This window comes from Protopterus annectens, chromosome 1.part1 (assembly GCF_019279795.1).
Source record: "Protopterus annectens isolate FY-2018-M chromosome 1.part1, PAN1.0, whole genome shotgun sequence".
Classification (NCBI taxonomy): domain Eukaryota; kingdom Metazoa; phylum Chordata; order Ceratodontiformes; family Protopteridae; genus Protopterus; species Protopterus annectens.
In genome coordinates, this window is record NC_056726.1 from 851,283,762 (window position 1) to 851,355,850 (window position 72,089).

Below are 72,089 nucleotides of genomic sequence, written 5' to 3' on the forward strand. Positions count from 1 at the left end.
ATAGAAGGCTAAGGTAGAATATTAGGGAACTTGCATCTCCTGTTTGGAGGAGCAGGTCATCTGAAGCCGCTGTACCAATAAAATGGAGCTTCTAAGCTTCTAAGACATAAGCCAAGCAAGAATACTGGGGTCCTGATACTATCGTCTACATAAAGGTAGAGCAGGAATTGTAATATCAGATAACAGGTAAAACTTGGCTGACAGTGAAGCATAAATAAATAAATATTTAGCAGGGTAAAAAAAGTAATACAGGGGTTGTTTATAAATAATGCTATTGCTGTTGTGATAAAGATGACGTTGAATAAACGACGGTACTAGGAGCTTAGTAAATGCACATTGTGCTGGCTATGTAACTAGACTGAAGTAGTTCAGGGAAACCTCATAAACCAGAACAGTTTTATCAACCTTAAAATTCAGTAATATCCAGCAATGAGCACATCCAAAGATAACAGGCACCATGTAATATACCTTAGGTAGAGCAGGAGTCTAGCGTATGAGTCCAAATTATAGACAAACACAAATTAAAGCACGTAGTATGCTCAGTTATGGCAATAGCACACCTCCAGGAAAAATACCTGTCCGTAAAGGGTCTAGAGTGAGGAAAGATAGCATGGGACACTTTGGTAGGGGATATGAATCATGCAAAGCATCATGGGTAAGGGGGGCTGGGGGATACGTGAATTGCCTTGTGAGGATGTTCTGGTAGATAAGACTGTTTGCTTGTTGGGCCAGTATACAGCAAGCAGCAAGAGAAATGAAAAGCAATGTGTTATTCAGCAGAGAAAGCTGAAATGACTGTTGCAAAGTACAGGAGGGGAGAGTTTGAAGGTGAGTGTGAGTGCAGGTAGAGCCAGAAGAACAAAACTAGTTTAAGGGGTGAGAATACGTCTGTGGGAGTGGGGAGGCAGACAGGGAGCTAGGAGGACTAGGAGTAGAAGCATTGGCGGCTGGTGACTTCAAATCAAAGGGGGGCTGCAGGAGACAGCTGAATGGGTGGGGTCAAGGGAAGGGGTGTGGCCAACTAGAAAGGGGAGGAGCTATGATCAAAACCACAAAAACTAACTTTAATTAAATACGCTGCCCTGGGTGGCAAACCATCATTATGAGAGTCCAATCAAGACAAACATAAGTGTAGAAGAATAAAAATATTTCAATGCATTGGCTGCATGACAGCTTACTTAATATCTGGATGGAAACAAAAGGTTGTGAGGCATGAAAAAATAAATTACTTTTTAAATACATTACTGGAATGCCAGTCAAAATCAAGTGCAAGAAAAACCAGAAGCCCTCAACTCAAACCACTTCTCCTTGCACTGCAGTTCTAATTATAATTTATATTCAGCTTTATTAAAGTACCAAGTAACATGCTGAAAGTAGAAATCTCTGTGATGCCCCCACTTGTAAAAATGTTTCTTATCCAAAAAATACCTGCTGCCTGACAACTATTTACTTGTTTCATGGGGAAAACATGATCAAAGTAAAAAATGAAAAGCAAACAAGAAACAAGCTCAAGATACATTGCTTAAAGGATTACTGTACAGGTTATGGACCACACATGATTGGCATTCTGTTTAGTTTACGGGTAAAGTCTGTAGAGATGACTGGAAGTCTCCAACAAGTGTAATGAGCTTTTTAAAATAATGGAATCCTGTCCTTTAATACCCAAGGCTTATACATTATCTAGTCAAGTATTCTCTGCATGGCAACAACAGAAAGGTGTTCAATGTTGGCAATTCTTTAACAGTATGCCTATTAAAGCTTACTTGCATCTTATGATCTCAGACAAGCTTACCTTATGGTCATTAAAGCATTGCTACTTAAACACAGAGCAACAGGCACTTTGAGTAATAAGCATAAATCAACAGTACAAAAATATGACAGAAACCAGACCTTTCTGCAAAATCAAGGACAGATGAAAAGCCACTGTAGTACTTGTGTCTACCTTGGATGGGGGGACACGCTGCACATATACACTGCATAACTACTCCTTGCCTTGCTTGGACACATCCAGAGTCACTACATGGTGGAGTGGGGTGCAACAAGTATGTCACAATTTGAAATATCTCTGGCTGACTGTGATGGCCCTGACACATTTGTCATACCTCTCAACCTCAGAGCAAGAAATCTGGACAAAGCCATGAACAGAAGTGGGACAAAGGCCCAAAAATAAGGACAATTTTGAAATATTGCTCTAATAAACTTAGAAAGATAATAGAATAGGTCTTGCATTAGTATGACTTTTCTGAAGGGTATAAAATCTGAAACTCAAATGTCTGTCATTATTTTCTAACTTCAGTCTTTAGTGATTTGTCACTAATTTGCCAAAAAACACAATTTTATGAAAAATGGATCAAATGTGATGCAAAAATATAAAATAGCCACACAATACAGCTGGGAACCTGTCAAAAAAGGGACACTTTAATATTAGTACTGCTAACTTGAGCAGCTGACAAAATAAAAGAATCTACATGCATTTCAAGTAATCTATAACTTTGATTATTACAGTTATTTCTTAATTGTAAACCCTCCATGTTTTCTTCCAAAATTGCTATTTTGCGGAGGGATTATTAGGGGGAAGAGCAACATTTTGAACCAAAATCGGGGACAGTTGAGAGGTTGGCTATGCCTAATTCTATAAAGCAATGTATTTGCATGTACCTCTCAACCTGTTAATGCAGTAAATCTGAACAAGGCCAAATATATTGGGGGAACATATAAACAGTACTAAAAATTGCTCTTGTATAAATTGAGACAGTTGATATAATAACAGTTCTTACTTTAGCATGCATTTTTCTGAAGGTTATGAAGTCTGAAACTCAGTGTATCATTATTTAGTGACTTAATTTCTAAATGATTTGCCAGAAAACTACAAATTTTATGAAGAACAAACCAAAAATAAGAAGCAAAAATCTATTCATTCTTTGAAAATCTGGACAGTTGGGAGGTATAGTTCAGCTGGGCCTGTCTGAGTTTGCTGCCCTTCCCTCCTGACAAAATCATGGTTGAATGGAGCCTCTGCAGCCATTCCAATGAACCATTACTTGGCTGTTTCACTCCATTTACCATAAACACTAATGTGCATACTGCCTTACTTCTATGATGAGTTGGACTTCATTTGAAAGTTTTATTTTGTATTTTACAGCACAAACACTAAGTCATCTACTAAACAAAGCAATGCAGTCTCACAATGAAAACTTAGCATTAAAACTTCTCTGCCCTTGAAACTCACATTCATTGAAACAGCATTGAAACCCACATTCAAAGAAAATACATTTTGCCAGTGGCAGATAAAGATTAATTTTGGGTTGTTTTCAAATCATAGACCCCTTGCATATGAAACATACATGTGCTCTTTGATACACCTTCCTCATTGTACTAAATTATATTCCTTGTACAATATATTACAGTTGTTAGAGGGCGTTTTAAATTTGTTTTGAACATTTTTCCAGTAAGCAATGAAACAAAATGCATGCACCCATAATGGCAAAACTGCCCAGTTCAGAACATTTATCATAAAAGTCTACTCAGACTTCCACAGTCCACCATTATCAGTAAATATGCACAATTCTACAGTCTACCATTATCAGTAAATATGCACAATTATACAGTCCACCATTATCAGTAAATATGCACAATTCTACAGTCCACCATTATCAGTAAATATGCACAATTCTACAGTCCATTATCAGTAAATATGCACTATCTCTGAACAAGTAAAAGTCATCTAAATAATTCCACATTAAAGAAATCTGTAACTAATGAAGAGGTTGCTGCTAGCAAACACCTTTATATTTCATGGTTTCATCGAAAAATAAAGTGTCTGTTGCCCCTCAGGAATAAATTGCCTATATTACATTAAAAAAATGATAAGCTAGTAATATTGCAAGAGGAAATGGATGGCAAACTGATAACAGACTCATAGTTAGTATCTTCACCAAAGAGAACATTTTCAGTACGGCAGCATCCATCCCTTGTGGGAGTAGAACCCACAGCCTTCTGCATCAAAAGCAAGTACACAACCTGTTGTGCTATTAGCAAGGCAAACCAGCTTCACTTAAGCAACACTAAACTTCTGTTCCCCTGCAGCTCTCAGCTCCTTGTAAAATCTACTCAATACTCAACTTCACAGCACAAGAAAACTGGAAAAAGCCAAAATGTATTGTGGGGGGGGGGGGTCAAAAGCCCAAAAACCAGGGACACAAACATTGCTTGTATAATCTTGGAAAGTTGCTAGAACCATACATTTTACTGCCAAGCTCCCTGTGCAAAACAGTCAGAGCAACATACCACTACGCCAAATCAGCTGCTTTGCAAAAGAGGAAGACTGAAACTTAAATGGCTATCATTTAGTGAATTCAGTTCTCACCATAGCTGTCAACCTCTTAGTACAAAACACCTGGACAAACCCAGTAATGAGGGAATACAGCCCTCAAACATTCAGTGAATTCAGTTCTTGCCATAGCTGTCAACTTTAGCACAAAAAACCTGCACAAAGCCAATAATGGGGGAATACAGTCCCAAAAATAGGGACAAATTTCAAATATTCATCTTATAAACTTGGAAAATTGCAAGGTTGTGTTACAGTTGTGTTACTATGTATTTTCTGAAGAACATGAAGTCTGAAATTCAAATGCCTGTCAATTTTACTGCTGACAGAACAAAAACAATTTTCAGCAGAGACCCAGGGAGAAATACTGCAGACACGTCTTTGTAAAATGACAGGGCACCAGAGCAAATCCACACAAACACAGGGAGGAGATGCAGACTCCACACAGAAGGCACCCCAGCCAAGAATCAAACCAGAAAACCTATAGCTGTGAGACAACAATACTACCACTGCACCATCAAATATGCAAGGACTTTAACATTCAGAAACCTGAAGTCTGAAATTCAAATGCCTGTCAATTTTATTTAACATTTGTTAATCAGGACAGTCTGACTTGGAACAAAAAAAAATTTCAGCAGAGGCCCAGGAGGAAATAATGCAGACATGTCTTTGTAACATGGGAGGACACAAAAGCAAACCCACACAAACACAGGGAGAAGATAAAGACCCCACAAAGAAGGCACCCCAGCCAAGAAGCAAACCTGAGAGCCTGCAGCTGTGAGGCAACAATGCTACCACTGCACCACCAAATATCAAGCATTGCAACATTTACAAACCACAGATATTATGAGGAACAGATCAGATCAAATATGAGGCAAAAATCTGCAGTTTTTTTTTTTTACAAATGGTGGTGGGTAGGGAATTCAGGTCTTTAACACCTGCATACAAGGTACAGGGTTCAAGCCTGAGGTATTCCCTACCACACCACCATGAGCCTAATCACCAGTATATTGCACCTGGGGCATTTTCACACACACACACACACACACAACCCCCAACGAGAGTGCAGCTGAAAACTTGTGCAAATCCGACCCTGCCCATCGCGAGATCTTCCCCTGCAGCAAACTCCAATCCAGACCCGAGATCCTTCCCCTGACGAACTCCTGACTGCCGACCTTGCAGTCCGGCCCCGATGCGTTTCCCCAGACAGTCTATGCAGTTTAAAACTGCATAGACTTGTGGGAGTGCTCCTGTTCACGTTTCTCAATCAGGACTGCTGCTGAGACAATCTGTGCATACTCCATGCTGTCTCAGCAGCAGTCTGGACTAGTGCGCATTAGCGAAGTCCGCAAAATTTTAAAATATTTTTTTCTTTTTCTTTTTTTTTATTTTTTTAGTTTGAAGTTGAGGGGGCTGCAGTCCAGCAGTCCAATAGCACGGGCCGCCCCTGTAGAAGACAGGTATGATAGGAAGATGAGGGTGGAGTTGACAGTAAGAGAAGCTGGAAAGATTGCTGGAGTAACTTGGGAAAATGGGGGGGGGGTCTGATACAGAGGTGTGCACCTGGCCTTACAAAGAACAAATTATACAGCAGGGAATAGTTACAGAATAACACATACTTCACTCAAAGGTAGAAGAGTGAGGAGCTGAATCTTTCAGGTTATGCTGAGGTCAGTTTGGCTGATGGAAGGTGGGGAGAGGTAGCTTGTGGTCTCAGTGTGGAACAGACCAGGCTTACAACCTTAGGTAGAGCAGGAGTCTAGTGTTTGAGTCCAAATCACAGACAAACACAAATTAGAGCACATAGCATGCTTGGTTATGGCAATCGCACACCTCAGGGAAACAGACCTGTCTGTAAAGGGCCTACAATGTGATAATTAGTGGGGATGACATTTTCCCCAAAGGGGATAATGATGCATTTCTTGGCATTCAGTTTGAGGCCATGCTTCTGGCACCAGTCATTAGTTTGGGTAAGGCCCTCATGGAGGATGTTCACATCACTAGGGGGAATTTAAGACAGCACCCAGCTTGCAGTCATCTGCAAACCTGGTCAGCCAGAGACCACTGTTTTTTTCTTGCACCTCAGAAAAGTATATCCGAAACAGTAGAGGCCCCAAGACCAATCCTTGGGGTACACCGCTCGTCACGACTCTTCTACTAGAGATGGCTTCCCCTACTTTGACTGAGTTGGTTCTATCAGGGAGCCAGTTAGCTACCCATCTGGTAACATACAAGTTGATACCTAGCTGGAAGGGTTTGTCTATCATGCTTGAGTGGGGATTAGTCTCAAAGGCTTTGGCTAGGTCAAGGTAAGTGGTGTGCACCATTGGGTCTATATTAGAACATCGAAGTTTCACAACTTTGAATGTTCTAATATCGACCCCTATTCAGCGAATGCTGAAAATAGTGAAGCTACAGAAAACAAATTTTTTCCCAGGGAAAGAATTCGGTTGTCCGTTTCTGTAGCGTCACTATTTTCAGCACTGTGGTGGAAAGTTACAGGTCGGGTTCAGGTAAGTGTACAATTGGGTGCGAGCTAGGTGAGTTAGGGTTAGGGTGAGGGTTAGGTATGTGTGCGATTGTCTGGACGTGAGTGTTAGGGCGGGTTAGGTTAGTTAAGGTGCGGGTTAGGTATGTGTGCAATTGTCTGGATGTGAGGGTTAGGGCGGGTTAGGTGAGTTAGGGTTAGGGCATGGGTCAGATAAGTGTGCGATTGTGTGGACATGAGGGTTAGGGTGGGGTAGGTGAGTTAGGGTTAGGGCGCGGGTGAGGTGAGTGTACGATAGTGACAGACCTTAGGATTAGGGTTTGGGTTAAGGTAAGTGGATAGTTAGTGGTGTATGTGCAGTTTAGTGTAGGGTTAGATGTAAGATTTTAGGTTTATGTGTGTGGATTGCTGTGTGTTTGGTGTGCTTGTGTTGTTTGTATGTGTTTTGGAACAGCAAATTTTTTCCCTAGGAAAAAATTCACTGTTCTGCATGTTCGATGTTGTCAGCATTCACTGAATAGGGGTCGATATTAGAACATTCGAAGTTGTGAAACTTTGATGTTCTAATATAGACCCTGCAACGTCTTCCCCTTGTCCATGACTTTGGTGACTGTTTCAAAGAATTTGACCAAGTTTCTCCATTTGACAAAACCAAACTGTGTGGGGTCAAGTGTTTGCAGGTTGCCAATGTCCTTGCTTATAAGGGCCATGATAATGCATTCCATGGCCTTGCAGATTAGGCTAGTTAGGCTGATGGGACTATAATTGCCTGGGTCAGTGGACACTCCACTTTTGTGCAGAGGGATAACAGTGGCTGTCCTCCATTCAGCTGGGATGAAGCCAGTGCTCAGGCTTTGGTTGAATACGGTGTCTAATGGAATTGGTATATATAAGTACTGAGTATCCCCCCCCCCCACATATCAGGAGTGCAGGGGGGCTTGCCCACATGCAAAAAATTTAAGTTTTTGACCATTTTAAACATCTCATCTAAAATAGCCATCAGAAAATGTATGCTAAGGCAAAAACATTTATTTTGCAAATTTCTAAGATTTTAAGAGCAACATTTAAAATATGTCCCCATTTTTGGGTTTTTGTCTCCACATTATTTTTGGCTTTGTCCAGATATCTTTTGCTAAGATGTTGAGAGGTATGATCATGAATGGTCCATGAGATCAAGAACAGCATCTGTAGCAACTCTATTTCCTATTGTGCACATGGGGTTGGGGTGTCAAATTAACAGTGACCAACACCTAGAGCCAATGTTCCCACTGCCTGGTGGCTAGCCTTGCTATTGTCCCACTAGTCAAGAACAAATTAAAAAAAAATCCAGCAAGTTAAAATTCATTATTTAGACTTGAGCTGAATTATGCAAACATACATTATTGCCCCATAATAGATTCCACTTTTCCCTATGGAAATAATATATATATATATATATATATATATATATATATATATATATATTCCATATTCCAATGACCTGGACCAGCTCATTCTTACCCCCACTAGAGGAAGCAACATCCTTCACCTGGTTATTACAAACAACATGGGCAACCATTGCTCTACACCAATAGTCACTTCCTCCCTGGTTAGATCCGACCACAATCTAATCACCATGGAAATCCATATCTCACCCAGACACCCCACAAAGGTAACCACCATGAAAAACTTCTCCAAAGCTAACTTTGGCATCCTAAAAACAGAGGTGGCTAACTTCACGGCATTCATGTCAATGGAAAATAGATGCATGCCTGCCGAATCATGCACCAATGCACTGTACGAACATGTACATAAATGCATGGAACTAGCCATACCCAACAGAACCAAGACACTCTCCTCCAAAAAAAGGAAGCCAATCTGCTGGTCCCCTGCCATTAATAAACTCTACAACAGAAGGAAGAAACTGTTGCAGAAAAAGGTGAAGTCTCAGGACTGGGAAAACCCCTTTATTAGCCTCAACAAAAAGTTGAGATCCCTCATCAAAACCTCTAAAGCCAGCTATGAAGGCAGAATTGTGGCAGACACTAAAAACAACCACAAAGCCTTCTATAGTTATATCAAGAATCTCCACGACAATATCCAGGTTTGCTTTGAGTTACTGCACAATGGTACATCCTATAATGAGGCAACAGATATTGCCAACATACTGGACGACAAATTCAATGCCAACTTTACCACTCTCTCCCCTCCAAAGGACCAATCAAAATTCCACAGGAATGCCAGGCACCCAGCATTACTGCAGCACAGGTTAAAGCTGCATTGTCCAAGGCCAATAATACAGCTTCCATGGGACCCACCAATATCCCTGGATGTGTTCTACATGAACTACAAAGTGAACTGGCACCACATCTGTGTGCCCTGTTCTATCACAGCCTCACCTCAGGCTTTGTCTCTACCGAATGGCTCACTGCTGCAGTCATCCCTCTCCATAAAGGGGGAGTAACTACAGACCCTGGGAATTATTGCCCCATTAGCCTGACGAGTCTGATATATAAGGCTATGGAGCGCATCATCATGGACCTAATTAACAAGGATATAGGGAATCTCCAAACTCTAGATCCCACGCAATTTGGTTTTGTGAAAGGTAGATCATGCCTGCTCAACCTGGTTGACTTCTTTGAGTCAGCCACCAGAGCTGTGGATGAGGGCAATGCAGTTCATGCAGCCTACCTCGATCTGGCCAAGACATTTGATACCATTCCCCACTCAGGAATTATTGATAAACTCACCAAATTAGGCATCAACCCTTATATCACTAGATGGGTTGCAAACTGGTGCACAGATAGAACCCACAGTGTGAAAGTAGCAGACTCCAAGTCAGACTGCTGGCCACTCACGAGTGGAGTCCCACAGGGATTGGTCCTGGGTCCTCTCCTGTTTGGCATCTGCTTCTCAAAAGTCCAGGCCGACACAGAGGGACTCTAGCTGACCAAGTTTGCAGATGACTGCAAGCTGGGAGCCATTATTAACTCCCCAAGTGATGCAGACATCCTACAGAAAGGCCTCACTGAGACCAATGACTGGTGCTGAAACCATGGCCTTAAGCTTAATGCCAAAAAATGCGTTATCATCCCCTTTGGGAAAACTCAGTTCCCACTAATTACCACATCGATGGGAGCCCACTGAACACTGAAGGCGTTATAAGACATCTGGGGACACAGGCTGACAGCAACCTCTCCTTCAACCACCACATTGCCACTGTGGTCAGAAAGTCCATATATGTGGCACATCTCATTACCAAGGGTTTTGCATCCAGGAAGAAAGAGGTCATCGTCTCTCTCTCTACTCTTCCCTCATTAGGCCAATCATCGAGTATAATGCCCCATTTGGCATGTACCTCACTAGACACATGCAACAGCTGGAAAGGCCACAAAAGTACCTCATGAAGAGCATCCTATGCCTTAAACACATGTCCTACATGGACAGACTCAAAAAAAAAAAAAAAAAAACCTATTCTCTGTCTCATATTGTCTACTAAGAGGTGATCTCTACTTGACTTACAAAGCCATGTCTGACCCAGCTCTGTTAGAAATGCTACAACTAAAGAAATCCCAATCCCTCTGCACCACATGCTCCAGAGACCTCGACCTCATTACCACAATCAACAGAACATGCTAGAGGGGCAGGTTCATAACCCAGAGACTGCCCATGCTCTGGGATAGACTTCCCATACATGTCAAGCAGAGCACCTCCCTGGCCCTCTTCAAGAGAAATCTTGATGAGTGGATGGGAAATGGAAAGTTCCCCCCAGAGATCACTTCCGTGGCTCTACTTGATAGAGACACCTGCAACTAATATCGGGCGGCATGATGCCAGGGCATTTCTATGGGCTAGGCTTGTAAAGGCTCCAGGGCCATTAGCCTAGTACACACCTATGAACCTATGAACCTATGTAGACAGAGAGATAGATAGATATGCATACACATAAATATTAAAGATCTATTAGTCGGTGGATTTGAGGATGGCTTATTGAATAGACAAGTTACTCTGTGTTAGAAATATATAATCTGTTAAAGTGGGGTCAACTTTTTGTATCTGTCCACTTCTGTCTTTTTTGTTTGTACAACTGTAAGAAGCCTTATCAATATGTGTATTACCCTATTACGTGCTCCAAACCCCCCATTTTCCTGTTGTCTGTCTTTTTAGATTCACCATTCTAAACTGAAAATTATAGTGAACTGCAGTGAATTGTGAAGCAGGTCCACAGACATGATATTTCAAGAAATGTCAATGTTTTAAGTTATCCCACTCATCAGAAAGAAGTGCAAACTGATAAGTAAACCTAACTTTATTATTTTATTGGGCTATATTTTCCAGCACAAAAGTAAACAAACTACAAGACAAGACCTCAGTTCAGAGAAAACTTCTAACTTCACAGGTAAATGACTTTTAGCAATGTTTTTGAAAGGACTTGGGGGGGGGGGTACACAAGAGAGAAAGTAGGTAATACTGTAGCAGAAAACATGACAAGGTTAAAATCTAAGCACAAAGAAATTGTGAAAGGTTTCTCTGGGAATTATTAACCTTCCAACATTTGAAGAAGACTGTGGTGAAATGATGTCAGGTTCCCATTAGAAGACATCAGTAGCCAGATTTCAGATATATGTTAAATGTTAAATATAACAAAAATTATAGCTAAAGTGCTTTATATTGCATCTCTAGGATGGCAGGTATATGGCATATATGAGGTTGTAACAGGACTAGATGACTGATTCCATTACGTCAGAAAAGCTAAACTGTCAGTTTTAGTGTTTAAAAATATAGAATATGAAATAAATAAATTCAGAAGTGCCGGACAAAAATGGGGCCACACAGATGTGTTATACTAGGCTGAGGATACAAGCTAAATTGTGAATTCATTGTCATCACTTGAGAAATAAAGTTACAGAAAATATAAACATGTTTCAGTGGCAGGGTAAGAAGGAAAACACTGGCTGAGCCGAGCCAGAAATATCTATAGATATACTACTAGATGTTGCAAGATCCTTTATGATTTCAGAAAGTCAGGCAGTAAAGATTCAAGGATGTAAAAAGAAACAATTTAATTTTATTTAAGTGACTGAGTCCTGCTTGGACCCTTTTTATCCATGGCTTGGGACACAACAGTAAGATATACTAATGTTTATATCTTTTGAGGGGTGGAAATAGTCTGGATTACTCAGTGGAATCACATCCAGACAAAGGGAAAGAATGAAAACAAATACATGCACAAAGCTATCAGAGGTAAGAATTGAAACCCCACCCCTACAGCTGTCAGGTAGAGATCATAACATTAAGCCACTATGCTGCTCAAGAGGGAGTTACAAATTATGGTGCAGGTACTGTGGTGGAAAGTATTCTCAAAAAATAATACCTAACATTTGTGACAACATGTCCAAATGCAAAAGCCAGAATCCTCTTGTTGAGTATGCAGAAGCAAAAGTATAAATGAAGAACAATAATACAGGAGATCCAAGACAGCATTGCTGAACATTTATGAGCAGTATGACAAACGGCAGTGAGGCAGAGAGACCTTGAAGAAAGTGATGATCTTGACATAATGTTATTTTAACAGCATTAATATAGTGTTAGTTCACACAACCTATTAGGTTCATAGTTTAGTACTAAGCTAACTGCCTTTGCGAGACATTTTAAGCCTAGCCAGTTATTCCTTGTGAGACTCAAATCCTGCACCTTGTGTTTGAAAGGCAAACACCTTAGCCATTAAGCCACCCTCCCAGCCCCTTGGAAAATCCAGAAGTATCACTGAGTGTGTTAAATGAAGAAGTAAAGATAGTGATATAACTATAACTATGAGTGACTATATTAAGGAATAAAATTTATAGCAGCGGTTAGAATCTTACTTAAATTTTGTACTGGAATTTCAGTAAAGTTAAGTGATAACATAATATCCTGAAACTATTAATAGAAATAAACAAATAACGCTGGATGAAGAAGGAAAAAGAGAAAATATTTAATTATGAAGAAGTAAAGAAATCTCTATACCCAAGAAAAAAATAGCTACCTGTGAATCAAAAGTCACACATCTTAGAATTAATGTAATATTGGATTTGAATATAGCTTGAATTATCAGAATAATAAATTCAGGAGACATAGCAGCTACTTTAGAATGCCAGTATATTTATCAAGAAGCTGACCCACCTTAGGTCAATATTTATGATTAATATTATCTTTTTTGTATTGTAATATTATTCTAAATATTCCTTTTCATAAACAGATAGTGGGGTAATAAAAGCTGCAAAATTAGGGGGATCTAATTTTTCCATTTTTTTCCTAACATTTTCCGAACTCTCAACATTAAAGACCATAAAGAAGGTATTTATAACCCAACAACATTACTAGGAATAATGGCATTACAAATAATAAAGGATTTTGACAAACCAAAATGATCAGACCATAATATGTCATTTTTTTGGACATTTCACCAAAACATACAAAAACTAGAGCAAGACCAATCTGTCTTTTGTGGACTTTACATATCTACAATCCATAAAATCATTACTCATAAAAATGTTACTAATTCTAGAAGATGTAAGAAAGGTTTTGTGGAGAAATTTCCACAAAACATTTTTCTAAGTAAAAATTGTGCAGTAAAAGAGCAAGATTTAAATAATTTCTTTCTGAATATGATTTAAATCAGAAAAAGATTTAATCATCTGAATTCAGTAAGATGCTGGGATGGTTATTCTATAACCTGATATGGAGTCGTATAGAATAGATAAGATTTATTGACAGTATTATTGAATGAAAGCATGACAAGAAAATTAGACTATTTTTTTTGTCTAAATGTGTGTCTGTGTGTCCAAACAGCATCATATGTAGCATTAATGGAAAGCTTACTGTTTATCAGTGGCCAGTTGATCAGTACTCAGAATGCTGTGACTGGAAGGTTGCCAGTGTCTTGTCACAGCAGATAGTCTTGGAGAAGGCATAGAAGGTGACTGCTGCATTTTTATCAGTTTCTCCTTCTTGTTCAAGTTTGTACATTCTTGGAGTTTATCATATTTGTACATATAGTTCATGGATTTGTGGTCTTGCACTCATGTCAAGAGGTATGGGGGAAGTCATACTGCAAAAAAAGTTTAAGTAGTGACTTTCCAGGATTTTAGATGAACAACTGAACACTGATTAAATAGGATGATAGCATTCCTAGCAAAGCTATGGTTAATCAACTGAACAACTGTTTTAAACAGAGATGACAAAATATAAGAATCAGTAACTGGGAGGTAATTCTTTCTCTCTCGTATGGTTTTATATGATTTTAAATATTATTAACAAATCCTGTTGAGCTGATTTAAATATGACCTTGGGGATAGCTACATTTTTAATCAATCTGTAATAACTTGGATAATGACATCGTCTTTATTAAATAAAATCACCCACTTATGCTGTACTGATGAGGTCAAAAAAGTCAGAAGCATGCATGTTCACAGCTAGTAAGGTTTGACTTTATTGGCTTGAATATACCCATAAAGACTTAAAAAATAAAAAAATAAAATGTCATGGGCATTCAAAAGCCATGTAGGTAAACACTGGTATGTCCTTAAGAGGTCATTTAATATATACATATATATGGTTTACTTTCATATTTGTGAACATCATTTAGATGATCGCAACGATTTCCGACAAATATTGTCGGAAATCAAAACACTGAACAACCGAAATATCGAACGGAGCATTTCAGCAATGTTGAATATCGACTTTGGTGAAATGCTCACATCTGCCCACAACTAACAATAACATTTGCAGGGGAGCAAGCCCCCCTGCACCCCCATGTGGGGGGGTTGCGCCTCCCCCCTACTTATATATACAAACTCCAAGATCACAGTACAGTGAGGGTAAGGGTACATTTCCCGATACCCACTATAGTTCGATCTGCACCGCTGTTCGCTCATGTCAGCTTTGACATTGTGGAATCGAATATGTGATAGTAAACCGATATATATATATATATATATATATATATATATATATATATATATATATATATCTATATATATCTATATATCTCATGGGCTTCCACTGAAGACATTTTTAAGGTGTACACAATGAAGATTCTAGCTTGGCTAGGTCTTCTTTTTTTGTAGTCTTTTACTGAGTAATTTGTCTGTGTGAACTTTTTATCCCTTGGTTTGGATGAAACATTAAAAAAAAGATTGTATTCCTATGAGAATATTAGTTTTAAAATTGTCTGACATAATATTTTGCAATTAGGTATGATACAGATCAGACAGTTAGGGTACATTATGGATCAGATTTCATTAGTTGTTGGCATCTCCAATTACAACAATTAAAGATCTTCGGTTCAAATAACAATGCTGATTTATTAACAAGGTTACTTTTAGTATTGTTAAATGTTAGATTAGAGTGACCACTAAATTGTATCAATGCATTAATAATAAGGGTAATGGAATCTTTAATATTAAAAATGTAAATCTGTAAATTATCTAAAAACAGGAACACGAATTTCTAGTTCCTCTCTAAAATCAAAACCTTTAATATTATAGTTTTGTCTAATATAATAATCCAGTGTTTCAGTGGTTAGTGCAAATAATGGAGAAAGTAAGCATCCTTGTTTGCACCTTTAGTGACTACTGTTTTGATAAATCACCAATTTTAGCATATATCTAAAAGCTAGTATATTTTATAAAATTTGTATAAACTATTGCTGAGTTATATGTTTTTAAGACTAGATATATCCATTGAAGGGAATCAAAAATTGTTTTACTGTCAACGTATTAATTATATTTTTTGTTTTATGAATAGTCCGTGATTAAGTTTTATATTTCTTGAGTTTTTATACATTTTTAATAGTTTGATTTTTATGAAATAAAAAAATATTTTTTTTATTCTGGCTATTATTATAGGCATACAACTTATGATCTATTATCAGTAGAGATACAAGTGTGCAAGAATTACATTATGTGTGGTCTTTTATCTTACATTAATATATGTATCATAATGTAATATTTCCAAGAAGGAGGGGTTACAATGTTAAATAATTCATATAGGTTTAAGAGAATCTTTTCAATAATAATATATATATTTCTAAAAAGGGAACCAGTAAATGAATCAAGCACACAATAAGTAATCTAACAAATGAATTTTGCTGAGACAACTTGCAATGATAGAGATTTCTTTTTTCTCCACTGTTATATGACCCCAGGTTTGGTATATATAAGTTTGTGGGATTTGGGGTGTCCCCACATGGAGAGTAGGTGTGTTGCCCCTTGTAAAAATAAGCCTGCTCTGGAGTTTGATTAAAATTATTTTAGTGAATTGTATTTAGGGTATTGAAATTTGTAGAGTATGTTGTTGATCAATTGACATGATTCCTTCCGAAAGTAGCCCATCTATTTCAAATGCTTCATTATCGTTTATTGTTTTAATGTATATTTTAGTTCTCAGCATTGTCTTTACCTTAGTCAAATAGTTATTATTATTATTATCCAAGTATTATTATTATTATTATTAAATTGCTTATTAATGCTATTGTTTGTAACGTTACTTGTTTTCTGTTCATTTAAATTGCATGTTGTCTTATAAATTATCAAACTGAGAATTAGCATTATTGAAAATTTCTTCAATATATTTTCCTTAGCTATTATTTGATATACCATACCTTAAATCTAATTATTTGCAATGTATAATGTTGATGTTCTCATTATGTTTAAATCTTGCAGAGTTAAAGAATGACATTGTAATTTCATGTTGTCTAGGGTTATAATTTTATTATTTCTAAAAGTTGCTGATATTGTTTACTCTACTAGGATACCATATACAAATATATCACCTTTCTATTTTTGGAAAAATGTAGACTATTCTGTAAATGTAGAAGTTGTTTATTCTAACTCATTGAATTTAGTTTTAAACTGAATGAATATCTTACCATAAATATAACATTTTTAAGAATCTCACAATATTATTTTTTTGTGTTTAATTAGTTAATGCCTGTAGAAATCATTATTTATAATATTTTAAATTTTCCACGTAAGATGGAATTTACCAACAGAAGTCGATCCATGAATTTAGAAAGAGTCCTATAGCTAGCAGAAAGAGTTGTAGCCAGGAGAGGATTTTTACATTATGTGAGAATTTGTGATTCGGAGACATGTTAGCTGCAATGAGGAAATATCTCACTGTTACCTAATTTGCATGTTTTTGAATTGCCCTTAACTATAATGAATACAAATCAGCACTTTCCCACAGTAGGTAACACTGGGGGCCAGGTATTACATATTTCAGCCTCTCTGATTTACTCTCCAACTCACACACACACACACACACACACACACACACACACACACACACACACACACACACACACACACACACACACACATATTCAAATGCACTCCTGCACAGACATGCGCACACACACACACACACACACACACACACACACACACACACACACACACACACACAATGAACACACATACTGCAACATACCTCTTATTTGTCCTTGAGTTAATATAATGTTCCCAATGTCTTTTATTTTTGCCCCTTGCCTCATAAGTAATGGATCCTTTCATCAGTCAATAATTATAGACATTAGAATTTCATTCATCTTAGCTTTCATAAGGTAACAAGGTGATGCCAGGCCTATTACGCTATTCACTTTTTGACTCCAGGTAATACTTTAAAAATCTCCCTGATGTAATCTAGTACTCCTCCCAGCTTTGTCTTGAAGCTCCCCCTGCAAAGACACACCACAACCCTCTCAAATGTCTGTCACATTTTACAGGATGCTTCTGCTGTTGCCTCATATAGGGACCCTGTTCCTTATAACTCACAAACTGTTGCAGTCATTGAATAATGCCAGAGATTAGAGTCTGATAGTTATTATTATGTCACAAAAAAAATCCTATAAAATCTTTTCAGTTATCATAGTGAGCTAAAGCTGCTGCTTTCCGTGCTGACAATGGAGGGTTCAAAATGTTCACCTCCTTTTACTTTACACTTTTTTGTTTTGTTTAAAGAAGACTTAAACATCATTTTAAATATTATCTAGTGTGTAGTGGTGTTACAGAGGACTAATATCATATGTATGAGTTGCAAGACTGGGTTTGAATCTTTTTTAGTGTCTTTGGGGCATGCTACATAGAATGTACCTAGTGTCTAGTTTTACCCCTATCCCATGTCTTTCTTGATGCAAAATGTTGTTCTTTCATTTTCTAAGTGCCTTTAAAGCACATAGTCAAGATTTATTCATGGTGCTCAGTGTCCTCCCTCCACCAGTGTTCCTGATTTGGTCATTAGTCCGGAGGAGTGTGGAGGTATGCCCCACACCCATACAGTTATCTCCATTTCAGTCATTGACACACTTACCCAATCACCCATATATGCACACACGCACACACACACACACACACACACACACACACACACACACACACACACACACACACACACACACACACACACACACACACCAGAACATTACTTGAATGCTAAATTTCATGGCAATTTCCTCTTCTGCAATGTGTGAACATGAGATTTTGGCCGTGTTCCTTAACATGAGCAAAAATGTTACTTGATGCAGTCATTTCTGGGAGAATTGCATGTGGCTAATTAACATAAGTCACACCCCCAGAATGCCTTTAGCATGGTCACAGTGACAGCCTACCATAGTGCTGCACATCCCCATGCTAATGCACAGTGGTAGGGCTGTCTCTGAGTTGGAAATGGTTACCGCAAGGTGCACTCCCTGTGAACATGTCACAGTACTTCCCGTGAAAACCTCACAGTAATTTTTCAGAATCCAGTCCCTACTAGTCTTCTGTTATTTAAATTTGTGCACTGTGATATGATATTGGACAGGGTACAAGTCTGATGAATTCAAGTTTAGAAGTCAATTTAAAAGAAATACATATTTTATCAGTTTTTGCACATATACCAAAATCATGGGAATTAATGAAAATAATAAATAGTCCCTATATTTGATTATTATTTTTTTAATTTACATTCTGTGACCAATTTTATAAGATTTTATATTTTATATAGCATTTGTTTTTCAGAAAAGTCCAACTTGGAATGAGTCAATTTTCAGCAGAGGCCAGGGGAGAAACACCCCAGACATGTTTGTTTTTAACATGGTAGGAAACCCACATGAACACAGGGAGGACATGCAGACTCTGCACAGAAGGCACCCCAGCCAAGAATAGAACTGAGGAACGTCTTGCTGTGAGGCAACAAAACTAACTGCTTCACTACTGCACTGCACCACTGTGGGGTGTGCTGCTTCAGCTGAAGATGTCTTAAGTCTTTTGATTTAACAGTTGTTGTGAATGATATACTTAAAAATATCCCGCCACACTTAATAGAAAATAATTAGTAACTTCCTAGCCATTTAATTCCAAATCCTGGGATCCAGTATGTGTTGGCTAGTGTTTGTATTCTAGCCTGATATTTATGATATGAATTATATAGCATATTTATGGTAAACATATAGTTCTTATGCTTAACTGTAGATCATTTTTTTTAAAGAATTTCCTCTTTCATCCAGAGGATAACATAATCTCTTAGTTTTTCTTATAAGAGTGGAAGAGAATTTCATATCTGTTGTTCAGTTTGTTTTCTGCTAGTAAATGCATTTCTTTTATGAAAAACATATTTGATTTATTAATTTTCAGGTACATATAGAGTGTGCCCAATTTTTTATCATTATTTAAAACCATCAGTTAATAGAGAGAAATAGGTGAGAGAACATTTGACATAAGTTCCTTTGTATCACATCTGTATTTTAAAAGACATGAGTGCTGCCTAGTTCATGTGTGTCTAGTGTTGTTCTCAATTCCCTAGGGTTGGGAGTTGAGTAGAAGGCTATGTAACATAGTGGTTGACTTGCCTGAGAGATGCTTCATTTCTGTCCTCCCATAACACAGATATAGCTGGTATTACTGAATCATGGGTGAAAACAAACACCTCTAAATTTAACCAGCACTTTTCCACATACAACTAGCTGATTAATACCAGGTCATGAACTAGGTTTGAGGAGATACTTTTACTTTACTCAATAAAAAAAATTAAAACTTCACTCCTAGGACAGAATACTTACTAGATATTACCATAATCTAAACTGGCAAGCTGTCACTTTGCCACTGAATAACTGAAGTAGCTCAATTTTTGTAGCTGTCTACCTCCCTTCTGCTAACCTCACCAAGTTCAGATTACTAATTATTTAAATCTATAGCATATAAAGCCTCTTTAAGGTATCACAATCAGAGGGGATTTTCACCTGAACCTTCTTAGACCCTATAGCATTAGTTCTTTAGACGTCCTTACTGAGCTCTTTAACACCAGCTCAGGAACTAGGAAATGTTCCCTTCTGAACTAGGAAATGTTCCCTTCTGAACTTAACACTAACAAAAATTCCAAACAAAATATCTGTCCTCAACCATCTACTTCATTCTTTTAGTGAAAACATCCCTATAACAAATAATAATGTCCCCACTCACATACACACACTAGCTACCTTTAACATTAAAATACAAAAACAATCCATCCTTGAAGTATGAACCTTCCAAAATGAACACGCAACCTGTCTTAATCAGTGATTACCTTTCTAATGTTGCATCTTGTCAAATAACTGAAAGACAAGTATTTTTCCAAATGTTCTATATTTATAAGACATGATGAAAGCCTGTGGTTAATTAAAAATCTGGATGGTCTCTACAAAGTAAAAGATCAAGTTTTTATTAGTTTTTATTTTTATTTACATGTGTTTACAGAGGTAGTGCACTGATCTCAATGGACCGTTTATAGCCTGGGTGAATAGGATCACATAAGAAAAGAACAAAACATACTTGCAGATAAAGAATATGGTAAAAACAGATGCAGTCTGGTGTGAATGGAAACATTTCCATTCTACAGATAATGTAATTCTGTTAAGAAACATAAGCAAAAAGTAACTAGAACACACAAAACCCGTTTCCTCTTCACAAGTTAAAACTCTATTTAAAAATAAACAAAAAACATATCTGGAACCTTGCCAACTTCCTTATTGGGAGTTCTCAATGTGAATACCCGTTAAAAGAGGACAGAATTCCCCCTTCCCATGGCACTCTGTACCTGGTAGATTATCTCAAAGAATTTTCCACATTATTTTCTCTCGTAATATTGACCCAAATGCCTTCATTCTACAACCAGAACCACCTATGTTCACATTCTTATTCTTCTTCTAAACAATTAAAACCAAATATATTGAAAAGCTGATATTTCACATCATTTTATACTCCTTAAATGGAGCTGATGGCTTATTGTCCTAGATCATTATACCATGCAAAAACATATTCATAGGATCGTAGGAGGTTACTAGGCTATTGACTAGGTAATTTCAAGCCTAGCCATTTCAGCCCAATGTAATACCATAGATACTCTAATCCAGGGGTCTGCAAACTTTGCTATCAAAAGTGCCATTTTTGGCCCCTCTCCCACCAAATAAAATTTGGCGATATTGTACTTGAAAGCCTCAACTTGCATTTCGCGCAGAAGTGGGGATGTCACGAATGATTGATGACCAGGTCTGCATATGTAATGAGCCATGACTGACATAGCATTCTAATCAGCTGGTGAGAAGTAAATTAAATGCCTTTGGGAATAACTTTTATGGCAGGTGCAAAAAGAAGCCCAGAAGTAGTAAACCTGTCCTTGCAGTAGAGCTGAAGTGTTGTCCTTTACAGAAATATCAAATTCATAACTTTACCATTTGGAGTTTTTATAAGTTTTTTTCTCCCCATTTGTATGCAGAGAATGAAGAGCTCTTTTTCTGAGTGGCTGGCAGTGCTTTGGCATGTAAGTCACCTCAGTAGGAATGTCACCACAGTAGGACACTTAATTTTCCAGACTAAATTCAGCCAGTCATATTTGCCGAGCTGAAAGCCATATTTTTCATATGTAGCAGTATGCAAGATGTTCTAGTGTTGCTAATCTTTCTTGGGGAAAGTTTCTTCAGTTTTCTTTGTCACAAAAATAGTATGGTGTAACTGCTACCAGAATGTAAATCGTTCCAGTTGCGTGTGTATTACAACTTTTGCATTTGCTGTGGTAGTAAAATACATTTTATTGCAGTGTTTTTTAATGGCTAACTAGGTTTTGTAATTTAATTACATTTTGTGACAAAGGATTAGGTTGGCTTTTTCCATATACACACATTGAACTGTAACACAGTTAAATGTTTTCATTTGGTTAACTTATAATCTTTGGTGTGTTCTGTATTTTCCTTAATAGCACTAGTCTGCTGTAAACATCCTTCCACTGGCGATCTTAATATTTGTAAGTATTTCTGTGTAGTTCACGTTGCATTTTTCATTGCAAAATTCATCTTGATTGGAGCTTTTGAATGACCTTTAAGGTAGTGATGCATGTAAAGCGATGTTAGGTTTGAAAGTTATTATGTAAAATAGACATATGCTAGTGTCGCTATTGAGGGAGTGCATATTCATTAGTGCCTGATTACGAAATAGCACGGGGGAGGGTTTTGGGCGGGGCTTGCTACTGCTCATCTGGTGAGGCCCTCAAGTACAATATAGCCTAAAATTCATTGGAAGCCAAGAAACCTATTTGACCCCTAAAATGAAGATACCACAGTGTATCAAGTTTTATTTATAGTTATTATACTAAACATAAAAGAACTAAGTTTATAAGAGCAATATTTAAAATCAGTCCCTATTTTTGTCCCTTTGTTGGGATTGCTCAATCGCTGTGTGTGTGTGTGTGTGTGTGTGTGTGTGTGTGTGTGTGTGTGTGTGTGTGTGTGTATGTATCTCTCGACCTCTTAGAACAAGAAATCTGGACAAAGCTATAAACAAAGGGGCACAAAGGCCCAAAAATATGGACACTTTTTAAATATTGCTCTTACAAACTTAGATCGTTGATGGAATAACAGATTTTGCATTAGCATTAACTTTCTGAAGGGTATGAAGTCTGAAATTCAAATGTCTATTTTTTTTCTGGCTTCAGCCTTAATGATTTGCCAGAAAGACACAATTTTATGAGAAACAGACCAGACATATGAGGCAAAAGATAGGGGATTCTGTGAAAATCTGCACAGTTGAGAAGTAACTGTGTGTGTGTGTGTGTGTGTGTGTGTGTGTGTGTGTGTGTGTGTGTGTGTGTGTGTGTGTGTGTGTGTGTGTGTGTGTGTGTGTGTGTGTGTGTGTGTGTGTGTGTGTGTAAAAATGCATGTTAACAGAAACCATGTTATTCTAGCCAGTTTATAAGTTTATAAGAGCAATATTTAAAGTCCATCCCTATTTTTGTTCCTTTGTTCCCCTTTATTTGTGGCTCTGTCTAGATTTCTTGTGGTAAGACTCTGAGAGGTATGAGGTGTATGGAAACCTTTCAGGAGATGTGGCTGCCAGGGGGGGGGGGGTCGCTCAATCACTCTCAGTCTGTGTAGAATGCATGGCAACAGAAACCGTGTTATTTTAGCAAGTTTGTAGGTTTATAACAGCAATATTTAAAGTCCGTCAGTCGATCACTCTCAGTGTGTGTGTGTGTGTGTGTGTGTGTGTGTGTGTGTGTGTGTGTGTGTGTGTGTGTGTCTGTCTGTGTGTGTCTGTGTGCACGCGCATGTGTGTGTTGTGCGGTACAGTGGCCATTATTTTACAAAGCTACAGGGAGTCACTGCAGAGGGGTGGAAGAGCCACATGTGACTCCAGAGCCGCAGGTTGCAGACCCCTGCTCTAGTCAATAGCCAGGATTATATTTAGTTATGACTGCCCATATCCAGGAGGATTGTGGGCGCTATCCTGGTAAGAATTTACAGTGCCCCATCCACTCTTCCAGGTTCCTTTTGAACAGTGTCATAGAGATGCTGTGCTTCACATGAATTGGCAGCCTATTCCAAAGATGCAGCAGTCTTTGTGAGACAAATCTGTCCCTCCAGCACATCCTGTTCAAGTTGCAGGCCATATTTAGGTTCCTGGGATGGGTAATTCTAGTCCCGTTTGATTTATGGATGTGCAGCAAATTCATTAGGTTTGGGTTGGAGATTGCTGTATAAGCCAGGCATAAGTGTTATGTAAGAAGTTTATATGATACTGTGTACAGTGACAGGAATGTTAATCAGTCTGTGTAAGGCACGTGCTGGAGCCCCTTGATCTTCTTTGTTAGAAACTTCTGAGGTCTCTCCAGTTGCTGCAGGTGCTTTGTAAGGTACATGCCTAAAGGGTCATTATACTCAATTATGGGCCTGATTAGTGATGAGTATAGTGGTGTTATAATCTCATTTGCTGTAGAGGCGATGCCTTTGCTTACCAAGTGTGCTACATAGAAAGCCTTCCTTACTACAGTAGACACATGGTGGTCAAAGTTAAGGTCGCAGTCCAAGATCTCTTACCACTTCGTAGGTACATAGGGTATTGTAATTAATTTGATAGTGTGAAGGGACATTGTTTTTACTGAAGGGAATGATGGTGCATTTCTTTGTATTCAGTTTGAGACCGTGACCTAGACACCAGTCATTGGACTGTGTAAGATCGTCCTGAAGTATACCAACAACATTTGGGGATTCAGTAACATAACCCAGTTTGCAGTCACTCACAAACTTGTTCAGCCACAGCCCCTTAGTTTTGCCCTGAACTTCTGAGAAGTGTATAACAAACAGTTGGGGGCCCAGCACTGACCCTTGTGGCACCCTGCTGGTGACAGGTCAGCTGGTTGATGTGGAGTCACCCAGTTTGATAGTGTGTTACTGGTTTGTGAGCCAGTTGGCAACCCAGCCTACAACAAAGGGGTTTGCATTCAGTTTGCTGCTTTTATTGGTCATGCCTGAGTGGAGGATTGTGTCAAAGGCCTTTGCCAAGTTGAGGTATGCAGCGTGCACAGATTTGCCCTCAGCAATGGCCCTGGTCACATTTTATGAGAAATCCAACAGATTTACCAGACAGGATCTGCCCTTAACAAAGCTGAATTGGATCAGATCCAGGACTTGGAGGTCACTAATGTTTTTTTTTATGAGGTCTATGATGTACATTCCATGGGTTTATAGATGAGGCTGGTCAGACTTATGGGTCTATAATTTCCTGGGTCTGGTGCTAAGCCACCTTTGTGGAGAGGAATAACTGTTGCTTTTCTTCCATTCTGCAGGAACAAAGCCTGTGGTTAGGCTGTGATTGAATAGGTTATGTAATGGTGATGCTAGTTTATGTTTTAGTTTGTTTAGAAGACAGCCTGGGATGTTGTCTAGTCCCATAGAGGCTGTGTTTTTTGCCACACTAAGGTCATTAAAGCCTGCTCTTTGGAAATGTAAGGTGGGAAGAAGTTGGGGGCAAGGTTTGTGATAAATTTGAATGGGATAAGGGAATAAAATTTTCACCAAAGCTGTCTGCTAGCAGGTTTGCTCTCTGTGGGATCAGTGCGTGTGATAAAGTTAGTCACTAGTTTGTCACATGCTTGGGTTCTGCCTTTTAGGCTGCATACGTAGCTGTAAAAGGCCTTATGGTTATCCTTGGATGTGATTGCTACATTTTTCTCAAAGTTACCCTTAGAGGATTTTGTATGTTGTCTTATTTGCCTGGTGAGGCTGAGGATGGTTCTTTTCCATTGTTGGGGCTTCACCTTAGATTTCTTAGATAGTGACTTTTTGCATTTGTTGTAAAGATTGTTGATGCTAGATGTCCATCAGGGCATTTGTTTTTACGTGGGGCTTTGTCTTTGATTCTCTCTGAAACAGCTGAGTCTATACACTTACACAAGTGATTGCACAGGGCCTTAGTGTAAGTTTTGGTGTAGTTAACACTTCCAGCTGGAGTGGGGCTTAGAATGCATTTATACCTTCCCCTAGGAGGGTATAGTTTGCTTTGGTGAAGTTTTTTAGTCTGTTTGTGAGTTCTGGTGTTAGTGCCAGTTTGAAGGTGACTGATTTGTGATCAGATTTAACTAATGAGCAGTCGCAGTGGTGCATCTGTTTGTCATGTTAGTGAGGGCCAAATCTAGTATGTTTGTTCCTCTTATTGGGGTTTGAACAATTTGTTCCAGGGCATTTGAGTTAACAATGTCAAGGAACTTTTAGGCTAGTGAAGGCTAGATTAGGTTTCCCAGTTGATGGTGAGATAATTGAAATCCCCCATGACCAGAGTGTTTGGCAATATTTGGATTGACTCCAGTTTGAAGTAGGTCTTGTGCACATCATGATCCATGGGGGGGGGGGGGGGTCTATAACTAGCTATGACTTGAATGGGGTTCTTACCCACAATAATCTGAACATGTTGTAACTCCATGGAGTTGTCCAGTCTAACTAGTCAGGAGGTGACTTTCTCTCTAATATAGATAGAAACACCACCTCCTTTAGTTCTCACGTTTGTTTTATGATCTAAAGGTTTGGAAGACATTGCAGCCTTGCAAGGCCAGGGTATTCCCGGAGGCCTTAAAACAGGTTCTGTGACTGCACAGATATCTACATCCTCCAGTGATAGAAGTGCTTTCAGGGTGTCCAGTTTTTGGTTTAAGCTCCTAGCTTATAGCAGCATAACCCTTATTTTGTTATGGTTGGGCAATTTTCATGTAGGCAACTTTGTTTTTGAGACCTTGTCTAAAAGAGGCAGTATGGGGGAGGCAGCAGCCAAAAGCAGAGTGGTGTCAGGTACAAACCTTTTCTGGAAAAGCAGCAAGGTTTGTTGACCGTGTCATCCCAGGATGACAGAAACTGGATCCCCTTTAAATGACACCAAAAACTAAGCCAATTATTGAAACTGATAATTTTTGTTTATACTGTGGCATCATTTTAGGTGAGGGGAATATGCTGCTTAACTCTAGGGACATACCTGCCTGGGACACATACTCAGAGTCATGTCTCACTTCATATAGTCCAGTGAGGTATGTTTCAGGTTGTTCACTCCAGCATGAGCTATGACAAAGTCATAATGGTACTTGTTGCCAAAAGACCTGAGCGCATGTGATCTAAGAATCCTGGCACTGGACAGGCAGTTGACTATGACTTTCTCTTTATCTAACCTGGTGACTGGGACATCCATGTGTCTCACTATGGAGTCTCCAATGACAAGAAAATTTGTTTTTTGAGTGTTACGCCTTAAGGGCTTGGTAGGTGAGACACTGGTGTTGCTATGTATCTTGGGTGCTGTGGGAACTGTTTTAGTGTAGCAGCCTTTTGTTTTAGAGGTCTCTGGTGTTTCGGTAAGTTTTTTGAGAGAACCCCTGTGTATATTGATTTATGTGTTGGATGTGTACTCCTTGTATGAGTAGTGGTACTATGTGCATGAATAGTGGTAGGTGAGTTGACAACCTCTTCAGTGTTACTGTTTTGAGTGTGAGAGAACAGGGATTCAAGATTCTTGGTGTAGATACATCTCTCGCACTCTCTACTAAAGTGAATTTTTAGTAGTGGGTTGTCAGTGTGCATATGGCAGCTGCTACACTGCCTCAGGAGACCTAAGTCAGCAAGGCTGGCATGTGAAACAAGAGTAGTCCAACTGTCCATAATGCTAAGTTTGAAGAACTGTTATTACAAAGGGGGTGCTTTTAGGACTGATCAAGGAGGCGCTCTGTAGATGGGTATTTTTGACGGGAGTTTTGGCTGGTAGTTTAATAGGTCACAGTTCACTAGCAATATTTCTTAGACCAGAAATGTACTAAAGATGAGGACTACAGTAATGTATTACTGCTGTATCTAAGGGAAAAATTGTAAGAAAACCCAACGAAATTGTGAGCAAAACCCCAAAGTACAAACACACAAAAAATATCAATGCAGAAGGCAATACGAACGCTAGAGGCAGTGCACCAGCAAGTCTAAAATACAAAAGCTTTTATTAAAAGGTGAGCACTTTTGCAGTGAAACCCACTGCTTCTTCAGACAACCAAACAGTACATCAGTATACATTTAAATACTCAGATACTTCATTCATTATCCAATAAAAAACAAGCCCTATGCAGGGATATATAAATAGCTAATTAAAATACCTATCTTAAAGTAAAAACTACAGCAATGCACTCACGGATGTCACTTTAGTTTCTTGGCTTTAAGTGCAGGTACTTAAAGCAAAGAAACTAAAGTGATATTTATGAGTGCATTGCTGTAGTTTTTATTTTAAGATAGGTATTTTGATTAGCTATTTAAATGTGCCTGCACTTAAAGCCAAGAAACTAAAGTGACATCGATGAGTGCATTGCTGTATTTTTACTTTAAGATAGGTATTTTAATTAGCTATTTAAATGTGCCTGCATAGGGCTTGTTTTTTATTGGATAATGAATGAAGTATTTGAGTATTTAAATATATACTGCTGTACTCTTTGGTTGTCTGAAGAAGCAGTGGGTTTCACTCTGAAAGTGCTCACCTTTTAAAAAAAGCTTTTGTATTTTAGATTTGCTGGTGCACTGCCTCTGGCTTTCATATTGCCTTCTGCATTGGGATTTTTTGTGTGTTTGTACTAAGGGAAAAATTGTTGGCATTAGCTATCTGACTATGGCCCACAACTGCGAGCGACTTGCAAACAGCAGAAATCCTCTCAAGCACAGGGCTTAAACACCAGAAGCTAAAAACTTCAAAAAAAATTTTAAAAATCAAAAGGACCAATGAGGGTGCTTACTCCAAGCCCTAGACCAATTACCCTTCACCAGACAGGTTCCAATCAACACACTTCTCTCACAAGGGTGCAGAAGGGCCTCTTCCAATCAAAGATGACTTGGAATATGTGCTCAGAATACAATGACCACCACAAAGAAACACAGATGCTGCAAACCTGCATCTGGACTATGCTACAGCTACTAGCTACATTAATTTACGTGGGAAACACTAAAAAATGTTTAAACAGTGGAAAAATAGCAGTGAGACACTAAAAAAAGTTTTAAAGAGCGGAATAACAGCAGGGAGACACTAAAGAATGTTTTAAACAGCAAACAAAATAGTTATTTAAAACATTGCTTGGCAGAAAAACAGAACAAACAGAACATATGCTTTACAAACAGTGAAAACCAACAACAATTACTTTGCAAACAGTAAAAATAGCAAAAAAGCTGTGCAAACAGTGAAAACAGCAACAAAATAATATTTAACAGGCACAGCATGGCAGACAAATGCAGTACAAACAATGCAGTTTAGTTTGCAGTATTAAAATACAATATTAAATAAGAGAACATACTAAAACATGTAGTAAATAGTATACTCAAGCAAAAAAAAAAAAAAAAAAAAAAAAAAAACAAGCAACTTATGTGTTTTGGGAAGCTAAGACTCTAGTCATCTGGTTTCTCAGCTCAGAGTTATGGTTGGTAGCCCATCTCAGTTCAGCCCAATTCAAACAAGCAGAAACCCACTCATCTCTGTTATTTCTGCAACCTCTGCCTAACAAAAATGCAATTAATGCTGAATGGTAGCAAGCCGCAGTAAAGCCTCTTTGCATTACAGGTTCAGCACGCTTCTGTTGCACTACCTAAACTTGCCAAGCCAGCGAAATCCATAGTCATACTCATTAAAAGATTTTTTAAATAATTTTCATTCAGCTCGGAGAATGCACTAAAATATACAATAACATTTCACCCCATCAGTATAGGCTTTGGTCAGGTGGACAGCTTGTTACATTCTTACTGATTATATCCTCCATAATATGGATAGAAAACCTCTTGAGAAAACTGGTACTCACTAATTTTAACAAGACCTTTGGTCTTGTAAATGATAATCTCTTGCTTAACTCACTAGTAGCAAAGCAGGAACAAGCACAAGCATCCTCACTTGTTTCAAAGAATTCCCAAGTAATGCACACATTAGAGTTCAAATTGTGTCTAATACTTCTCTTTTCTTTCCACTAGCCAAAGGTGTCCCACAGTGAGTGATGTAATCCACATTAAATAGTTGGGATCAACAGTTCAGAGTAATAGTGAATGTGAAAGAAAGGGGAAAAAGATAGTGCAGGCAGGGCGGAGTTGGTGAACAAGGGTGTCAGGAGTGATTTGTGACAGACAGGTACCAGTAAGACTGAACGGGATGGCTTACAAGAGGGTATAGAGATCAGCTATGTTACATGGGTTGGAGACAGTGGCATTGACAAAAAGCCAAGAGTCAGAGATGGAAGGGGCAGAGTTAAACATCTTAATATTCACACTGAGTATGACAAGAATGGACAGGATTAGAAATCAGTATAGGGTCAGCTCAGGTTGAATGGTTTGGAGACAAAGCCAGAGAGGCAAGATTGCATTGGTTTGGGCATGTGCTGAGGAGTGATGCCCGGTATATTGGGAGAAGGATGTTAAGGATGGAGCTGCCAGATAAGAGGAAAAGAGGAAGGCCTAAAGTAAAGCTTATCGATGTGGTGAGAGAGGGCATGCATGTAGATGATGTGACAGAGCAAGGTGCAGACAACAGGAAGAAAAGGAAACAGATGATCCGGTGTGGTGACCCCTAATAGGAGCAACCAAAAGAAAAAGATCAGCAAACATCTTGCAGGCCTTCCACAAATCCTTATTATCTTTATGAAAAGGATAGGGTGATATAAATGTTCAATGTTTCTCACTCCATTATCAAATAAAACAAGATGATGATTCCTGTTAACTCTTGAAATGTCTGCTAAATACAAAATTATTATAAATACCAAGAAAATCAAAACTATCATCTTTCATACTAAATAAAAGTTTTCATTGGCCCATCAACATTGTTGCATACTGTGCAACAGCCAAGAGCCTACTGAGACTACTGCATAAAAATCTAGGGGTTTGGTAAGGTCGCCAAACCATCAGGATGTAATGCCATGATTATTCAACCAAATCAGAAAATTAGAATATTAATTTCTCTCCACATAAGTAAGAATAGCTGTAAGAATAGCTTGCTTGATTGTATTAACTTCTAACAAGACAGACCTGGCCTTGCATCAATCTACCACTAATAGCATCTACAAATGTATTACCCTGACCCCAGAAAGAGAACATCACTATTCTGTCTTAGCTAAAGCAAAATGGCTAACAATAAAGTGGTGATGTATGTTATTAGTAGCAGTTTTAACCTACAAACGTATGAATTTAGAACTTTTTTCTTCTTCCCTGTCAGGCTAACAAACTTGAGAGCCCAGGTATTCTCCATCCATCTTTATTTGCTCGTTGAAGGAGCTCCTTCTCTGACTCTGTAGCTAATGCAATAAAGTCATATTTAAAAAAAGGAACTTGAAAGTGTCTTGAAAATGAGATCATCACCTAAAGCAGATAGTCTCATACGTATTCTTAAATTAAAACTTGGCAGTACATATTCTCAGAGGTGAAGCTTCCAATGCCCTTTTAACCCAAAGTAACCCTAACTCCTTATTTTCTCTTCCACACACTGTTTACCTGCTACCTAATGCTTACTAATCCTCAGGTTCCCCTAAACATTTATACTTCTCTGCATCTGCCTGCTTGACTTTGTGTCTGTAAGCATGCACAAAACATATTTATCCTTAAATACTATATAAATCATGTCTTGAACTTTCAAGGTAATTGATGGTTTGCCACTGTAATCATCGTTTTGCATTTTTTGTATTTACATTTCTTTATAAATCAAGTTTTAACACTATTATTCTTGCTTTGTTACTGGTGGTCAAGGACACCGCATACACAAATGCTGTAGATATAGCCAATCTACTGGCTGACAGATTCAGTGAAAAATTCTCCCCTTGTCCTCCCATCAGTAAATCAGGACACCCCCCGAACCTTCCCCCACCCCTTATCTCTAGGGAACAGGTCATCACTACCCTCTCAAAGGCAAAAAATACAGCCTCCATGGGACCTGATAAAATCCCATGTGGGATCCTACATGAACTCAGGCATGAACTTGCAGCACCCTTAGGCACCCTATTCAACTAAAGCCTGAGTACTGGCTTTGTCCCAGCCGAGTGGAGGACAGCCACTGTCATCCTTTTATATGAAGGCGGAGCATCCACCGATCCAGAAAATTATAGAACCATCAGCCTAACTAGCCTGATCTGCAAGGCCATGGAACGGATTATCATGGACCTCATTAACAGGGACATTGGTAACCTCCAAACCCTCGATCCCACACAGTTTGTTTTGTCAAGTGGAGGTCATGTCTGTTAAATCTGGTCGACTTCCTTGAGACCAAAGCCATGGACAAGGGGAAGATGGTGCACACTGCCTACCCTGACCTGGCCAAAGCCTTCAACACTATTCCACACTCTGGCATAGTAAATAAACTCTCTCAACTAGGCATCTATCCATATGTTACCAGATGGGTAGCAAACTGGATCACTGATAGAACCCACCTAATCAAAACAGCGGAAGCCACCTCAAGCAGTAGATCTGTTGCGAGTGGCGTACCCCAGGGATCGGTCTTGGGGTCTCTGTTATTTGGGATACACTTCTCTGAGGTGCAGGCCAAAACTAGTGGGTTATGGCTGGCCAGGTTTGCACATGACTGCAAGCTGGGCACAGTCATCAATTCCTCAAGTGATGTGGACGTCCTCCAAGAGGGTCTTACCCGAACAAATGACTGGTACCAGAAACATGCCCTCAAGCTGAATGCCAAAAAATGCATCATCATCCCGTTTGGGGAGAGTGATATCCCTACATATTATCACATTAATAACAATGTTCTAAGTACACAATCAGTAGTGAGAGATTTGGGCACCCAGGTTGATAGCAACCTGACTTTTGACCACCATGTTGCTTCCGTTGTACGGAAAGCTTTCTACATGGCTCACCTCATAAGTAAGGATATCTCATCCAGAAACAAAGAGGTCATAACATCCCTGTATTCTTCCCTTATAAGGCCAATTATTGGGTACAACGCCCCCTTCAGCATGTACCTCGCAAAGCACATGCAGCTGCTGGAGAGACCACAGAAGTTCCTCATCAGGAGAATCCAGGGCCTCAAACATCTACCCTACACAGACAGGCTAAAGCCCTTCTCCTCTACCCAGTTTCATACAGACTCCTCAGGGGTGACCTCTGTCTGGCATACAAAGCAATCTCAAACCCCACCTTGATTGGACTGCTGCATATCTGCAAGTCAAGCTCCACTCTCGAGCAACCCGTATGCGTGACCTCAACCTGGTCTGTGATATCAATAGGACTTGTTAATGGGACAAATTTGTGCCCCAGAGACTCCCCCATCTATGGAATAGACTCCATCTCCATGTCGAGCAGAGTACCTCATTATCCCTTTTGAAGCGCATCCTGGATAACTGGAAGGGAAACAGAAAATACACTCCTGAGATTCTACCTGTATCCCTGCTTGACAGGGGCTTTGGGTGCTGACTTAACTTGTCTAAACATAGGTTAAACTCTTGCCTAGGCTTATAAGGGCCTCAGGGTCAATAGCCTAGTAACCTTCTATGATCCTATGATTCTTTCTGGCAGCACCTTAGAATGGTCACTCTCTGAATGTAAAATTGTAACTAGTGGGGAACCACAGAGATCAGTGCTGGACCATCTCCTCTTTCGCATTTATTTTGCAGACGTGCATGTCAGTATTCCTGAAGTGCGGTTGACCAAGTTTGTTGATGACTTTAAGCTGGACACTCATCCTCTCATCCACTCATATTAAAACTTCTTCAACAATGGCTGAAATATGTCCATACCTGGTGAACTGAAAATGGCTTCAAGTTAAATTCACAGAAGTACAGTATATTAATGTTTGGCATAAAAGCTGCTCCCACCTCATTTAAGTGGTATTCCTTTTCAGATACAGCCACAATAGACCTGTTTACTTATGTGGACAACTCTGTCTCATTTGATCATTATGTTTCGACCATAGTCAGGAAATCCTTCTATCTGGCCTACTTGACATCCAAGGGAGTAACATACAAAGAAGTCATCTTACCATTAAACTCTTCCCTTAACAACCCATCATTTAATATAATGACCCCTTTGATATGAACAAATCCAAGTACATCATTCAACTGAAAAGGCACACATTATTTTAAACAAGAATCTAAATACTTTATACATTTAAACTGTTCTAATACAGTAAAACAATTCCCTTATTTCCAGTAGCCTACTGGCTGCTCTGAGGTGCCCCATGTCTAATTTTCAAGCCATGAATGACCCAGTGCTATTTGATCTCTTACTTTTTTGCAAGGGACCTACATTTATACTGGCAAATATACATAATTTTGTGGAGAGATACTTTCCTAACTCAGTGTATCCCAGCCTATGCAGTAATTTATTACTACAGGCCAATAAACTAGTACTTTGTCTGCCTTTAAGGCTAACGTTGATGATTGAATGGGTAGGGTCATCATTTATGGTCCCTACTTGATTTGGGAGATGAGCACTATTAAGATCTTATACAGACTGCCAAAATCTTTTAAATGTGAATACTTCAAGATCTATATGGCTATGTATTTTATAGTCCCTTTGATTGTTCTGTAGTACTGTTTCTTTTTGTTCCTCTGTTCCTGTGTCTGTGTGGATCAGCAGTGTACCCCAGTTAACAAATGAGAATAAAATAAAACAAGATAAAATATTTAACTACCTCTGCTTCAACAGCCTAATGCTGCAAAAGCAAGATATACAAGATAAAGGAAGATTTGTTAAATTGAAGAATTTAATACATTAGAATATCACTAAACTATTTCAGAATAATATGAAAAAAGTATAACAATATTTTATTATTGTAAGCATTGATTTTGGGATGTTGTCATTGCATTTTTTTGAAGAAGAAATGTTTTTTTCAAGAATCCACTTCTGAGTATTTATCAATATGCAGTATCAGTGATACAACAGGTAGCACACTTGCCTTTGGTGCAGAAAGCTATTCCTGCATCAGGTGATTGGATTGCTGACACTGCAGTACAGCATTAGGGGGTGTTGCACCCCTGAGTGTGTCATCCTTTGGATGTTAAACTGAGGTCCCATCTGCTTGAGTTGGTGATAGCTCTGGTGGAGGTTAAAGACTCCACAGCACCTATCGGAAAGAATAGGGGAAGATCCCCAATGCCCTGCCTGAATTTTCACTAGTAGTATAAATACCACCACTAACCTAGTAGGAGGAAACCAGTCAACAAGGGATAAATAAATAAATTAGTGGTAGTGTATGGTCAGTCCATAAGTTTTATTTCATGACAAAGGTTATGCATAGTATAGGATATTGTTTCTTTGATTGTTCATAGGTTCATAGATTAGTATTAAGCAAACTGCCCTTGCAACACATTTTAAGCCTAGCTAATTATCTCTTTTGAGACGCAAACCCTGTACCTTGTGCTTATAAGGTAAACACCTTAACCATTAGGCCACCCTAAAGAGTGTTTGTAATGAAGGCAAAAACAGTTTCAACCTAGATGGATAAAGAGCATATGTTTTGATATTTTTCTGTCTCAGCATTTTAGTTAAAAGCAAACACTTTTTCATCTTTGCCAATGCCTTTACAAAATAAATATTACGCATCTTTTTAAGTTGCCACCTGCTTCCACTGGGAGAATGTCTCTGTGCAGTTTTCTGAACAAGTTCTTCTAAAAAGAAGAAAGATAGTTCTCTGTCCTAGATCTAGGTGTAGCTTTGGGGTTGGTTAAGATTTAACTGAGGATTGGTGAGCTCTTTCTATTTCCATGGAGAGACCCTGTTTCAAGACTTCAAGACTTTTGGAATTCATGTAGTTAAGAAGTTCACCGTAGTATCCCTTCCATTTGTTTGGGTAACCTAGCAATGCCAATGTCCTTTCTCTTTCAATGGTTGTCTATGTCCTCAAATTTGTCTAACAGCATATTGTTCTGTTTAAGTAAAAGCTCTGTCTGTGTCATTTGCTGTTTTAGTCTTCCATTTAAATTTCTCAGACAAGTATTAGTGCCTTTCATTTTTTGGTCATTTAGCTGCAAAGAAAATTCCAGAAACTTGGTCTGTTGAAAGAAAATGTTCTTCTGTCTTTTCCATTTTGTGCTAGCATTCTTCCACCTTATAAAATAAGTCTTTTAAAGAAGTGACAATTTGTTGTATGTCCTTTTTACAATGAGAAATCAGTGAAGGAAATCTTGGAGAAATTAATGTTTAATCAGGACGGGCCATTAGTGACTGTGTCATAATCGTGCCTTTTCAGTATTTGAAAAAAGAAATACAGCTTTCTGTTGAAATGTAGATGGTTCACATTTTCTAGGACAAGAATTATCAGACTAACTAGGTATAAATCCTAAGAAAACAAAATTGCTACTCTTCCTTCCTAAATCTACAAACCACATTCAATGATCTTTCTCCATTAGGTCCTTGAACAATACTCCTATAAAAGTTCAAACTAGCACAAAACTGCTTGGTATTACCATTGATGACCAAATAAAATTTGATATTCACATTAACAACTGTATCAAAAAAAACATCAAAAGCTAGGACTCCTGTACAGGAATAAAAAAGTCCTCACCTCCGAAGCTAGGATCTCTTTTACCCATGCTTACCTCCTACCCTGCTTATCTTACTGCTCCCAAATATTCACAAATCTCAACTTCTCCCTACTTACCACATTAGAATCAACCTATCACAAGATAGCTAGGTTTGCAGCCCAACAAACATATAAATCTCACCACTGTGTCTCCCTAAAATACCTTAACTGGCACAAACTACCTCACTTGCTCCTACAATTGCAACTCCAAATGATACACTCCATTCTTTATCAGCCTGGCTTCTGTCCTAGTTTATCCCCCCACCCCATTTCCCACTATTCCCTAACCAGACTTCTACAAAGCGCAACACAAGACCTATTAAATATCTACAAACCTAAGTCCAAGATGGAGTCCAGCTTATATAGCTATAACCCCTCTATTGCATGGAAAAAACTCCCTCTAGAAATTAGGAACCTGACAGATACTAAACAATTCAAGCTAGCCACCAAAGACTATTTTAAAAATCACTGGACCTGCCACTGTACGCGCCCTCCCTGAACACTACCTACCTCCATAGTACTGTCTTAGCTTGAATAACATACATCCTAAGCTTTTTGTAACCACCAAATCTTTACCTTTACACTACTCACAAAACCACAACTAGCAAACTATCTTCCAAAGCTTTTTCCTCTACTCTGTTTACTAAACCTTTATATCAACAAATTTAACTGTAACATATTAATTACTATACTTTTATTGTTATGATCTTTTTTGTTTCATAGTATCATTAAAATTGTTACATATTCTTACATTGTTCTAAACTGTATACAGCATTTGCTTTGTTATATATTTATGGAGATTTTCTCCCCGGGCCTCCGCTGAAAACAGGCTTTTGCTCAGTCGGACACTCCCGGTCAACAAATGTAAAATAAATAAATAAAATAAATAAGAATGTTGGAACCAAATTTCCTTTTAAAGTAAGTGAATATCCAAGGCGTGTCTGCATTCTGGTCAGGCATCCTAACTGTGTAAAGCTAAGGGAACAGTGTACAAATGCAAATTGAAAAGAGAAGTACCTATTTACAGCTGTTTTAAAGAAGTCAGAGAGAAAGGCAAAGTAACAAAAACTATTCTTCATTTTTTTCTTGTACTAGATGAAAAAGATATGCAGTCTGTTGAGTTATAAGGAAGCATGGATTGGTGAAGACAATTCTTTGTCCCAGTAAAGGTATGTGACCTTTAGAAACAAAGGTGAAAGAAAAGAAAAAAAAATGATATAACAAAGGAGAGTGTAAACATGACAGAAGAGTATGAAGAGCAGAATCAGTAGCCTGTGAAGGAATTATGGTGCAGCGGTAGCGTTGTTGCCTCACAGAAGAGGTTCTCCTGCTCGATTCTCGGCTGGAGTGCCTTCTGTGTGGAGTCTGCATGTCCTCCCCGCGGTCGAGTGGCATTCGAAAGACATGTGTGAATGGGTGTTCCTTTGCTGAAGGTTGGGTGTCGTGCTGGCAACTCGGCACCATAAAAATCTACTGCCAATCATTAGCGGACCGGAGTTCTGCTGTGGCGACCCCTAACCGGGAAAAGCCGAAAAGACCAACAACAACATAGTCTGCCATGTTAAGCCAAATGAGAAGCATAGCAAAGAGTACCTATTAGTCATTACTGAAGACACCTCAAGATCACCAGTTATAGAACTAGTAAATGCTACATACTCTTTTGCAGTAACTCCAACTTTAAATAAACTAGTTGCTAATTCTGGGATGCTACAAACAGTGAAAGGTAATAATCGTTCACCTTTTAATAACAACTATTTTAAAGAGTTTTGTTGAGTGCCAAGGTACTGCACACAAAAAATGGAATGCTTCATACCAAATGTTAACAAAGCTGCAAGGATTACCAAATCTAAAAGTACTCAATGTAAACAAATTAAAAATACATTTGGAGGTATACCAGATACTCTGTAGTTTAAATATAATTTCAGAAATAAAATATCTTGCATTAAGCAAGTCCAGAGACAGAATCAATGAAGAGTAAAAAAATCATTCAGAGAAAGAAGGACAACAATAGAAGATGAGCCAAGAAACTATTCTTCCATAAAGGATAAACTGTTTTAGTGTTAAGTGAGGCACAACAAAAACGTTGGAGTCCTACCAGATATGAAAAATAGAGGAGAGATTATTGTAACAAATCGAACTATGTTATCACCAAACACTATTCATGAGGATGGTGGTAGTGGTAGAAATAATTATAACTGGGACTTTAGCCTGATAATGTGACAGTACACAACAGCTCCATTGTATCATTGTATTGTATTATTATTTTTATAGCTGTCTCTGATAACTAAAGCCATTCTCATTTAAACAGATATATTTGTTTGCTTGGTACTCAGTGTAAAGATAGAAAGATTAATATGTTTTACAGGCCATCTGGAAGTAAAGCACAATTGTTATTTTACAAAAAAAAAATCTCTACCAACGCATTATCTTTGCCTCTGTAACAGACTATGGACTTATGCCCCAAAGGGCATATTCGTGTATAACATATTATACAAGCTTCTTTATATAGAAACTGTTCTTGAAGAAATGTTATTTAAAGTGTTGGAAATGACAATGTTCTCATGAATGTACAGTTATCATATCTCAATTTGTGTTAGTTCAACCTTTTTTGAAAAAAAAATGCCATGACTATAACAGCAATAAACTGCATATGTAGCTCTTAGAAGACTAAAGGAAATGAACTATTTTATAAATAATGGTAGGGAAAGACCATGATGCTACTGGAAAAGAAAGAGTACTATAGTGAGTACAATATCTTGTGTTTTCTGGGTGGCCCTTCACTTCTATTAAATACCAGATCATAACAATTAAAGAAATATCTAACAAAAGTGCATCCAGTAGCCTTAAATCATAACAGTGTGGTGTGTTAGCTCAGCCTGTAAGCAAGAGGCCAGCTTACATATATTGTGGTTAACTGTGGTTTAAGAATCACATAGGACAGCTCTCATTAAATTTTATTTATGGGGGTTGGTATAAAGGTTAAAGTGTTCGACGTACAAACACAAGGCACAATGTTTGATTTTCACTTTTAAAAGGGAAATTGTCTAGGCTTAGAGTAATCCATTAAGACAGATAACTTAGTAATTAGCTTATGAACTTATGAAACCATTAATCTAAAGAAAAGTGAAAATAAAAATTATAGGGGTTAAGAAGTTGGTAAGTTGGTTAAGGTATTTACCTCAAAGACACAAGGTACAGGGTTTAATTCTCACCTTTAAGGAAAAATTGTCTAGGCTCAAAAGGAGCTAGCCTAGTACTTAACCATGAACCTATATTTATTGTATTTATTTAACATTTGTTGATTGGAAAAGTCCAATTAGGACAATGCCTATTTTCAGCAGGGGCCCAGCGAGAAATGTTCCAGACGAATGTCTTTGGATTGTGGGAGGAAACCAGAGTACGCCATAGAAAATCCACACAAATGCAGGGATGACATGCAGACTCCACACAGAAGGCACCCCAGCTGAGAATTGAACCAGAGAAACTCTTGCTGTGAGGTGACAAGATTAACCACTACACCACTGTGCCACCCTATAGGATGAGATCTAGTAGCCAAATATTTATTTTCCAGTTAAAACAAGTGAGAACTATAGCACAAGGATTATATTTTTCACATGGAAAAATATTCTTAGTTTGTGAGTGGTCCACAGGGTGAGCATGAGATAGTCACTGTTGAAGGATGAAACAGTACTTGCGTATTGTCACACGTCAGCATTCATCATTTGATGCAGGAATGAGTCATTCAGTTTCCACGGGTGTTGCCAGGTTAAATAAGTAACTGTATGCGACATTGGGGTCTGACTGTTTCATGATTGTAAAGAAACTGAAACGATTGACTTTCCCGACCGCAGTGGGAATGTATATGGCAGCCTGATTGTAAATGCTTCCTTCCTGTCAGTTGTCATGAAGTGCAAAGTTGAATTACATAAACATGCATTTCCTCTGGTATCTGTATTCATTTATTTTTGTAAACCTTCTATAAAAAATGTGTACTTCTTTTCATAAAATCGGGAAATAGCCAGCTTCTTCCCAGCTAAGTCTTTGGACAGTGCTCCTTCTACCGCTTAGCTTAGTCCCCGTAGCTGTCGTAACCCCTGCTTACTTTTTGGAGCTGTACACTTCATTGTTCAAAACTGTACACCCTTCTGAGAGGGAGGCACAATGTCCTCAGCCCCATGTCATTCTTGAAAAAGTGAAAGATCACCTTCCCTTTTCAATGCACTGTACCTGGTGTGAGTCTCCCGTCTGGCTCAGTGATGGCTTTCAGGAAGTAATAGCATTCCATGGCAAATTACATGAAACGGCTGTCCCGGCTGCGGGAAGAGCGCTCATTCTCCGTGTCAAGAAGTTTTATTTTTCTGTCTCCTGTTGTTTATGTGTGTCTGTCTCTGTCAGTAACCCCCACTGTCATTTCCTCATGTAGTTTGAGAGGTGCTGTGAAGTGGATGACCAAGAAGTTGCAACCATGGCCCGGTGTGGAAAGTGGCTGCGATAATACGTAAGTACCGATGAAACTTAGTAAGTCCAGTAAGTGAAAGTTAATGAATTAGAATGCAGCTGTTGTTCCCTTATGGCCCATATGTGTACTGTTGTTCTGCATGATAACTCAAAGTACCATTTAAAAGAAAAGATTCCTAAAAGATGTGTTGATTTCAGGAAGTTTACCAAGTGTATGGATTTTGTATCTTAAAAGGTTACCACCTCATTAAAGTCAGTGCAACTTTGATAAATCTGTTCTATCCTGCAGATTTTATTCATATTCATTCTATAGATATATGTGATAGTCACACAGCACACACTGAAGGTCTGTTAGTTCTGTGGATCTATCATGCCTAGCTGAATATAGAGAACTGATATGGGCTATGCCACCTCTAGGTCCACAGATATAATAAACATGCTCCTTCACTTATATTGTGTCTACTTTTCCACAACACAGTAAAACATATTATTTGTACTTTAATCATGTCGTGCCCCACTTCCTGCTTAGCTTATCCTCCCCTCCCCCCAAAAATAATTCAGAAATATATTTTCTAGCTGACCCTTATATTCTGTAATTACAAATGGTCTACACCCCCACACATCCATGTTGCATCCCATGATTAGAACCTAAAAATAGAAAAATAAAAATGAAGACTTGCCCTGAAAAGAGAAAGGACTGGTGCTGTATGTTTAATGCCCCCTCCCCACACTGGGAAGAAAAGCTTATGTACCACATGCTTTTAATAAGCTAACTATAAGTCACCATACCACCTGACAAACTGTACTGCCCTTTCAACACCTAGTCTCAAATTACTAGGCTTCAGAAGACCACTTTCAAGTTTTTGAAAGTCTTCTGTGGAATTCTTTATATCTCTGAAGTGTTGATTCTTATGCCTTCAACTTTCTTTTCCCATTGTTTACAGCAGAATATTTAATTAAACTTGTATATAATTGCTTCTTCCATCCTTTTAAATCTTTCTCACTTACCTTCCAACTTCTCACCTTAAATGATATATCCTTCAAATATTCACTCCTTTTGCCTTATTTATTTTTCCTTTAGCTTTGATTTTCAGTCCATTCTTCCATACCACAGCTATTGGAGATACCTCTCCCCTGTCTTTTATTAGTGATTGAATGCTTGCTGTGGAGAAGTTTGGAATGTTGGGGGATAGGACATAACATAATTTGTTTGCAGGGGAGTGCATTGTTGTGTTAAATGTATTTATTATTTATTTGGGTCATGAGGTACCCATTTTCAGCAGAGGCCTGGGGAAGAAAGTTCCAGATAAACATGGCTAACAGAATGAAAAACTAGATAGACATAATAAAGTCATAACATTCAAGAAACAAATATGAAAACAACACAGCAGTTTGTCAGAATGAGAAGTTAGCAGACATGATAAATTATAACATTCAAGCACAAAATTTGAAAAACTACACATTAGTTTGTCAGAATAAAAACTCAACAGACAGACATAAAGTCATAGTGTTCAAGCATAAATTATATGGAGAGCCTAGGAAGATGCAGCATTATTTATATAATAGATGACTGTCATAATGGCTATTAATATTCTAGAGGTCATGAAATATGGTAATAGATTATATTGATGAAGGCATAGGATAGCACAAGTAGAGACGGGTAGGGTGTGATAGATAGGATAGTAGGAATGGGTGTGGAAAATGAGTGTAATCTCATAACTTGCTGAGGAAGGGAGGGTAGGGTAAGTTAGTAGTGGGGATAGAAACAGTAGAGATGGAAAAAGGTATAAGAATACCTCAGCCTGGGTTCATACAGGAGCAAATCCAAGCTTTGCTAAAGATTGCTAAGAAGCAATTACCTGAAGTTTTGGAGTTTCTTAGGAAATGTGTGTGTGTGTGTGTGTGTGTGTGTGGGGGGGGGGGGGTTGAAGTTTCATCTAAACAAGTCACTACATTACTGAAGGGTGATAAGTCAGAGAGACAGTTAAGGTCACTGTATGTATTAGGGAACAGAAATAACTTAGTTTAAAAGTGTTTGAGGGTGTGGAACAGATTAAGAATGGAAGCTGTGAAGTCCCTAGAATTAAGATAAGTCGATGTTATATAAGTGAACAGGGAAGGCTAATACTTGGGGGCTGGGTGGGGGTCAGTTTAGTCAGGGGTATGGCACTACCCTATGTAATATACACAGGGAGGCATTTACAAGTTTGAGTAAATGTGGGTACAGCAAATTCAACAAATTTGTGATAGATTCATTTGGAGAGGAAGGAGGGAAATAATGGAAAATATTGCTTGAGAACAGATAAAAGGCTAGGAGAATAGGGTGGGGGGCAGATTTTAAGAGGCATATCATAACTATAAACATAGCACAAAGATTATGAGGTTAGGAGAAGTTAGTTTGGAGTAGGTAAGATAGGAAGAGGACTAAACATTGATGATATTTAGTGTTTGCTCAGCAAAGAAGGAAAAAAAATAGGAATGCACTGAGACATTTACTGATAGTACCCACCTAGTCAAAATATGGGAAGCCGCCTCAAGTCTTAGACTAGTAATGAGCATCATACCCCGGGGATCTGTCTTGGGCCTCTGTTATTTGGGATATACTTTTCTGAGGTGCAGGCCAAAACCAATGGGCTATGGCTGACCAACTTTGCTGATAGCAACCTGACTTTTGACAACCATGTTGCTTCTGTTGTACAGAAGCTTTCTACATAGCCCAACTTATAAGCTTATAAGTAAGAGTATCTCATCCAGGATCAAGGAGGTCATAATATCACTGTATTCTTCCCTTATAAGGCCCATTATTGAGTACAATACCCCTTTCGGCAGGTACCTAACAAAACACATGCAGCAGCTGGAGAGACCACAGAGGTTCCTCACCAGACAAATCCAGGTTCCTAGGTTCATAGGTGTGTACTAGGCTAATGGCCCTGGAGCCTTTACAAGCCTAGCCCATATGATTACCCTGGCATTGTGCCACCTGACGTAAGTTCCCAGTGCCTCTGTCGAGTAGAGCCACTGGAGTAATCCCCGGGGTGAATTTTCTATTTCCCATCCACTCATCAAGATTTCTCTTGAAGAGGGCCATTGAGGTGCTCTGCTTAACATGTATGGGAAGTCTATTCCATAGCATGGGCAGTCTCTGGGTTATGAACCTGTCCCTCCAGCATGTTCTGTTGATTGTGGTAATGCGGTTGAGGTCTCTGGAGTGTGTGGTGTGGAGGGACTGGAATTTCTTTAGATGTAGCATTTATAACAGAGGTGGGTCAGACATGGCTTTGTAAGTCCAGCAGAGATCGCCTCTAAGTAGGCGATATCAGACAGAGAATAGTTGGAGTTTTTTGAGTCTGTCCATATAGGACAAGTGTTTAAGGCCTAGGATCCTCTTTGTGAGGTACGTTTGTGGCCTCTCCAGTTGTTGCAGGTGTCTAGTGATGTACATGCCAAATGGGGCATTGTACTCAATGATTGGCCTAATGAGAAAAGAGTACAGGGAGACAATGACCTCTTTCTTCCTGGATGCAAAATCCTTAGTAATGAAATGTGCCACATAGAATGACTTTCTGACCACAGTGGCAATGTGGTGGTCAAAAGAGTGGTTGCTGTTAACCTGTGTTCCCAGATTTCTTATAATGCCGTCTGTGTTCAGTGGACTACCATCAATGTGGTAATTCAAGCGAACCGTGTTTTTCCCAAGGGGGATGACAACACATTTTTTGTAATTGAGCTTAAGGCCTGGTTCTGATACCAGTCGTTGGTCTCAGTGAGGCCTTTCTGTAGGATGTCAACATCACTTGGGGAGTTAATAATAGCTCCCAGCTTGCAAACGTCTGTGAACTTTGTCAGCCAGAGAATCTTCGTGTTGGCCTGGACTTCAGAGAAGTAGATACCAAACAGGAGAGGACCCAGGACCGAATCCTGTGGGACTCCACTTGTGACTGGTTGGCAGTTTGACTTGGAGTCAGCTTTCACACGGTGGGTTCTATCTGTGAGCCAGTTTGCAACCCACCTAGTGATATAGTGAGTTTTTCTATGATTCCTGAGTGGGAAATGGTATCAAAGGCCTTGGCCAGATCAAGGTAGGCTGTATGAATCACCTTGCTCTCATCCACAGCTCTGGTGACTGACTCTAAGAAGTCAACCAAGTTGAGCAGGTATGATCTACCCTTCACAAAACCAAACTGTATAGGATCCATTGTTTGGAGTGTCCCTATATCCTTGTTTATTAGGTCCATGATGATGCGTTCTATAGCTTTGCATATCAGACTCATCAGGCTAATGGGGCAATAATTCCCAGGGTCTGTAGTCGTTCCTCCTTTATGGAGAGGGATGACTGTAGCAATGCACCATTCGGTAGGGACAAGGCCTGAGGTGAGGTCGTGATTGAAGAGGGCACACAGGTGAGGTGCCAGTTCATTCTGTAGTTCATGTCGAACACAGCCAGGGATATTGTCAAGTCCCATAGTAGCTGTATTCTTGGCCTTGGACAGTGCTGTTTTAACCTGTGCAGCAGTAATACTGGGTGCCTGGCAATCTACTGGTATTGTGAGTGGTCCTTTGGGGGGGGTAAAGTTGGCACTGAATCTGTCGGCCAGTATATTGGCAATATCTGTTGGCTTGGTATAGGAGGTACCATTGTGCAGTAGCTCAGAGCAAATCTGGGTATTGCCATGGAGATTCTTTACATAACTATAGAAGGTCTTGTGGTTGTCTTTACCATCTGCTGCAATACGGTTTTCATAGCTAGCTTTAGACAATTTGATGAGGGATCTCAACATTTTGTTGAGGCTGATAAGGGAGTTTTTCCAGTCTTGGGACTTCACCTTATTCCACATCAGTTTCCTCTTTCTGTTGTAGTGTTTGTTTATGGCAGGGGACCACCAGATTGGCTTCCTTTTTTTGGAGGAGAGCATCTTGGTTCTACTGGGTATGGCGAAATCCATGCATTTGTATGATTCGGCAGTCATGCAACCATTCTCCATTTGCATGGGTGCCATAAAGTTAGCCACCTTTGTTTTTAGGAGCCCAAAGTTTGTTTTGGAGTAGTTTTTCATGGTGGTTACCTTTGCGGGGTTGGGAGGGATGTGGATTTCCAAGGTGATTAGTTTGATGTCGGATCTAACCAGGGAGGAGTTGACTATTGGTGTAGGGCAACGATCGCCCATGTTAGTAATAACCAGATCAAGGATGCTGCTACCACTAGTGGGAGTAAGAATGAGCTTGTCCAGGGCATTGGAATTAATGAAGTCCAGAAAATATTGGGCAAATGTATTGGTACATGAGTAGTTTTCCCAGTTAATGGAGGGGTAGTTGAAGTCACCCAGTATGAGAGTGTTAGGTTGGGCCCTAATATTCTCCAGGATGATTATGAATGTGGAGTGTGAGTCTTGGGACAAGGTTTGGGACCATTAGCAGGCTACAACCTGAATTGCTGTCTTACCCAATGTTAGCTGTACCTGAAATATCTCAGATGGCTTATGTTGGGCTACTAGTCTGGAGGTGTGTGCATATTTTATGAATATGGAAATGCCACTGCCTTTGGAGCTTCGGTCCAAGCTCTGGGGCTGAAAGGTGTGGAATGAGTTAAAGCCTGGTAGTGCAGGGGTACTTTTTGCTGCCTTGAACCAGGTCTCTGTTACAGCACAAATGTCGATGTTCTCCATTTTAAGGAGTGCTTTAAGCAAGTGAATTTTGAGATTTAGACTTCTAGCATTAAGCAGCATGACCCTCACATTGCATTTGTTTGTAACTGTTATGGTGGTAATTTGGTCTTTGGAACACCACCTAAAAAAGGCACTATAGGGGTGGCAAGAGCCTTGGTCAGTATCCGGAAGCCCAGGGGTGACAGATGCAGGCCATCTCTGGCAAAGCATTGAGGTCTGTCAATAATGTCATCCCAGGCAGACAGATACTGGATCCCCTTAGAATGACACCAGGAACTTAGCCAATTGTTGAACTCAATCATTTTCTGCTTGTATTGTGATATCACTCTGGGTGATGTTAGGATGCTGCTCATGGCTAGGGTCATACCCTACTGGGCTACATAATCTGAGAGCTCTTCCATGTCTCTTTTCATGTAGTCCAGGGAGGTACGTCTCAGGTCATTCACATCAACATGTACAATGACAGAGTCATATGTGTATCTGTTGTTGAGGGACCTGAGTGCGTGCATTATGTGGCAGATCCTGGCACCTGATCTGCAGCTGACTGTTACTTCCTCCTTATTCAACTTAGTGAGTGGGACATCAGTGTGCCTCACTAGCACGTCCCCTATGACTAATGTGTTGGGCATGCTGTTTTGCCTTAGGGGCTTTGGTTGAGTGGCACACTGTTTAGGAGAGTTATGTATCTCATGATTAGTGTTGTGTTGTGGTGGTCGAGTGTGTTTCTGCCTTGGAGGTTTCTGCAGTTTGGGTAGATTTTTATTGAGAGCATCCACAAAGGGGGGTGTGTGGTTTGTGTTTTTATGTGAAGACAGTGCTGGTGTGTGTTCTGGAAGGCTATGTGTTCCATGTGGTGTGGTGCAAGTGTTGACCTTCTCCTCTTGACCAGCTATTCTGGTCCTGGCTGGAGAGTGTGTGGCTTCCAGTTTGGATATATAAGTACATCTCTCGCAAGTCTGAGTGCTGAGAGGTAAGAGGAGAGGGTTGTCAGCTTATATGAGACAGTTGCTACATTGCCTCAGGATGCCCATGTTCACCAGTTTAATAGGACAAAGCACATGGAACTGACATTTAGACATGCCTGGAGGGGTGGGCATTAATAATAAGTACTGGAGCTGTTTCCTTGTCGAATGTTTAATGCTGGTAGCACTTTTGTGTGCTACAATAATTGCTACAAGAAGTCTGGTAAAGTGCTGAACTAATAAGCTAGTAAAAGTGCAGAAGAGGAGAGAACTAGCAGATCTTGGGGAAAAATTGAAGAGCAGACTTTGGCACCACTCAGAAGCTTACAAACAGTCCTGGATACAGCAAATCTGTATCTGGAGTAGACTAGTTACAGGAAAGGCGGGAAACAAGCGTAAATGTGGGCTTTTAAACCAGAAAGTTGAAACAGATGGAAAAACTGATGAAACAGCCAACAAGCTACAATTTCTGGGCCAGAAACCACTCCTCTTATGGTAGATAGACTACCTAGTGCTTACCACTCCCAATGATAAGCTAGAAGGCTTCCCTCCAACACAGAAAGGCTTGGGGGGGGCTCTGAAGCTTACATACAGTCCTGGATACAGTAAATCTGTATCTGGACTAGACTAGTTACAGGAAAGGTGGGAAACAAGCGCAGATGTGGGCTTATAAACTAGAAAGTTGAACGAGATGGAAAAAACTGCCCAAATGGCCAATAGCTACAATTTCTGGGCCAGAAACCACTCCTCTTGCGGTAGATAGGCTACCTAGTGCTTACCACTCCCACTGATAAGCTAGAAGGCTTCTCTCCAACACAGAAAGGCTTGGGGGGCTCAGAAGCATACAAACAGTCCTGGATACAGAAAATCTATACCTGGACTAGACTAGTTACATGAAAGGCAGGAAACAAGCGCAAATCCGGGATTTTAAACCAGAAAGTTGAAAGAGAATGAAAAACTACCCAAACAGTCAATAAACTACAATTTCTGGGCCAGAAACCACTCCTCTTGTGGTAGATAGGCTATCTAGTGCTTACCACTCCCACTGATAAGCTAGAAGGCATCCTTCCAACACAGGAAGGCTTGGGAGGCTCAGAAGCTTACCATTAGTCCTGAATACAGCAAATTTGTATCTGGACTAGACCAGTTACAGGAAAGACAGGAAACAAGCTTAGAATTTTTTTTGTAGAAAGCAACTAAAACAGCACTAAAAACAATTTAAGTTCAGTGCAAGCTAGCACACTTGACTGCGTATCTGTATTAAGCAAATACAGTTTGATTAAATGCAATTTATTCAAAATGTATTCTGAACTGAATAAATATCAAATGTAAAGATGGGTGAGCGAAACGGCAGAATATTCAATACTATATACAATGTCAGCGTTAAAGTATCACCAAATAAAAGAAAAAAGTAAAAAAGTAATACTTTCAACGGGTTGAACAGTTCCCAGTTCCTTGTTCTGGTTAATAAATCCACTCGTATACACACGTATACAACGGCTTGTCAGCAGTTTTCACTTATATGCACTTATATACAATGTCAACGTTAAAGTAGCACCAAATAAAGGAAAGCAGTAATACTTCCAACAAGTTAAACAATTCCTGGTTCCTCGTTCCGGTCAATAAATCCACTCGTATACACACGTATACAACAGCTTTCCAGCAGTTTTCACTTCACCAGCTATTAACATGAATAAACGGATCGACCAAACGGCTATTTAAAACTTATATTTATTCAAAGATAAGAAAAACGGCAAGCGCTTTCACCCGTAGGCTTCATCAGGCCATTAATGATTATACATTTGAATTAATTAAATGCATTTATATACATTTATTAGTGATGACATCACTTCCTACTATTAATTAGTATCACATTGGTCCATGCACTTTAACTGCATAACAACCAAAAAACATTTCATAAGGCTTTGCCGTAAAAACAAGAATCCTTTTCATATAAATACCTAAACATGTGCACACTATGTAAATCTTTAACTCTTGGATATTCCCTAACTATTATGTGAAAGAGAATATGCAAAACTTATTTATAAAAAATATATATATGTATATAAAAACTTAGTCTAAAATTCTATTGAGAATGATATACAAGATGAACAAACGCATAAGAATATATATAATCTATCCATCTAACAATATAAAATGCAGTTTAGCTTAAAAACTAAAAGTTTGTCCCAATGTATAACCCTAAGCAATAGTTTGATAATACTACTTCATATTAATTTCATTTAAAGCATAGTGTATAGGGAGTATATATAAATGTCCAGTTCCTAACATCATAATATATGGAAAAAATGATCTAATATTTTAAAATATGTGTATATGATGTGTAGCTTAAAAGTATGACAAAAATACATCATTAGATGTAGAACCCTGTATCTAATAGAAGTTTCAACTATGAATAACTCTATATCCCTACGTAAAATAAACTATGAATCTGATTCCTTGTATGGTAATGTTTTAAGGATCATAATAATTTACTATAATCAGCTAGACACCTGAGCTAACTAAGAACTAAATTAGGAGTGATCACAAATCTAATATCTCAATGTGTATGGACCCCATTTATTCAAATGAATAAATCTGTTATCAAACACAACATAACATAGAGCTATAAACAATTGCTAATGACCTATGCACGAATATGATAAGGCTCAGTCAGTTCTATAACTACTTTATATTTACTGTGTCTATCAATTAAACATATTTATATAGTTCACGGTGACTCCCATAGGAAATTATAATAACATAATTTATCACTACCCTTCTTATTCAAAGAGATGTGTTAAACCAGTCTTAATGTTTATGGACGTTTAAATTCTTGGCCCTAAGTATAGGTTTAATAGGAATTCTTTCATTGAGTCCTGGATCTCGATGAGCTCTCAAATGGATAATCCATCTGCTCTTGTGTTGTTCAGTAATGTTACGTATGGGTCCTCTTCTAACTGTAGGAATATTGACTTGCATCACCATGAATTTAAATTTATGTTGCATTGAAGTATTAATTATATGTTTAGATAGTGCATTTTTATCTGACCCTATCCTGATATTATAATAATGCTCTCTAATCCTTTCCCTTAGCCATCTGTCTGTCTTGCCCACATAAAAAGTTGGGCAGGACTGGCATATGGCTAGATATACTACATGCGTGGTTTCGCAATTTGCATTGCAATAAAATTTAAAAGCTCGTTGTGTTATAGGATGTGTAAAACTAGCTGATTGATCTATCATATGACAGAAATTACATTTTCCACATGGCCGAGTGTTAGCATTTACATCACTCATTCGTGGTATAGGGTCAACTCTGTTAGAGCTACAAAGCATTCTGTATAGATTTAGCTTATTCTTATAAATAAACTTGGGTGAATCCCCTACTACTCCTGAGACTGCTGGATCAACTTATAGAAGGTCCCAGTATTTCGTATAAGCACTTCTGATTTCATTAACATCTTGTGTATAATAAATAGTAACAGTAGGCCGACTATTGTTAAAATTATTGCTTACACATGTCATTTCCTTAACACTTTTGCTTTGATCAGCAAAATATGGGTATGCACGTCCTTCTCTTAAAACTTCTAAGTCAATTAAACCTTCATTTATTTCCTGAGGTTTATACGATCTTTCTAGAAATTGTCGTTTAAGTTCTAGTATCTCCTGATTATATCCTTCCTGTGTGGAGTTCAACCTAGATACCCGCATGGCTTGCCCTTTAACCACATTTTTAAATACATAGCCCGGATGCATGCTAGACCTATGCAAATAAGAACTCCTGTGGTATGTTTTTCTATATACTCCTGTATTGATATAACCATTAAAAATTTTTTCTACATAAACATCCAGATAAGGTACAAAACTTTGTGATGCTACCATTGTGAACTCTAAATATTGTGCCATTGAGTTCATTTCTTGTAAAAAATGTTTCAATTGTTCTTCACTTGATTTCCAAATTAAGAAAAGGTCATCTACAAAGCGTACATAGAATCCTACATGCTTCTTATAAGAATCCAGTGTAAACAGCATTCTATTCTCCCAATCAGCCATCACTAGGTTGGCGTAGCTATTGGCACATGATGTGCCCATAGCTACGCCATCCTGTTGAAAATAAATTTTTTGATGAAAGGTGAAGATGTTATTATTTAATACTATTCTCATTAATGTACATACTGTTTCTGTTTGAGATGGAGTATGATGCAATTCTAAACATCTATGTATACATTCAATGCCCTGCTGGTTTGGAATGCTGGTAAATAATGATGTTACATCCAAGGTTACTAACCAATAATTGGGTATTACCTTTTCTTCTTTCATATATTCATACAACTTAAGCAAAAACTGCCTGGTATCCCTTAGGATGTATGTATAATTTTCTACTATGACTCTTAACTTAGATTCAATATATAACGATAGGGGTTCCGTTATCCAACCCCTTCCGGCTACAATGGGCCTCATAGGTGGTGAGGTTGGATTTTTGTGTATCTTTGGAACCCCTTGTATACAAGGTATTCTGGGATTGTCAACTTGGCAGAAGTTATACAAATCCTGACTGATTCTTCCTTCCTGAAGTAAATTCAGGAGCTCCATATTAACCTTAGAAATAATAATATCAACCTTTTTGGTACTAACCTGCTCATAATACTGATCATTATCTAACATGTTTATCATACTGGCTATGTATTTATCCATATCCATAATGACAGTGGGCCCACCTTTATCAGCTGGTCTAATCATTATGCTTGAGTCACGTTTCAAATTTTCAAGTGCCTTTCTGGCACCAAAAGTTAAATTTCTATAGCCTTTTCTACTTCTATTGGCCTCATTCTGTTTGTGTAATTCTTCCTCAACTAATCTTGAGTATGCATCTAGCAGTGGATGTAAAGGAGGTACATAAGTACTGGGTTTCCTGAGTACGTGACCATCTATACGTGTTTTTATGCTACCATAATCTATTTTTAGCTGAACATTTCTTACAAATAATTTTAAATCAGTTATTGTTTCAGTTATATCACTTTTTGTAGTGGGTATAAACGTAAGTCCTTTCTCTAGGACCTCTATCTCTTCATTAGTAAGGACTTTGCTGGATATATTCCAGATTAATGAGTTAAGTTTTTGTTCCACATTTTCTTTAACGTTGGTCCTGTGTGCTCTGTGTCCGTAATTCTCCTTTTTTGCCTTCTTCGGCTTACTGACCTGTCCCTGCCCCCTCCCTTCCATTTCTCTCCGATGGGGAAAGGGACCATGTCCTTATTATCGGCCCTATTAACACTAATATTCAGAATTTTTCTCCTCACAACATCTTCCCTTGTGGGACTTTCTTTTTCCAATGGAATATGTTCCTGATCTCTCCTAGCATTGTCTTTGCTACTAATAACCTGTTGTGTATCTATATTTTCCTGATGCACCACTGCTGTCACTATTATTTGATTACTACTTCTGTCTGTGGTCCGTGCGTCATTCAAACAACTATTTGCATCTATATTATCATTTCCATTGATTAAACAATGTTGTGCATTTTCACTTCCATCAATATTTGGGTAAACAGACTTATATGACACATTTACATTCTTATTCATTTGCACATGATTTTCATCTATCTTGTCATTTACTTTTTTATTACTAACAGTTTTGTCTTCTTTAGGCCAAGTGAAGACCTGGCCTCTCACAAAGTCCTTGGTATCCCTATTTATTTTATGTTGTTTTTGTTCCAATAACTTTTTTTCAAATAAGTACACATTGTCCAACAGTTTCTCCATGCCCTTATCGGCCACATGTTTAGGGAACATCGAGTATATACTCTTTTGTTGTTCCATTACTTGTTCCCTTAGTGCCTTTTCTTCAGGTAAGAAATAACTGTTCAACAAAGCCGTATATTGTAAGCTCGTATCTAGATTTATTTTTTGCCATTGATATAACAACTCAGGATATTTAGTACCTGTGGTGGGCATTTTTAAAATGCGTAGTCCCCTTGGTATAATGTGGCGCTCAATGCATACTTCGAAATGTTGCCTCTGTAATTGTAATCGTTTAAGCTTAACAAAATCCAATTCCATCTTGCTCAATAGAAGTGATAGTCCATTACTACTTGCTTCAACTATGGCTCCATCGTCCGTAGTGGTATCGCTGACATCATACGCTTTTAGCGGGTTTTCCTTTCCTTGGATGTAATGATGAAATCTCGTAGTGTTATCCCGACAATTTTCAGGCACGTATGGTAGTTCTACTGATATTTCATTCATCTCTGCCATTAGAACAATCAAACAGCCAAAAGAAATTAGTATTAAAATGAATATAAAATAAATGTTGGCTGTTTGAAACGCTTCCCCTTATAAAGCTCAATAAATATCAAATGTAAAGATGGGTGAGCGAAACGGCAGAGTTGTTGTTGCTTAAGTTGTATGAATATATGAAAGAAGAAAAGGTAATACCCAATTATTGGTTAGTAACCTTGGATGTAACATCATTATTTACCAGCATTCCAAACCAGCAGGGCATTGAATGTATACGTAGATGTTTAGAATTGCATCATACTCCATCTCAAACAGAAACATTATGTACATTAATGAGAATAGTATTAAATAATAACATCTTCACCTTTCATCAAAAAATTTATTTTCAATGGGATGGTGTAGCTATGGGCACATCATGTGCCAATAGCTACGCCAACCTAGTGATGGCTGATTGGGAGAATAGAATGCTGTTTACACTGGATTCTTATAAGAAGCATGTAGGATTCTATGTACGCTTTGTAGATGACCTTTTCTTAATTTGGAAATCAAGTGAAGAACAATTGAAACATTTTTTACAAGAAATAAACTCAATGACACAATATTTAGAGTTCACAATGGTAGCATCACAAAGTTTTGTACCTTATCTGGATGTTGATGTAGAAACATTTTTTAATGGTTATATCAATACAGGAGTATATAGAAAAACATACCACAGGAGTTCTTATTTGCATAGGGCTAGCATGCACCCGGGCTATGTATTTAAAAATGTGGTTAAAGGGCAAGCCATGCGGGTATCTAGGTTGAACTCCACACAAGAAGGATATAATCAGGAGATACTAGAACTTAAACGACAATTTCTAGAAAGATCGTATAAACCTCAGGAAATAAATGAAGGTTTAATTGACTTAGAAGTTTTAAGAGAAGGACGTGCATACCCATATTTTGCTGATCAAAGCAAAAGTGTTAAGGAAATGACACATGTAAGCAATAATTTTAACAATAGTCGGCCCACTGTTACTATTTATTATACACAAGATGTTAATGAAATCAGAAGTGCTTATACAAAATACTGGGACCTTCTACAAGTTGATCCAGCAGTCTCAGGGGTAGTAGGGGATTCACCCAAGTTTATTTATAAGAACAAGCTAAATCTATACAGAATGCTTTGTAGCTCTAACAGAGTTGACCCTATACCATGAATGAGTGATGTAAATGCTAACACTCGACCATGTGGAAAATGTAATTTCTGTCATACGATAGATCAATCAGCTAGTTTTACACATCCTATAACACAACAAGCTTTTAAATTTTATTGCAATGCAAATTGCGAAACCACGCACGTAGTATATCTAACCATATGCCAGTCCTGCCCAGCTTTTTATGTGGGCAAGACAGACAGACGGCTAAGGGAAAGGATTAGAGAGCATTATTATAATATCAGGATAGGGTCAGATAAAAATGCACTATCTAAACATATAATTAATACTTCAATGCAACATAAATTTAAATTCATGGTGATGCAAGTCAATATTCCTACAGTTAGAAAAGGACCCATACGTAACATTATTGAACAACACGAGAGCAGATGGATTATCCATTTGAGAGCTCATCGAGATCCTTGACTCAGTGATAGAATTCCTATAAAACCTATACTTAGGGCCAAGAATTTAAAGGTCCATAAACATTAAGACTGGTTTAACACATCTCTTTGAATAAGAAGGGTAGTGATAAATTATGTTATTATAATTTCCTATGGGAGTCACCGTGAGCTATATAAATATGTTTAATTGATAGACACAGTAAATATAAAGTAGTTATAGAACTGACTGAGCCTTATCATATTCGTGCATAGGTCATTAGCAATTGTTTATAGCTCTGTGTTATGTTGTGTTTGATAACAGATTTATTCATTTGAATAAATGGGGTCCATACACATTGAGATATTAGATTTGTGATCACTCCTAATTTAGTTCTTAGTTAGCTCAGGTGTCTAGCTAATTATAGTAAATTATTATGATCCTTAAAACATTACCATACAAGGAATCAGATTCATAGTTTATTTTACGTATGGATATAGAGTTATTCATAGTTGAAACTTCTATTAGATATAGGGTTCTACATCTAATGATGTATTTTTGTCATACTTTTAAGCTACACATCATATACACATATTTTAAAATATTAGATCATTTTTTCCATATATTATGATGTTAGGAACTGGACATTTATATATACTCCCTATACACTATGCTTTAAATGAAATTAATATGAAGTAGTATAATCAAACTATTGCTTAGGGTTATACATTGGGACGAACTTTTAGTTTTTAAGCTAAACTGCATTTTATATTGTTACATGGATAGATTATATATATTCTTATGCGTTTGTTCATCTTGTATATCGTTCTCAATAGAATTTTAGACTAAGTTTTTATATACATATATATATTTTTTATAAATAAGTTTTGCATATTTTCTTTCACATAATAGTTAGGGAATATCCAAGAGTTAAACATTTACATAGTGTGCACATGTTTAGGTATTTATATGAAAAGGATTCTTGTTTTTACGGCAAAGCCTTATGAAATGTTTTTTGGTTGTTATGCAGTTAAAGAGCATGGACCAATGTGATACTAATTAATAGTAGGAAGTGATGTCATCACTAATAAATGTATATAAATGCATTTAGTTAATTCAAATGTATAATCATTAATGGCCTGATGAAGCCTACGGGTGAAAGCGCTTGCCGTTTTTCTTATCTTTGAATAAATATAAGTTTTAAATAGCCGTTTGGTCGATCCGTTTATTCATATTAATAGCTGGTGAAGTGAAAACTGCTGGAAAGCTGTTGTATACGTGTGTATACGAGTGGATTTATTGACCAGAACGAGGAACCAGGAATTGTTTAACTTGTTGGAAGTATTACTGCTTTCCTTTATTTGGTGCTACTTTAACGTTGACATTGTATATAAGTGCATATAAGTGAAAACTGCTGGCAAGCCGTTGTACACGTGTGTATACGAGTGGATTTATTGACCAGAACAAGGAACTGGGAACTGTTTAACCCGTTGGAAGTATTACTTTTTTACTTTTTTCTTTTATTTGGTGATACTTTAACGCTGACATTGTATATAGTATTGAATATTCTGTCGTTTTGCTCACCCATCTTTACATTTGATATTTATTGAGCTTTATAAGGGGAAGCGTTTCAAACAGCCAACATTTATTTTATATTCATTTTAGTATTCTGAACTGAATTCAATTGTTGTTTTATTCAACTCTGAACATTTAAAACGTGCCAATAAATATACTTATTAGCTGAGAAGCACACTTAGTCAGAACACAAGGAGATCTTTTTTAGTAAAGTCAAAAGGAAAAAAGGAGGAGCAGAAGATAATTCAAGGTTAAGAACCTAAGTGGTTTGGCCTTCTCAAATGTTCCTTCTGTATTAGGTAGAATAAACACTAGACTTGGAGGAGTGTCCCAGATCAAATTTACAGCATGGGCAGGCATCTGCAAAGCCGCCAACTATAACAACACCACAGAAATAGGGTGGGCGGGAGAGAGAAAACCAGTTTCAGAACAGATCAGAAAACAGAAAACAATACCAGCAAATATATAGATAATTCAGTCAAGCAAAAATTAAGACAGAGCAAAGTGCCAGAAAATATACTTATCAGCGCTATGCTTCCAGATTGAGAAGCACTCTTCAGTCAGAACACAAGGAGATTCTAACAATGGTATGCAGGGATTTACAAACAGTGACTATTTTTAAATCAGCAAGCTTTGAAACAATCAGATAACACAAAATCTGTTAGAACAGTTTTACTAACTTTAAGAACACCACAAGAATGGGGGGGGGGCAGTTTAAGAGCTGATCAGAAAAAAGAAATACAATGCCAGCAAAAATATAAATATTTCAGTTAAGCAAAAATTAAGACAGTGCAGAACTCTGAAAAGTTAAAGTGCCAAAAAATATACTTATCAGTGCTATATTTCCAGATTGTTTGAGAAGCACTCTTCAGTCAGAACACAAGGACTTTAAACATCTATCCTACACTAACAGACTAAAAGCCCTGTCCCCCTACTCAGTTTCAAAGAGACTCCTCAGAGGTGACCACTGTCTGACATACAAAACAATCTCAGAACCTGCCTTGATGGGGCTGCTGCATATTTGTAAGTCAAGCTCCACTCGAGTAACCCATATGCTCAACCTCATCCTGGTCTGTGACATCAATAGGACTTGTTGGCGGGACAGATTTGTGTCCCAGAGACTCTGCCATCTGTGGAATAGACTCCTTCTCCACATCAAGCAGAGCACCTCATTATTCCTTTTAAAGCATAACCTGAATAAATGGATGGGAAACAGAAAATACACCCCTGGGATTCCACCTGTGTCCCTGCTGGATTGGGGCATCTAGTGCTGACTTGGCTAAACATGGGCTAAATTCTTGGCTAGGCTTATAAGGGCCTCAGGGTCAATAGCCAAGTAACTTCCTATGATCCTATGATACTGTAGGGAAAATCTGGAGAAGTGATTACTTTATAGAGAACTGTTGCAAAAACCTTGGAAAGAGCAAGGTTGCAGAAAGAATAAGGGCAGAGGGAATAGAAACATCAGGAGGAGTGGGAAAAGATGACAGTAGTTAGAGAGAGAAAGGTTAAGAAGGGTAAGATCTGGAGTCTATATCAGTCTAGTGCTATGACTAGGGTAAGGGAATTTTGGGTAAGCGAAGATAAAAGATGGGAAGAAGAGCAGTTGTGGGGGCGGGTGAAAGATATAAGGTTTTGAGAGAAAGTGGTATCAATATATCACCTTTGTGCAATGTTAGCTCATAGGTGGTATAGAATACCAGTGAATGCTTTTATAGAGGAATGGGGGAGTACAATATCTTGTTGGAAATGAAGAGAAGAGAATATAGACCAGTTACATATGTGGTGATATAAAGAGGTGATGGATGTATGGATGCAGCTAATTAAAACAGATATTCTGAATTCATGGCAGTTGTATCTGTTCAGGGTAGAAGTTCTGGATTGTAGTTGGGAGAGGAAAGAAAGATTAGAATTGCAACTCACAGTGGGGTGGTATGAGATGAATAATTGCAAAAAATATGAAAGTTATGCAAGAGGTGAGGCTCTAAAAAATGGGGACTTGGGAATGAAAGGTGTTTGGAGATGGACAACACCTTAGTGCGTGATAGATAGGAGTATACATGGTAGATTGGAAACTGTAGTGGCAGTAATCTGATAGATGAGGGTGAAGGGAATGTACAGCATTTCCTACTTGCATATTATGATAATTGAGATGAGGAGAAAGGGGTTAAGCAGGTATAAATATGATAATGGCAGGGAATATGAGACAGAATTATGTGAACAAAAAGCATGCCAAGTAGAAATATTTCAATTTATATTTTGTAATAAGTTTCATATAGTTCAATCTGAATAACTTTAATGTATGTTTCTATAAGTGATTTTGGAATTGCGTTGACTATTCAGAATTCAATGGGGGTATAGGAACTTGTGTATATATTTATTATATGGACAGAGCATGTGTTGAATGCTGTATTTAAATCCTCAATAAAAAATTATAAAGATAAAAAGGTTGAATACTAAACCAATGCTCTAGGCACAAAGGTTGCATACCGCCTACTCAGAGGTGATCTGTGTCTGACGTATAAAGCCATGTCCAACCCAAAATTAATGGACATGCTTCACCTCAGGAAATCCAAATCCCTTAGAGCTACACGCTCCAGGGACTTTAACCTCAGCACAGAAATAAGTAGGACATGCTGGAGGGACAGATTCATATCCCAGAAGCTCCCCTCACTCTGGAACAAAATCCCAATCCATGTTAGGCAGAGCCCCTCACTGACCCTCTTCAAGAGAAATCTTGACGAGTGGATGGGAGATCGTAAGTTTACCCCTGGGATCTCTTCTGTGTCCCTGCTTGACAGAGGTACAGTAAACTAACCTTAAAAGGGCTACCTTCTGTGACCTACTATACAGAAGCACAGTCAACTAATCTAAAAGGGTGGCGAAAGCCAAACACACTCTGGCTAGGCTTATAAATGCCCTGGGGCAGATAGCGTAGTATCAACCTATGAACCTATGAACCTGTGAACTCATCTGTAATATTCATTGTTGTTTCTTGGTCTACTGATTAGAAAAGAAATGACTCTGCTCTATTTTTTCTTAACCTATGACATGCATAAATATATGTATATGTATATAAAAATGTATATAAAAAGTATATAAAAAATCACACACACATATATATATATATATATATATATATATATATATATATATATATATATATATATATGTGTGTATTTCTGCATGCCATAGGTTTGCATTTGATCATGTATCTTTTAAATGTATGGTGAATGTATGCATTGTTGGAAGGTATTGGCTGCTAGAGTCATGTGTTTTAAGGGGTGTGTGTGTGTATATATATATATATATATATATATATATATATATATATATATATATATATATATATATATATATATGAGGAGGGTTGTTTTAATTTGTATAGACATCTGATGAAGTGGGGTTGCCCCCGAAAGTGCTTGTGTTCATTAAAAAAAATGTGTATTGGATTCTACAGCTGCCTCTGAGCCCTGGTGTTTTTGCCCAACTTATTCATGTGGAAGGGCACTACCAATTACTTTTTGGCATTAATGGAGGTGGTGGGGTCTAACACCAATTTTTTGAAGTTTACATCCCATTTGGATGCACAGTGGATTAACCTTTTGGACACTGATATCCAGAGAACAAGTTATGGTTATTTAGAAACATGGGAATATAGGAAGCCTATCTATTGCAATTTATTTTTGTCCTTCATAGGTTGCCACCCTTTCCAACAAACTGTAAAAAACAAATGAAAAATCTAGCAAAGCTAGACCTTCCACTGTGTGATTCCTTGAACCTCTTGTATTATGGGCAGCACTGAATATATGCAAATGACCCTTTAAAGACATCAGGTGTTTAAGCTAAATGGCAATTCTGAATGCCCATGAGTTTCGTTCTTTTTAAGGCTATTTATGGACAAATACAGGTCAATAAGCCAAAACCTACTAGCTGTGGGCCAGCATGTTTCAACCTCCTTATGGCATAATCAACACAGCTTAAGTAGAATGTGTGGCTAATGTTTAGAAACACAGAGTTGTTGTCCCCAGTTGATATCCATAACCATTAGGGTGTTTTCAAAATATCCCAACCAACAAACTAAAACAATGAGTAAAAAGGTCACACAGAAAAAAACAGCTAGTGGGGTTTGGCATTATTGGCCTGAATTTGTTCAAAGATAGACTTAAAAAGAAAATAGACATAGATTTATCCATAAATAGACTTAAAAAGAAAAAAAGTCATGGACATTCAGAATTGCCATATAGCTGAAACACCTGATGTCCTTATAGGGTCATTTGTTAATATCCATTGTTGCCTCTAATACAAGAGGTTTAAGGAATCGCACAGCGAAAAATCTAGTCTTGCTAGATTTTTCTTTTGTTTTTAACTGATCATTTTTTCTGTGTGACCTTTTTACTCATGGTTGGGTATTTTGCAAACACCCTAATGGTTATGGATATCAGTTGGGTATAACAATGTTGGGTTTCTAATGGTTAGCCAAACATTCCACTTATACTGTACTGATGATGCCATAAGACGGCTGAAACATTCATGTCCACAGCTAGTGGGTTTTGGCTTTATTGGCCTGAATTTGTCCATAAATGGAATTAAAAAGATTTGGCAGAATTGCCATATAGCTGAAACACCTGATGTCCTTAAAGTGTCATTTGCATATATCCCATGTCGCCTCTAATACAAGAGTTTAATGAATCACACAATGGAAAGTCTAGCCTTGCTAGATTTTTCTTTTGGTTTTTACTGATTGTTTTTTCTGTGTGACCTTTTTACCATTTCCACCAAAGTTAAGGAATTATGAAAGTCAATTTATCAGAGTCTTAAGACTGACTTCTAATGAATTCTCAGTCCTTAAGAACATGTTTTTAGATTGAGGATACCCCAGTTCCCTTTTGGATAGTGATCAAGCTGAGATATGGGGAGGGAGAACAGAGAGGTATGCAATTATTATAAAGGGTGGCTTGGTGAATTCTACCAGGTTTAACCAGAAGGACAATTCACTGTTCAAGTGTGTATGATCCTTCAAAATTTCCTGGATGTTAAGAATACTGAGCAGATTATTTGTGGAAATTGTCATGTTCTTTCTTGTGATGAAGGGACCCAGCAGTTGGTTAACAGTCAGCCCCAGCCCACATTCACATACAAAATGAAGCCCAGCATCAAAAATTCATTGGAGATACCTTGTCTTGACCTCATTTCCAGAATTCTGGTTAGTCTGAAATGTGGGAGATGTCCTCAGTGCTATTACATTGAGAACATTTATATGGGTCCCTTAGTGGCCATTATCATGAAACATGTGAAAGTGGCAAGTTTTATTGCTATTCTAAATGGGTGGTATACATTGCGGGTTGCACCCAATGTAAAGTGTTTTATGTAGGCAAAACCAACAATGCCTTCAACAAAAGACTCTGTCAGCATGTTTATAGTACACAGAAGGCTGATAGCAAGGTGCCCTTGCTAGACATTCCCTATCTTGTTTAGGTTTTAACAGATTTAAGTTTATTATTTTGAAACAAGTACAAGCAGCTGCCTATATAGAGCACTGGAAGACCAAATTATTGCAGTGTGAAATGTACCAATTTAGATTAGACACCACACATTTGCCAGGGATTAATGATGGGATTTCCATCACCAGTGAACTTAAAATGAGAGCTTCCGAGTTCTAAATATTATAAATAGTGGTATTCTTTCTGTATTCACTGTCTCAAGATTTTCCCAGGTTTTAGTGGTTTCTGTTACCTGATTTGGTGTTTTTCTGGGCATGTTTATGAATTTCCTTTAAAAACTGGTTTCACTTCCTGTTTCATGGTTCTGATGATGTCTTTTATATAAGATGAGAGCACTAAACCGTGATTGTTTTCATGTCAAAGTTTTTGTTTTGTTATTAAAGTTCTGAGTTTGTTAGGCTGCTGGTGTTCAGTTCTTTTTTTTTTTGTTTTGTTAATATCCTTAAAAGGTTACTAAGACAGGGAGAGCTTCCTTGAAGGATCTGGAAAACATTCCCATAATAGTCAGCTCTTCCAATTTGTTTACACTGTTGGAAAGCATGTAGAAAACTTACCAATGCAGCAAAAGCTATGCACAAGTCTAATTCCAGCCAGTTATGTAAAGCTGCAGTCAGTGCAACTAACTGCTAATGTTGCACATTTCATTGCTGCTGCAAGAGCTGTAGCAGGACCATCTAACATCCTTACATTTGCCAAGGAATACAGCCATTCTCAGCACACAGGAGGAATAACTAATCAAATCCCAGCACCCTCAAACAGCTTTCAGTCAGAGAACAAGTCCCTCAAATTATACCCTCTGGTATTTCTTACAGATGGCAACATCGCTGATTGCAAGACCTTGCATTCATTTTAGATTTTCCCTGTCCATAGGTATCATTCCTAAACAATACATGCATGCTATCATCATACTGTTACCCAGAAAATCCTCTCCCAAGGTAAGAAAGGACTGCAAACTAACTGCAGATCTATACATGATTGCTATAGTGTTAGAAAAAAATCATATACAAGCAAATATATGAACATATAAATAGGTGTGGACTGTTGTGTGACTAGTAACATGGTTTACTCATGGGTTTCAGTACACTCACAGCACTGCAAACAGGAACTAACTACTTAATGCTGACCTTCTTGCTGCTAGAGATTTTGTTAACATGATCAGTGCATTTGAGACAGTTAATTGCAAAGCTTAAAAGCTTTAACTTTAGGTTGAATGCATTGCCTGGCTTGGAAACTAACTCAGTAGTAGGACTCTTCCTCAGCGGAGTTCCACAGCGGTTAGTAATGGGGTCAGTACTTTTATCTCTTTGTGAATTACTAACTTCACAATTTTTCCTTCCTTAATGTGGTGACACCTATGATGCATGCACTAAAAATAGTACTGACATCACACAGCTTGTTACAAAATAAGAATGTTCACTAAACTTGTCATAGACTTTTCCCAATATTAGTGAGTTCATAAAGCACCCCCAAATCATACCAATTTATAACAAATTTGTGCAAAGGTATAAAAATATGTAACAATGTTACTCCCAGGTCTTATAATGACATTTCTTATGAAACCAAGAAGTCACATCATGAAATAGTTTAAGAAATGAACTACATCAGTCAGAAGAAATCTGTCTCCAGTACCTGTAAAATAGTGGCAAGTAAAACTAAAATAATCTTGCACATCCAAGAAGCTGTATTGATATTTAACTTAGGGGTATTTACTTCTGTGATACCTAATAACCAGAAATGAAAATAATCATTTGGAAGGTGGGGAAGGCTAGTCTCCCATCTATTTTTATCAACAGTCCAATGCCATAGTGGCTGAAAATCATTACAGCTCCAAATTATATGAATATTATTTTCTGCTTGAAAAGAACTCCATATCCAGAATTTGCACATATTGTGATTAAGATTTGAGGTTGGTGCACTCTGCATTAAATGCCATCCATGAATTAGTTTTACATATGCAAATTTTGTAAGTGGGGGTAAGACATTACAAGTATACTAAGCAAGACCCTGACCCCATTACACTTCAGAAATAATAGAAGGCAAACTCTGCTGCCATGTTTCAAATACTGGGAAGACTGGGTCATTCCTGCTTTTAAGGATAACATCATAAAGCTATTTTAATTTTGGAATCTTATCATTATCCTCAATCATTATTGATGACCTGACCGTAACAAGCTATTTCTCTTAAGCATTACTTACCCTGGCAAAGTATCTTACTACTAAACAAGTTATGAAGGTATTGCAACCACTGTACTTTCTCCTTTTGAAAATTGTTTGTCTGTATTACCTGTAATGATTCAAGGGAAAATGCTATACAAAGATATATATCAATAATATAATTAATATATTTGCCAATCCAAGGGTACCATTTAATAACTTGGTTACCAATTTTCAAATTCCCCCTAATCCATAATCTAGAACCCAACCACACTCTAGTAGAATTATTTCTCTTCTTATCAAAGAAAATAAGCATATTCTGAAACCACTCTTCTAGTCCCCCTGGGTCCTCTGGGTCCTAGACTTTATTGGACTTGATCTTGAATTTCTCATACCAGGTAGATCAGTTGTTGAGACTGCAGTCAGGATAGTGGGGATGCTGCATTTCTGAGTGTGCCATCCTTTGGATGCGACATTTAACTGAGGCCCTGTCTGCTTGAGTTGGTAGCACAAGTGGGTGTAAAAGATCCCAAAGCACCAATCAAAAACAGTTTGGGAGGGTCCCCAGTACCCTGGCCAAATCTCCCTTAGTAGTGTAAATACTTCCTTGGGTCTCCTGTGAAAAGAGGCTAATAACCTAGTGGGACTAACCTGGTCAACAAAGAATAAATAAATAAATTTCCTACTAGACCTCAAACATATTAAACTTGACTCAGCATCAGATCCAAATGACTTATTTGTACTTCTGGATTTTGTAAAGTTTTTGTCTGATTATAGCCACCCACCCCATAGGCCCAAATATTAAGGAAACCCAATTTGCCTACTTTAATAGTCTTAAATATTTTCAGCCTTAATATTCTTGGTTCATTACTCTACCAAACATAATCAAATCTTTTTTGAATAATTGATATACATTTGGATTTAGTAAGAAGTGGCAAATGTCTTAACTCATTACATCTGAGTGATGCCTCCAGGTGCATCTGCAGTTAATTCCCACTGACACCTCTAGGCGTCAACTATTACTTTTTCACGTTTCCATCAATAATTGCAAAACCATGCTATGTACAAGTTTTTTAAAAAAATTGTCTTAAAGCTTACACAGTGGCAAACTCAACTACATTCATATTTGACCTCTGTTTAGTGCAGGTAAATAGATATTTATTGTAGTTTTTATGATACTAATTTATACAGATATTTTCATGTTTTTCTAAATATTTCCGACAGAACTCCTTAGGCTCATATTAAAGCTGTCAGCTAGATAAATAAAATGCTGCTGACAGTATGTATGTAACTTGAGTGGCTGCTGAGCTATTGTAAGTTGTTCACAAAATATTACAAACAGAACAGTTACTGTGTTTACGGTGACTTATAAAATTCAGTTTAAGACCTAGAACCTAAAAAAAATACTAGCACTATAAAATTGTTCTGAAGAGGTTGCCATTTATACTTCTTTCATAAAACCTGTGGTTCCAAAGATACGAACATTTGTTTGAAAAGTGCGGACTTAACTTGATTCTGTCAAAAGGCTTAGGCTCCGCCCATTGGAAGTTACAGTACAAACTTCTTGAGCTCCATTGGAGTGAATGAGTTAATTGGAATAATATTTTCAGCATAAGCTTCATTTTAACAATTTGTATTCTCAATAAAAATGTGAGTTATTGTTGTTTCCAACCCAAGATCAGATAGGTCATCAGACAAAGTGCTTTTTTTAGCATTAATACCTAATATGAGTTCTCATAATGCTGCAAATTGTATACCCAAATATGTGCACCTGTGAATTGAGTGCAGTGGACACGATTGCCATTGTACTATGTTAGAACTAGCTTGTGACAATGAAAAAAGGTCTGATTTAAAAGTTTATTAATAGACTGGTCCATTTACCAAATTCTTATCTTAACTGAGAATCTATGTGAGAGAATCCCTGCCGTATAGCTCAGATGCAAATCAAGAAGTTAATATAGACTTACTGCATGAGGTTTTAATACCAAACTTGCTCTCATTATGATGTAAAACCCCATCTTCAGCATTTGCCAAAAATATGAAAAGATAAGGTGAGAGAGAACATCCCTGTCTAGTGCCCTTAACTATCTAGTTTGGCAGTGATAACACCCCATTTGTTTCCAGTCTAGCAGAGAGATAAGTGTATAATAATTGACATTTTCTAATAAAGGATGTGGGAAAAACATATGTGCTCATAACCTCCCTGAGAAAACCCTATTCCACCAAATTAAAGGGTTTATGAAAATCAATTAACACTGTATTCATTAAATAAGAATTACTGTACACATTTAGCCACAATCTAAGGAGCTCAGTGCTTTCTGATTTCTGGTTAACAAAACCCTGATGATTTAACTTCCCATAATCTAGCACCTAAGCACATTCTAGGATAATTATTTCTCTTCATATCAGAGAAAATACACAAACTCTTCTTGATCTCTATTTAACAAAACATTGATGACATAAGGGAATTAATTCTTACATCAAGACTTCCAACCTATTGGCAAGCAACTTGGTAAAATTATAATTTCTAAATTTAATAGCACCATTGTTCTATAGTTGGTAGCCAATTTCTGATCTTTTTTCAGCTTTGTAAAAGGTAAGGTTTTGCCTCAAGAAAGTCTTTAGGAAAAAATCCCATCTGTTCTGCTAAGGAAAATATGCTGAACAATGGATCTACCATTTCTGTACTATATGCCTTGTAAAAGTTTAATGACAGTCTGCCAAGATCTGGGGCAATCTCCAATGTTAGTCAGTGAATGGTTTTAGCTATCCCATTTTATTTTTTGGGCTGCTAAGGCAGGAATAAAGTTACGTGGAATTTGTTTTATATCTAACTTGTTTATATAATTCCATATAACTTGTGCATCTAAAATATCCTGGTCTGTTTCCATAGGGAGAAATCCTTGAATGAACACTCTGTAGCCTCAGCGAGGTATATTGTCCCTGCTACATTGTAATCTCTGGAATTAAAAAATAAAATCCTTTGATCTTTCTTGACATTTTCATGCTATGATCTTTTGGGATAGAATACCTTTTGCCCAATAAAACAATTGTCTAATGCTTCCATTTCATTTATCTTATCATCCATTGTATTGTAGGGATTTGCTTTTTGAGATTTGTTATGGTTTCACGTATAGTATTTTCTTGAAAATTACTATCTTATGTTTCACCTAAAGCCAAACAATCTGTCATATTCCTTAGCCTTTAGCTGCACGCAGGTGTAGTTCACTTTTGTGTTGCAAACACCATCTTTTAAAGCTGGCTGTAAAAATAGACCAAATTTGACAACCACTATGGCTAGAACTGAGGTGATACTTCCAAAAGACTACTAGCCAGGGCTGAATGATCCTTTTTTATTTTGGTCTATTAGCCATAAGGGGACAAATCTCTTTTAAGATATCTATTATTTTAACTGGTCTTTTATTAGGATGCTGGTCTGTCAAAGATGGTATAGCAGTGCATACCTGATCTAAACCAGAAAACAATTTATGCAAAATCCAGAATATATCTTGTCAACTGGCAACACCCATGTCATAATGAATGATAGTATATTCCTTACTATCAGGGTTTTTAATTCTCCATCCATTACTAAGCCCCTGTGTTAAGCTCAACCTATCTAGTAATGCTGATGTGTTAGAGCATCTATTACCACATGATGCAACATGGTCTAGACAGGGATTCAATAGTATTAAAATCAGCACCCAAATGATGTATTCATTGTGGGGAATATTGTTTTGCATTGTCTGTAATGATGATTTCCAATCATCATCATCATCATCCACCCCTTTTTCCCACTTTCTACATGAGGTCAGGGATAGGACATTAAAGACAAATGGAATGAGTACTTCCAGCAGCTTTTGAATGAAGAAAACCCCACAGAAGCTGTATTCCCTCCACACACAGCCTACAATGAAAGAAGAACAGGAACCCACTGCAGAAGAAATAAGAATAGCGTTAAAGAAAATGAAGCCAGGGAAAGCAGCAGGCTCAGATGAGGTCACTGCAGATATGATAAGGATGTTGGGTGAGTTAGGGGAGAAGAGGCTCCTGAAGGTACTCATAGCAGTATGAACAGAAAGGTGCATCACAGATGACTGCAGAATAAGCGTACAAGAACAAAGGGAATATTCACAACTGTGGGCACTATAGCGGTATAAAACTCCTGCCACACTACATAAAAACTATAGAGGGGGTGATTGATAAACAGATATGCAGAGTAATAGAAAGTAAGATGGAAGTTGAGCAGTTTGGATTCAGATCTTGATGCAGCACAATTAACCCAATGTTTGCATTGAGACAGATGGCTGAGAAGAAGATAGAGATAAGGAAAGAGTCCAACTGGGCATCCCTAGACTTGGAAAAAGTATATGACAAGGTTCCAAGAAAGCTGATTTGGGCAGTACTACAGTGATTTGAAGTCACAGAAACATTGGTAGGATTAGTGCAGACTATGTACTAGGACCCAATGACTCAAGTACAAGCTGTGTTCGGTCTCACAGAGGGGTTCTCAGTGGGAGTGGGTGTACACCAGGGTTCAGCTCTGAGTCCATTGCTATTAATACTGGTGATGGATTACATTAGCAAACAGGTCAGAGGGGACAGATTAACAAAGTTGCTGTATGCAGACAATGTAGCATTACAGGCAGACTCTGAGCAAGAACTTCAGCAAAGGATAGGAGAATGGAATGCAAAACTGTGGGCACACGGGATGAAACTAAGTAAGGATAAGACAGTCGTAATGGCAGCCAATTGGGGTATCAGAAGAAGCTAAGAAATGAGATAGAAGGGAAGATATTGGAACAGGTAAATAGCTTCAAGTATCTGGGAGTGGACTGGTTGAAGAGAAGGAAAGTCTGAATGAAGAGGTAAAAGCTAGAATCAGGGGGGGCTGCAGCCAACTGGCATAAAGTATAAGGTGTACAGTATGACAGAAGAATGCCAAATAAGCTGAAAAGTAAGGTGTGCAAGACTGTGGTGCAACCGGTACTACTGTATGGTACAGACACCTGGGCAGTAAAGGCAGAACAGTTGAAGAAGCTAGAGGTGATGGAAATGAAGTGCCTGAGAAAGGTGGTAGGATGCACACTGTGGAGCAAATGAAGAAATGAGGACATAAGAGCAGAAGCCAAAGTAGCTCCATTTACAAAAAAGATCAAAGAGAACAGGCTCTTGGACATAGTCAATGCAAACACTCATGAATAGCAAGTCAGCACACCCACGAGAGGTTCAGATGTCCAGTACATGGTACTCACTAACATGGGAGATCATTGCACCCACCCTGTGATGTCCTCCCTGGTAAGATTGTACTGTAAATCAGTCTTGTTCCATATAATTATAAAACCAGATACCCCATCAAGCTCAAAAACGTTTAAGAATTTTTTAAAGAAAAATGATTTCCTACTAAGTGTTGGTATAAGAAGTTTCAAAGTCCCCTCAAATGCAAAAAACATGGATTCCTATGCAGAGGTGTACATGAATGCCCTATATAACAATGTAAGCAGCTGTATAGAATTGGCTGTACTTGACTGGATTAAAACCAGGTCTTACCGAAGAAACAAGACACCCTGGTGGACCCCTAGTATAAAGAGACTATACAACAATGGGCTCAGCAGAGGAAGAAATCCCTCTCTAGCTTAAACAAACAAATTAGAGACTTTGTCAAGTCCTGCAAAGCTAATTATGAAACAAAAATAGCCTCCCAGCTAAGGATAATCATAAGGCATTCTTTAACTATGTCTGAAATCTAAAAGGGAATACCCAGCTATGCACTGAACTGATTGTGAATGGCACCCCCCATACTCATTTGGAGGTAACAGCCAACCTGCTAGCTGACAGATTTGGAGAAAACACCTTTCCAGTCATCCCCTAAAGTATACATGTCACCATTCCTCAGCCTATTATCTCAAGAGAAAAGGTCATCTTGCTGCTCTCCAAAGTCAAAAACATGGCATCAGTGGGACCAGACACAATCCCAGGTTGCCTTTTAAACAATTAAAACATGACATAGAAGGCTCATTTGGATCCCTGTTTAACCACAGCCTGAGAACTGGCTATGTTCATGTGGAATGGAGGACAGCAACCATAATCCCTCTGCACAAAGAGGGGGGGGGGGTCATCAACCGATCATGGGAACTATAGGCCCATAAACTTGACTAGCCTCATCTGCTAGGCCATGGAATGAATCATTATGGACCTTATTAACAAGGACATGTGTAATCTCCAAAGTCTGGACCCAACCCAGTTTGGATTTGTTAAAGTTAGATCATGCCTGTAAAACATGGTTGACTTCTTTGAGAAGGTCACTAAGGCCCTGGATGAAGGAAACACAGTGCATACTGCCTGTCTTGACCTAGCCGAGGCATTTGACACAATCCCCCACTCAGGCATTAAAGAGAAACTCTTTCAACTGGGAATTAACCCCTACATTACCAGATGGGTAGCCAACTGGTGACTGACAGGACACATACTCTCAAAGTGGGTGACTTCACCTCTAGCAAAATACCAGTCACCAGTGGTATACCACAGGATTCTGTGCTGGGCCCCTTACTGTTTGGAATTTATTTCTCAGAAGTCCAGGCAAACTTGGATGGTCTGTAGCTGACCAAGTTTGTTGACGATTGCAATTTGGGTGCCCCCCACAATGTTAAAATACTGCAAACAAGAAATTACGGGGTACACAAAACAAGTCTTATGCAGAAAGACTGATAGCCCTGTCACTGTATTCTGTGTACTACAGGTTGTTAAGTGATGACCTGTGCCTGTCTAACAGGGTAGTCTCTGACCTGACCCGGATGGAAAAACTACACATTCATAGATCAAACTGCAGTAGGGTCACTCACTCCAGGGATCTTAACCTAACCTCTGACATGAACAGATCATGATGAAGAGACAGATACATCTCCCAGAGACTGCCACTTCTCTGGAACAAGCTTCCAATTCATGTGAAACAGAGCCCCTCACTGACCCTCTTCAAACGCAACCTAAATCAATGGATGGGTGTTCGCAAATTCACGCCTGGGGTGGTGCCCATATCCCTCCTGGACAGAGGAAGTCAGTATTAACTACCATAGACATTTACCTCCATGAACTGTACTCATCTAACCACTGACAACTGGAGCAACTCAGGATAAATATGGCTAAGATTGTAAGGGCTCTAGGGCCATTAGTCTAGTAACCTCCTATGAACCTATGAACCTATTACTGTGGTACAGGCACATGTACAGAAAAGCAGATGACAATCTGGTGAAGAAGATTTGGGATGGACAGGAAGAAGATAAGAGGAAACAAGAGCATCTGGCAAAGGGGTGGAGGGATTGTGTGAGAGAAGATCTGCAATAGTCAGGTATGAGTGTCAAGAAGGCAGGAGTGTGGCATTGAATTGAAAGAGTTGGCGATATTTAACATGGCACCCTAACCCCTGATGATTTGCAAGAGGCTGTAAAATCATTTTTGATCTATAAAGATGTATTAATCAGATTCCCATATCATTTTTTTAAACTTCATAATAATCGACTGTCCTTCTGATCCTTCACACACTGTTCAATCCTGCCTTGAAGTGAATGATGTATTAAAATGGCTACACCTTATTTAGTTGATACTACTATAAACCACCATACCCAGCCATGCCTTCTTTAAGATCCGCTCATTTTTCATCTTAATCTTCATTTCTAACAAAAATATAGTTTGAGAAGATAGAATAATAGCCATTGCATAATAACCTTATGTTTCAACCATTGACACTCCAGGTTGTAAGCAATGCTTGATGATAGGAGGAAGAGACTGGTAATGCATCACAATTAACCTACCTTTGCTGAGAGACATAATACACTAGCAAATAGT